General features: G+C 35.6%; 5 protein-coding genes across 8 annotated transcripts; 3 read left to right on the top strand and 2 right to left on the bottom strand.

Annotated features, from left to right (window-relative positions):
* The first annotated feature begins 8,190 nt into the window (after positions 1–8,190).
* Positions 8,191–18,832, top strand: LOC121268492 (putative F-box/LRR-repeat protein 23). 4 transcript variants are annotated; one of them, XM_041172803.1, is made up of 5 exons: positions 8,191–8,605; positions 9,205–10,187; positions 10,722–11,287; positions 11,586–11,908; positions 18,761–18,832. In XM_041172803.1, exons 1-2 carry the CDS (start codon positions 8,196–8,198, stop codon positions 9,722–9,724), a joined length of 930 nt encoding a protein of 309 aa, XP_041028737.1. In that variant the 5' UTR covers positions 8,191–8,195; the 3' UTR covers positions 9,725–10,187; positions 10,722–11,287; positions 11,586–11,908; positions 18,761–18,832. The 4 variants fall into 4 exon arrangements, with proteins under 4 accessions (XP_041028737.1, XP_041028739.1, XP_041028738.1 ...); XM_041172805.1 differs by having other exon boundaries at positions 18,739–18,832; XM_041172804.1 differs by lacking the exon at positions 18,761–18,832 and adding an exon at positions 12,013–12,158.
* On the bottom strand, positions 15,275–15,688 carry LOC121267070. The gene has a single exon (XM_041170947.1). It carries the CDS (start codon positions 15,686–15,688, stop codon positions 15,275–15,277), a length of 414 nt encoding a protein of 137 aa, XP_041026881.1.
* Positions 18,833–22,592: 3,760 nt separating the features above from the next.
* LOC121267069 lies at positions 22,593–23,003 on the bottom strand. Its single transcript, XM_041170946.1, has one exon. The coding sequence runs from the start codon at positions 23,001–23,003 to the stop codon at positions 22,593–22,595; it is 411 nt and encodes a 136-aa protein (XP_041026880.1).
* Positions 23,004–31,689: 8,686 nt separating this feature from the next.
* Positions 31,690–33,057, top strand: LOC121267067 (putative F-box/LRR-repeat protein 9). The gene is made up of 2 exons (XM_041170945.1): positions 31,690–32,045; positions 32,514–33,057. Exons 1-2 carry the CDS (start codon positions 31,690–31,692, stop codon positions 33,055–33,057), a joined length of 900 nt encoding a protein of 299 aa, XP_041026879.1.
* Positions 33,058–49,018: 15,961 nt separating this feature from the next.
* LOC121267066 (F-box protein SKIP19-like) lies at positions 49,019–54,550 on the top strand. The gene is made up of 2 exons (XM_041170944.1): positions 49,019–49,350; positions 53,908–54,550. Exons 1-2 carry the CDS (start codon positions 49,019–49,021, stop codon positions 54,524–54,526), a joined length of 951 nt encoding a protein of 316 aa, XP_041026878.1. The 3' UTR covers positions 54,527–54,550.
* The last annotated feature ends 2,805 nt before the right edge of the window (positions 54,551–57,355 follow it).

Below are 57,355 nucleotides of genomic sequence, written 5' to 3'. Positions count from 1 at the left end.
AAATGTCAGCATTCTTTCAGGAGACGACTTCATGACCATCAGCAGAGTCCTACTGCAGATCAAACTCCTATCATATTTGTTCCGTCAGCAGAATCCTACTGCAATTGGAATTGATTTTCATATTGTTTATTTAAGGGATCTTATTGGTTATGATCAGTTGAGATTCTGCTCTAGATATTTTCTAAATCAGTTTACAGTGCATATTCTGGTGAGAAAATTTCTTGGAGAATTTTCATAGTGTTTCTCTCAAAGGATGGTACTTGAGTGTGAGAGAATTCTCTTGAGAATTTTCTAGTGTTTTATCTCTGTTTTTGAGTGTGTGCATACTCCATGTTAGAGAATTGATCGGTCGAGTTTCAGCCACTGGAGTTCCAGGAAAAAAACCAATATTTGAAGATCGTCAAAAGTTCTGGTTGCTACTGCGATAGAAGACAAATTGGTCATTTGTGTGGTCAAGTATGAGTGTCAATTGACAAAGGTTGTGTAATTGAACTTTACTTGTAATTGATTTTTAAATAATAAAATTGATTTTTCTGGATTTGGCTGTCGCATAGGGTTTTACTTTTAAAGAGTTCTTTAAATGGTTTTCCTTTTATACCAATATTGGTGTTACGCATTTCATTTATTTTATGTATTTGATTGTTTATCAAATTAATTGCATGCTTGACGATTATTCAATTTGTTGAGTGAATTGGTAGATATTTCCGCTGCCTTACAGGAGTACTTGGGTAATTTCAATTGGCATCAGAGCGTGGTTCACTTATCCGAGTGTGATCCGTGTCCCTGTAGATCATGTCGTCATCATTATATGTTCCGTCAAACCTTGATGAGGAAAACTATGCTTATTGGAAAGTTCGTACGAAGGTTTTCCTAAAATCTTTAAATGAACGTGTGTGTGACATTAAGTGATAGGACTACTTGCTTGTTCTTGCATTCCTTGCATATCATTAGCCTAGGACATGCATTTTTGTTTGGTTTTTGTTTTATGTTTCTGTTTTTTAGTGTAAAATACAATATTTTTCTGATTTGTTTTTATTTTGTTTTTGAGAAATGCATGCTTGATATGTCAAAGGTTTAAGCACATGTGATCTCACAAAATAAATTTTTGAACTTATGCATCTCTCTGCTTTATGCAGTCTACTTTGTGTATACTAACCCTATGTGTCATCTTGATAAAGTTCATTTACAAAGCACTGTGAGGAACTTATATGTATGCACATTATAATTAACTTCCATACTTATTATTGAGATGCTTACCATAGAAGAAGTTCATGCCTTGAATTGATTAATAATAGTTGAACCTAGTACAATAATAAAGAGATATTCTCTTACCAAACGCAAATAATTGATCCATATAGAAAAAATTGGTGTTATATCATTTCAGAAAAAGACAAACACCATACACGGATCTATCCTTTAAGTCCTTATAGAAATAATCGTGGCTCAAATCATTGTGAAAAAAGATGAGCAATAAAAATGGATATGAAATGGGTTGTGCAAACTAGTGTTTGAAGGAGATACTCATGTATCTAGGCCCTAGCATAAAGTTTGACTTTTGAGGTAAATGACAAACTTTTGGAAGCATCTATAAGAAGAAAATACTCATGAATAATATTATAAAAAATATATTGAAAAGAAAAATAAATAAAGAGTTATTTTTCTATATAAGTTTGTTCACTCACACACTCACACAGACTTTGACATTAATGAACTTATGAGGTGTGAACATCCATGGTGATTGTTGCAAATGAAAAGATGTACTCTATTGAATTTTTTTGTGAGTAACACTATGTTTTGAACTAATATGCATCTAGGCATGTTACTTGCCCCATTGCTTATATATATATAAAAATAAAAAATTTTGTTAATTTTTTTTTAAGTCCACAGTCTTTTCTTGCCTCCTCCAAGGCCATATATAAAATATATATGAAAATATAAAATATATTGAGGTATAGGTCAGTGTTGGGAACTCTTTTTATATTTGTTGTATAAGACCCAATAATGGGTCTCTGTTTTGCTTCTAAGTGTTTGTTTTTATGTCTCAACCAAATTACTTCACTCATTTTGTCATGATTTTACTGGCATTCATGCTCATACATAAGATGCATTTAATCCATGAAAAGTTGAGACACATAGGAGTTGTTCATAATGTCTTTCTTAGTGTCTTCATCTCCGCTCACATAAGTGATATTTGTTATCTTATGAGTCTTGTTAGGTTAGTGACAAAAAGTGAGAGATTTAAATGTGTTGTTGAGGGGCAGTTGAACGAGCTGATGGAGAGTTGAATGAACAAGTGAAGAAAGTGCATTGCTGAAAAAAAAGGGGAGGGATTGAAGGGGAGCAGTAGACTATTGAGGGAGAGAACTATATACTTGAGGAGAAGTAGCAAAATATTGAGGGAGAGAACTAAATGTTGAACATGGTTATTTATAATGACTAGAACACTATTTTAGTAGGTTTAGGTTATGTCAAACCTTTGATTTTGTTGAGACTAATTTCAAAAAGTGTTCTATGTCATTTCTTCTGATTACTGTATTAAGATTTTTTTCACGAGATCTTAGTCTGCGGGTTTTTTTTTTTATCTCAGGTACATACTACATTCATCATGTTGGTTTTGTCACCAATCCGCCAAAAATGGAGATTGTAGATGCAAGACATTCCTCAATTTGACTTTGTCACCAATCCGCTAAAGGGGGAGATTGTAAATATAAAAGTTTGGTAGGACTAGGTGACTAAGTTGATAAGTTTGTATAGGATTAAGTGACTAAAATGATAAAGTTTATCCTATCATTAAGTTAGTAATTTTGGATGAATGTAAATTATTTATTGACTTTATCTATAATAATATTAAGTTTATCTAGGATGCATTAGAGGTTGTTTAGATAAGTCATAAGTGGAAAAATCGAGTCACAAGGAATCTTCACTTATCCAGAGAAGAGGTTGATCTGAAATCTGTTACTGCAGTAAAGAGTTATAGAGAAATGTCAGCATTCCGTCAGGAGACGACTTCGCGACCGTCAGCAGAGTCCTACTGCAGATCAAATTCCTACCAGACTCATTCCTTCAGCAGAGTCCTACTATAGATCAAACTCTTATTAGATTTGTTCCCTCAGCAGAATCTTACTGCAATTAGAATTGATTTTCAGATTATTTATTTAAGGGATCCTATTGATTATGATTAGTGGGGATTCAGATCTAGATATTTTCTAGAGCACTTTACAGTGCATATTTTGGTGAGAAAATTCCTTGGAGAATTTTCATACTGTTTCTCTCAGAGAGTGGTACTTGAGTGTGAGAAAATTATCTTAAGAATTTTCTAGTGTTTTATCTTTCTTTTTGAGTGCATGCATATTCCATGTTAGAGAATTGATTGGTTGAGTTTGAGCCACTGAAGTTCCAGGAGAAAAGTCAATGTTTGAAAATCGTCAAAAGTTCTGGCTGCTACTGCGGTAGAAGACAAATTGGTCATTTGTCTAGTCAAGTAAGAGTGTCAATTGACAAAAGTTTTGTAATTGAGATTTACTTGTAATTGATTTTCGAATAATAAAATTTAATTTTCTGAATTTGGCTGCCTCGTAAGGTTTTACCTTTAAAGAGTTTTTTAAAGGGTTTCCCTTCGATACCAATCTTGGTGTTACATACTTCGTTTATTTTATGTATTTGATTGTTTATCAAATTAATTGCATGTTTGACGACTAACCAATTTGTTGAGTAAATTGATAGATATTTCCGTTATCTACCAATTTCATTACAGGGATACTTGGGTAATATCACCCCTTATTATAAGCAGAATCAAACTTGACTTTAAAATAATGCAAAGTTTGTGGCTTCCACCTCTGTCCTCCTTCTGATCTCTTACTGCTATACTAGCCTGCTTTTGATACACTTGCTTGTAAGAATACAAATCAGCCATAGCCAATTCTAAAATTGCTGCAGGGTATTTAAATTTTTTTTGTTTTAAAAAACAAACGCATTTCTCCTTGACCATAGTCTGTGTAACGCCCCGTACCTGGAAGGGTCGGAGAATTACTACATGTCACTTATCAACCTGTCTCTCAAAGCACCTAAAATTCCAAGGATTTCATAAATAGCACACAATCTCATATTATCCAAATAACCACAATACAAACTCCATAAGTCATCATTACAAAATAACATAAACCAAATGGGTTCAAAATTTTCCCATAATCTCAATGAAACAGAATGATACATCTTTAAATCTCAATAGGTCCAAATGACTCAAAGTACTTCAATTTCTCAAGTTATACCATTTTTCTAATAATGGAACTCGACCTTCTATCCATATTTAGACAAGCTCCAATTTCTAATCCTGACCCCCAGCTGGGCAATCAATATCATCTGAAAATATAAGAAGATAAGGGGGTGAGTTATCCACAACTCAGTAAGCAAAGAACATAAACTAGTATGTAAACATGAGCCAATTTTAGAAAATTTGATATGAAGAAATAAATCATTTCATTTTCATATGCACATCTCAAAACGTATTGTCAGGAAAAATCAGAGCGACTTTTAAATCTTTTCATACTCATAAACCAATTTCATATTCAAAAACCGTTTTGGCATAACAAAACTGCACATCTTTATTTTATTATATCATATCGTATCATATCATGTCATATACCATGTTTAACCCCCGTGGTAGGGTTGTGCTATCCCCGGTAGCCAAACCAGACAGTATCATGTTGTGAAACTTCCCCTTTTTCAATCTCGAAACCCCGAGTGTGCACACAGGAAAGAACAAGTAAAAGATCACTTTGTTTCCAAAATGGGTGCACTCATATCATATCGTATCATATCATGTTGGTACCAACCATATCAAGAAAACCAGTATCATCATATCAGAACCATATTCAGAATCAGATTCAGAACAGAAAGTATGCCAAAGGTTTATCATATCCATATCATATCAAAACGCGTGCGAAACATATTCATATCATTTTCCTATGATCAATAACAATTCCAAAATATTTCATATCACATGTACAAAAATTCACAGATATCGTATTCGCTCTTTTGCACATTTCAGAAACATGTCAAATATTGCTCATGTCTACACATTTCATGTCAAAAACATTTATTCTCTCTTTCATACGTATCTCATGAGTAAAATACAAAACATATATTGAGGTTATTTTTCACATTTTCTTTTTAAAACAACATGCACATTTTTTTATAAACCAACCTCAGTTCATTTATTTTTATGCAAATCTAGCATAGGAACCCCGTTTACCTGTACTTCTTAGTTTTTTGAAAATTTCCTCAAAAGTACCGAACAAATATTAATCTTCACCTATAAGATAATCACGTAAATTTCCATAAATTTCCAATCAATGTCGTATTTCGATATTCAAGCCTAAAACTTCTAAAATAATCCATTTTTTAATTCCTCAGACCGAAAATTCTCATTATTCCTGAAATACCAACATCACTTTCTAACTCATCAATATCCAACGTAATAGCTTCGACTAAAACGTTTAATTCTAACTTATTTATGATAGAGATCTTACTATAAATTATAATACATAAGTTGAAAAAACTATAATAATATAACTATATCAAAATCATCATAAGTCGAAAATCATACTTGTTTCTTATCATACTTGTCTTTAAATAAAAATATTCTTTTAAAAGGATTCAAAATAATATTTTGCACTTATCGCTCACTTCAAAAATTCATCAGTATTTACATAATAAATATTCCGTTAAAATATCAGTCTTTTACAAAAACCAACTTAACAATATAAATCCACACGTCTACATCCAAATAAAAACATACTCTACAACCCACGTGATATACTCATGATTTCAAACCCAAAGTACACAATATAAACTCATTAAACTAAACACCCGAAACAATAAATCTGGAAGGAAAATACTATAAGGGGTAAAAAGGTAATAACACCTATTACTCGATTAACGTAAGTTACATATATATAAATATATACACCAAAAAAAAAAAAAAACTCAACAATATGCAGTTGTAGCACTTACGGAGAGATGGGAGTAGGACGGCGTGGAGCTGGCGGTTGGTTACGGCGGATGGGGGGTGGTGCTTGGTCACTGGCTGCGAGAGAAAGAGAGAGAGACGAGCGAGAGAGGCACACGTGAGGGACGAGGGAGAGACCGAGAGAAAAGAACCACCAACTGGAAATGGCGTGAGCTTACCGTGGGAAAAATTGAGGCGGCGTGCGGCGGACCGGGGTGATGGGGAGTCCTCGCCGACAGGTTCTGTGGGGTCACCACAAAGAGAAGCTTCCAATGGAGGAGAAAGCAGTGGCTTAAGGGGCTGAATTGCTCTGTTTTCGGCTACCAAAACAAAGGAAGGCAAGGCTTGGCCACAGGGAAGCTAGGCGGCGGCTTTGTATGGCTGAGCACGATGGTGAGGTATGGACTGAGTTTCATAGTGGAGGGTGATGACTGAACGACTTGGGGTGGCGGTTTCCTAGGTGCAAATCGAGCCTTTCGGTTTGGTGTTTTACGGAGGCCCTATGGCTAGTTGCATGCGATGTGGTCTGGCTGAGGTTCACAGTGAAAGGTGGAGACTTAGACAAGTTAAGTGGCTGAGAGCAGGAAGAGGTAATAGCGGCACTGAAACTAGGTCAAGGGTGCATAACATATATATATATATATATATATATATATATATATATATATATATATATATATATAAGCTATAAGAAGTAAAGAGGTAAAAACCTAGAGGAAAGAGAGATGAACGGCATGCATGAAAATAGAAGGTGGACGTGACACTGTGCAACATTAAATCTAGAGATGATTCACGGGCTTGGGCCTGACAGTGGGCTGGGTCTTACAGTCTATGAAGAATGACTAAGACCAGCTCCAATTGTTCCAAGTCTAACCTCTTGTATAATGTAGACCACAACATCTCAAAATCAACAAAATTTCTTTGCCATTTCTTAATTGGGCTTGATATTGTGAATTTTTTAAAAATATTTAAGGAGACTTAAAAAATACATAAAAAAAAAAAAGAAAAAAGAAAGAAGATGTCCTTTTGCAGAACTCAAAACACAAACTATATATCTAATACCTTTTTGTTTCCTTAGCATCGTCGTTTGGATGGCAATGTCGTGCTTTTACTTTTATACTTTACTTTTTTATTTTTTCTTTACTCGTGGAAATCTTCAGCCTGGCTGGTCAACTTTTTCCTTTGCTGAGATAATTCCACATCACTTGGCCACGGGAAGAGGCCGGAAACGATCTACTTTCTACTATTTTTCTTTTTTAAATTCCCTTTTCCTCTTTTTCATTTTTTTTTTCTTTTGAAAAATCCGATTTTCTCGATCCATGGAATTATGTGTGACGTACGGAACATGGCATCAGATTATGCTACCTTATCCCACCTTATGATCAACCTGTTCCTGCTCTTCAAATATATATATTGGCATTTTGCCAAATGAAAAATAAGATTGTTAATATAAACTACAATAAAAAAAAATAGAAATATTTGATCTACACACAAGTCTTACACACTAAAATTTATACATTGACGTGATTTAATATGATTCATTATATTAGAAAGCTCTTTTTATTTTTGTAAAGTATATTTGACATCACTACATGCAATAAAATTAGTTTGTAGGGACCACCATTTTCGTCCCAAAAACTTTCTATTTCATCACCAGCTCGTCCCAAAAGGCCCGTCCTAGAAAATGTTTTGGAAAGAAATTTGTCTAACCTGATCGAAAAGCATTCTAAAGGATTTTTTTTTGAGACAATTTTTTTCGTCCCTAATATGTGTTCGAACATCAAAAATACCATTCGAAAGGAATTTTTTGGGATGAAATCATTTCCTACTTAATAATTGTTGGAACACCATTTGAACAAATATTTTTCATTTAAAAGAAAAAATAATAATTTGATCCCCAAAGCTTTATGCAAACAGATATTGTAATTGTACTATTATTTAAAATTACAATCATAAAGTATGTAAGATGCACACGCTTTCGTTCTGAAAAAATAAGCAATCTTGAAATCTACATAAAAAAGAAGAAGAAGGAAAAAAAAAAAAAAACTCAAGTTTTTGATAGTGGACCCTTTTTTAAAAAGTGAATAAACGAAATTTGTAATTTTAAAATTATATTTACCAACATTACTTTGAGGATGATTTTTCTTTCTATTTAAACAACACTCCCAACTCCCAGGCTTCCCCTTACATGATCACTTTAGTTTCCCAGAAAGAAAAACCTCTCACATTAATAATGGACTCTCCTCCTCCAGCTCCATCGCCAACTCTACCTCCACCTCCTCATCATCTACTCGCCGAGCAGTACAGGAATTGGCTGGATCTGCCCCGGGAATTGATGGAGTCTATCCTCAAGAAGCTTAGCGTCATCGAGATCCTGACCAGTGCGCAAAAGGTGTGCTTGCCCTGGCGTGACATCTGCAATGACCCCTACATGTGGCGAACCCTCAACATGGTCGACGTCCAGGACTCAAGGAACATGCCCTACGACCTCGAGGCCGAAATGTGTCGCCAAGCCGTCGATCTCAGTTGTGGCCAGTTGGTGAGAATCAAAGTCGGCCGCTTTTGTACCGACAGGCTCCTTGAGTACATCACTGAGAGGTAGTAGAATCATAAAACGATGGCGTATAATTGGAAGGCGTAAAAGCAATCATCACACCTGCATCATGCCAAAACTACTCTAAATACATATTTTTCATTTTCTGGTTTAATTTTGCATGATGTGCTCTGTTGTTATGGCGTTTGTAATTATATAATGTAATCGGAAAGAGTCTTGAGGATGTTTAGAGTTTTCCCCTTCATGTTCAAATCATGGAATTTTAAACCTTCAAGAGGCTTATGTGATTGGTTGCGTTTGGTTAATGGGGAAGTTAGCTGCTTGTTCTTCCCTCCGGCCTGATCCCTCTCGGCCAACTTGTCATAGCCTCATAGTTCTCCGTAATCCGTAAGTGACAACTGTTTGGGTTGATGCATGGCTTCAAATGCATGCAAGGAGGAAGCTGCTTTGTGCGGCGTGGATGAATAAAATTGGTGCATGATTTGGCTTGCAACGCAACCCTCATAGAAATATAGACGCCAACGACACGCATATTGTTAGAATTGCATTCCGTATCATTCTATTCTATGATTCAGTTCACATTCTATGGGGGAGGGGCTGTGGGCTCATTTGTTTTGCCCTAATTTCATGGCATTTTTCACAGTTCAAGAGGGCTCAGATACCTTGGACTTTCATGGTGTGAAATTTCGGAAACTGGGTTCAGTGAGGCAGTTGCAAATATTCCATTATTGGAAGAGCTTGAACTTTCATACTGTTCATGGACAGAAAACTTTCCGGAAGTTGTTGGCCGTAGTTGTCCCCATTTGAAGTCACTCAAATTGAGACGTGAGGTTTATGGGGGAGATCATGAGTGTGATCTTTCGGCAAATGCTATTGCAGAGAACATGCCTGGATTAGTCATACTTCACCTTGTTGGGAATAAGCTGACTGATAATGGTTTGCTGGCCATACTTGATGGTTGTCCTCACCTTCAAACACTGATACTTCGGAATTGTCGTTGTGTCTCTCCGGAAGGGGATGTTGGAAGAAAATGTTCTGAACGGAGAAAAAACTTGCTGCTTGATTATTCCAATGATCACCAAGAATTTGATGAAATGCCGGAAGTTGATAGTGGATATCATGATTACTATGACAACGACCCTGAAAATTTAGGGCTAGCTTGAATATATAAACCACTTTATCTAACATTACTCTTATTTGATTTGAAGACTCTTATTTGATACGATTTACTTGTAGAACAATCATCTAATGTTGCAATTGAAATGTAGTGGAATAATGTTATAAATTAGATATTTTAGGACAAATCCTCCGACCGGTACTACAGGAATAATTGGTTGGATCTTTGCCTTGATGTGACGTCGTTGATACTCGGAAGACTCGACGTCGTCAAGATCCTGACTTGCTCGCAAATGGTGTGCTTGCACGTACCGGGCGTAACGTCTGCAAGGACCCTTCCATGTGGCGCACCCTCAACATGGGCCACTTCAGGGAATTATGGCCGAGGTACGGGCGCTACGATCTCAGGAAGATCTACCGCCGCGCAGTCGATCTCAGTTGCGTCCAGTTGGTGCAGATCGAAGTCGGCAGCTTTTGTGACGACAATCTCCTCAAGGACATTACTCAACGGTACTATTATTATTATTATTATTATTATTTAAGATAACATTACACTTCCTGAAAATTTATTCAGAACGTGTCTCAAAAAGTATATTTTTTTAAGTATTTTTTTAATCATCATAAATATTTTTAAAAAGTTAAAAAAATAATAATATTATTAAAAAATACTTTCTTAATCATTATGCGAAAAAAAAAGATTTAGTACACAGTTTGGGTGAATTAAGCATTTCTGTATTTTTTATTATTTTTATCAATTTTATGTTTTATTTCGATTGTTATTTTTGATATTGTTGTTTGGGATTGATTTGAAAATTCTAGGTTTGAGTTTTATTTCTACTCCTTATATATATATATATATATATATATATATATATAAAATAGACCGCATTGACACCTAATCGAACATAATATATAGAAATATAGGCCCAACGACATGCATATCCAGTAAAAGTTTTTCATTGACACTTTATTCTCTTATATAAATTATAGTATTCTATGTGGTGGCGGCTCATTTATTAAGCCTTTTTATTACATTTTTAACAGTTCAGGGGAGCTTAGCTATAAACTACTGGTGCTTCAGTATTTCAGATAAGGGATGGAGTGAGGTTGCTGCAAATATTCCATTATTGGTGGAGCATGAACTTTCATACCGATCTTGAAGCACTGAAAAATTTCTGGAAGATTGTGGATATTATGATGACTACTACTACTATATTGACGATGACTTTGAAGACTTTGGTCTTGGATCTGAATCATGTGATTGAGTTGGAGCTTTAATTGAGAGATATATTTTTGTGCTGCTATTATCTATTGGATGGCTTAGAGCATTCTCATCCGCTTCCCTAAACGCCCATTATCTCTATATTTTGGAAAAACCTAGAAAGGTCCCTCCCATCCGGATCCCTAAATTAGGGATTTGATTTAGGGTTAATACAATGGTTCCCATATTTGGGGAACTACTGTACATCCTCAATCGACCCAACTGTTCATTTCCTGTTGTTGGTCCTGCATGAAGATCTCTCTTGAGTCTCAAGTGCCCTCGTTCTATCATCCCTCTCTAGCACCGTTTGCCACCATCTTCAGAGGCCCCTTCATCGGCTGGATTTCATGTAAGTCTCTATCCTTCTCTCTTGCACAAATGCACTTCTTGTTTCGGTTTCCTCCATGTCTGAACTCTATCCTTCTGTCTTTCACAAATCGAACACACCCAAATCCCGAATTGCCATGGCTTTCATCTGTGACATTGCACACTTTCAACTTGTTGGATGTATGTATTTGGATCTTCGGGCACTCAAAATCGAAAATCCTTGGGCACTCAGGATTGAGTATGGTGATTTGAGTTTTTGCTTATTTGAGTTTTTCTTCTCATAGCTTGTCTCTCTATTTTTTTATGGTTTTTGTAAGCAGATCAGATGCTCAAAGACTAGCACAAGCAAGCGAAAGACGTTTTGATCTCTTTCAGAGGAAGTTTTTTTGCTTTAAACCCTCTCGAGAATGTTACAGGGAAGTCATTTATAGTTGCAGAGGGGTCTAGATGTTGTTTGGCCTTTTCATTTCATAGGCTTATACTCCTTTTACATGAGGAAAAAAAAATCTGTTAGACTGAGTACTTGTTCTCCTTTTACATGTGCAGTTTTTCAATCATAGGGCCCAATACTTGACTAGGTATTGACTAGAATTTGGACCACCAAAGTTATGAATGGCAATGCGAGCTGGCAGACTGATTCAAGGTCAGAACTTCAATGTTCACTATAATGGTATTATACTATCTGTAAAATGATTGCTTTCCCTCTACTAATCGCTTGGATTGTTCATTAGGTTAACCTTCTAAAAGTTACGGCAGGTGCTTCTATTGGGGGAAAGAGTAATGTCTTGAAAGCAGTGAGGAAAGCAGGGCTTGGTGGAAGGAAGCCGCTTGGTTATTTATCGGTTTGAATTATACTTTGTTTCATCATTATTATTTAAAGATTCGAGGATACACTGCTGTTTATAATTGATTTCAGTATCTTTGTTTTCATTATCTTTCTTTATGGACAGTCTCTACTGCTTTGATTGATTTCACTATCTTTGTTTTCATTGTTATCATTTTCATTGTTTTCTTTGTTTTCATTTTCATTGTTTTCATTATATTAGTGTCCCTAACCCACCATGATCGACTTGGACTAATTTATGCTAATGTTTCATGTGATGTTTATAGCCATGATTATCCACCATTTGTTGCCTATTTTATTTCTTAATATGTGAATGATACTGCATAATAATTGGTACATTGATCATCACCTTGCAACTATATAAATTTCCTCCAAGACGCTTTTGTTTTGTTGTTTTGTTTCTCAATAATTATGCATGCACCTTCAACCAAGTTACCTCATTATATCTTAGATATATTGCTTCTCTCTTTGGTTTTTAGTTCTAACTCTGTCCTTTTCAACTTTTGGTGTTGATTTAGGCCTATTCTTCAGGGTTGTATGCCTAGTGCAAGGCTGTAATGATGATTCTAATTACTCCATGGAAAGGGGTTAATTCACAAGTATTTTTAATGGGGCTCCATTGATGTATGTCTAGTGCAAGGCTGTGATGATGGTTCTAATTACTCCATGGGAGGGGTTAATTCACAAGTATTTTTAATGGGGCTCCATCGATATGGCAGGGTAATCCAAACCCGGATGGCCACCAAATATTTTGTGATAGTTTTCACAAAAGGCAACCGGGGTTTAAGGTTTTGCAGCCATTCGAGGTTGAGCTTCTATCTTACGCATGCTGTAAATAAAAAAACCATTCTGAGCCACATGGAACACGCATTCCTTATGGAAGTGGATGTGAATGCTCTTATTCATTTAGCATCGAAATAGTTTCTTTGCTATCACTATTTGATTCTTAAGTGAAATGGATTTATTCATAGCATGCTCATTTATTCGACACACAGCCATTAACATTACTTTCTGTTATGATCATGACTTTCTTACTTTCTCATTATGTTTTTTCTTATTCATTTTGCATGTTGCTCAATATTTGATTATAACATTATGTTTTAATCCATATATTGCTTCTCTCATTTCTGTTTTGACAAATCCTTATTCATTTTGCATGCTGATTTCCTATTGTTTGCATTTTGGAAATTGAAGAAGCATGGCAGACACGTGATTTAATAATGTTGAAATATTTTGTTTGTTCCTTTAGAACATTTTGTTTTAATCCATATATTGCTTACTCATTTCTATTTTGATGGTCTTAGTCATTTGCATACTACTCTGTATTGTTCGAATTTTGTAAATTATATTCCTTTGATGTTATGTTGTGATTTAGTAATGTCACTCAGTTTTCTTTGTTATCTTAGAGCATTCCTGTCGTTGAATTTTTCTGCTCTAACCATCTCGGTTGTGATGATGACAAAGTCTCATAGGAACACAGAAAATTTGGTGCATACCTCCATGGCATGGTAACCAGTGGCAGCTAATTGTTGCCGCCATTCGTGGGTGCCAAATTTCTTATATGTCACCATTTGGTTCCTGAGCCGATTAGTAAAATCACGTCTCTATTTTTCTTAACTGTCTAACATGTCTACCAACTGTTGTGTGTCTATAATTTCTTCGAGATAGATTCACAAGATCATGGACATGTGTACTTCACCAACCTCCTCAGCTAGGACCCTCAAATTGACCACACTTATAGTGGTCAAACTGAACAATCTCTTGTGACTTTTGATGACTCTCCACCCAAACCCCAAGTAGAGCCTCTCTCCATAAGAAAATTAGCCAAGGGTGCGAACTTCACTCCCGAAGAAGACAAGTTACTTGTATCGGCATGGTTGAATACTAGCGTTGATGTCATCTAGGGAACAGACCAAAAACACGCCCAACTTTAGAAAAAGATTAGTCACTACTTCAATGAGTATAAACAAAGTACAACTAAGTGAAGTGCTAACTTGACCCAAGTTGAAGGGTTGAATTAAAGTGGCATGACCAAGCAAGACAATGTATAACAATCCACTTTTATATGCTTTTGGCATTTGCTTTCTTATAAGTTATGTTTCCTTTATCTACTTGGTCATTAATTTTGCCCATCTATTCTTTAATTGCAAGTTTGACAAAGCAAAGATCATATACCAATCGTTGGAGAATACCTCATTTCAGTTCGAATTTTGTTGGCACCTATTAAAGGACCAACCCAAATGGATTCAACGTTGCACAAAGGATGGTCTTAATCGAAAGTTAACGATGTCCCCTACCTCGACTCGTACCTCAGCTGCTATTGTAGATTTAGTTTGTGATATCGAGGCCAAGAATATTCTGGACAATGATGTCATTAAATTGGTGAGGCCAACGGGAAGGAAAGTTGTGAAAGCAAAACATAAAGCCCAAGGCAGGCCAGCAAAGGAGATTTTAACTAAGTAAGCTTAAGTATACTCTTATGGAGGAGTCACGTGTTCAAAAGAAAGAGTTTTCCCAACTCAAGGCCGAGAAGATGAAATGTGATCGAGAAAGAGAGGGAAATAAAATTAGACAAGAGGACGAGAGACTGAGGTTGGAGGCCAAGAGACTAGAATTTGCCTGGAGGGAAGTGGAGGAGAGAGTGGAGAGAGAGCGGTTAAAGAGAGAGGGGTGAACCATGCTGATCGATGTGACTACCTTTCCAGCAACGTCAAAGGGAAATCATGGCAAGACGCAATGTTGAACAAAACTGACTTTGTTTTTTTTTTTAATGTAATTTGTTTGTTATTGAGGCAAAGTACAATTTGTATTATTTTGACAACATTAATTAGTGAGTTTGAGACTGAGGTTGGCTATTTCTGTTAAATACTTGGATGTATGTATGTTATACTTTGTAACTTTGGTAGTATTTATTCTGGAAGTTTAAAGATGTTAACAATGATCTTGTGCATGGATAGATTCTATTGATAAGCTCGACATTACAACTGCTTAAACTATTACAGATAATGACATATTACAACAATACTTCGCATGTTCTTGAAGAAAACATGTTTTACGGACTGGAAATTGAAGAAACAGGAATATATAGTCACTACAATTGAAAGATAAAATATAATGAATTACTGCTAGTCTATTTTTTGGAATATAATTGCCATTGATGTTCAATTAAATTTTCTTGAGTTGATGATGTGCTGAGCCATCTCTAATTTCATAAAGATGCTGAATGAAGTCCATAAGTTTGGTTGTAGGATTGTGCAACAGTTCCGGAATATCATCATCAACTTGATCATACTCAATGTTTGAACCTTGATTATGATCAGGCTCGTCTTCGATGATCATGTTATGTAAAATAATACATGCTTTCATTATATTTGTTAGCTCCTTCATCTTGAACATTCGTGAAGGTCCACGAACGATTGCAAATCGTTGTTGAAAGATCTCAAATGCACGATTTACATCATTTTTTGCTGATTCTTGTGCTGCTACAAGATTTTTCTTCTCATTCCCATATGGAGATGGAATCGTCTTCACAAATATTGACCACTTTGGATAAATATCATTGGCAAGGTAGTACTCCATAATGTAGTCATTGACATTGATTGAGTAATTTACTTAAAGAGTAATCCCTTGGACAAGTTCCGTGAAAATAAAAGATTTTTCTAACACATTGATATCGTTATGCGAACCCGACAATCCAAAAAATACATGTCATATCCAAAGATCATATAAAACAACCGCTTCTAAAATAATAGTTGGTTCATGACTATGGCCAGAGTATATACATTTCCAGGCAACGAGACAATTTTTCTACTTCCAATGCATGCAATCAATGATTCCCAACATCCATGGGAATCCACGTTGTTCACCAACCGTGAGCAATTGAGCAATATCATTGGCATTTGGAGACCACAAACATTCATTAGAAAAATTTTTACGATTGTCTTCACAAATTCATCCATAAAATCAGCAGTTACTCCATATGCAAGCATTCTAAGCACAAAATTATCTTTTGCATAGACGATAAACCGAGTCTTCCAGCATCATCCCTTCTTTGAAAAAAATAGGGCTCATAAGCTTCAACCTCACATTGAACACAAAGAAATAGTGGATGACTCATACAAAATCTCATTTAAAATAGATTTGAGAGATATATTAGTACTTCTGCAAAATAGTCACGAAATAGCCCTTTATGCCCTTGAATATGATTATGCCAAATATACTTATGACGTTAATGATTGCCACGATGTCTCGATGTTGATCTATCATTGTCATTAACAACAACCTCAAACTCATTTTAAGAGGATAAGTTAAGCAGCAATTTACAAAATAACGAACGAATCATTTAATGAAGGGAGTGGAAGATGAGGCCGGAATGACAAATTACTCATAAGATGAAATCAGACTTAGGTTCCTGAGAATGTGAATAGAACTAAAAGCCTTATTTATACAAGAGACAGAGAGAGAGAGAGAGAGAGTTTCCATTACGTTCCATATGGCCATTAGGAAAAATTTAAAAATATTACCGTTACATATGGAATAAATAATGTTACCGTTGGAGGGCAGACAAAAAATGTTACCAATGGAGAAAGGACAAGAAATGTTATTGTTTTCACGCGGAGAAGATGTGTTACCGTTGGAGAAAGAAAAAAAAAATATTATCATTATATAAAATGACAAAAATGTTACCGTTAGACAAAGACAAATCAAATATTACTATTATATATACGGACAAAATCATAATAAAAAATACCATTGCGTTAGAAAATACACATATTAAAAAAAAATTATTATTTGTAATACCGTAATAGTTTGAAAACTATTATTGTACCCGGAAAAAAATCATATAAGTGTTTACAAAATTAGTAGATGTGATATTTGAAAACAATCAGAAAAAGACAAAAGAGATAGTAGTTAATAATGGAAACAGAAGTGAGAGAAAAAACAAAAAAAGAAAGAATAAAAATTTAATAGAATAGAGAAAAGATAAGGAATGAGATGTATGAGGTTTTTAAAAGATGAATAAAATTTAAAAGAAATTTATAAGTGTGATTTCTAGCCAAATTTTAAGGAACATTATAGGAAAGCATATGAGAATGCTTTTAGGCTACTAATATTTAATTTTGAGTACTATTTATCTTTATTATTACTAAGAATATTATAATTTATATCTATTATAAAGGTGGCTATCCACTAATGAATAGTGAATTTTTGCCAAATTTTCGTTCCCATGTTTACCATTTTGTCTGCCAAATGTTTTTTTTTTATCCATCGTCGTTTATTCCATTTTTTAGGTTAAAATTGGTTTTCAATGACTGGTTCTTTTACTGCTCTTTGATGTCAATGTGAGGGATGTTTTCTCCCTACTAAGTGCAGTGATATTATTTCTGAAGAATTTTAGACCACCACAAAATTCCCTCTCTCTCATTCGGCTCCTTTTCCGTCCTGAGTTCTCGCTCAACTCAGACCCCTTCTCTTTTCTCTCTCTCTCTCCACCTCACGGCCCTTGCCGCCATAAGCAGCCACAGAGTACACATGACAGAAGGGTTTTCTTGTCCCTCGTTGCCTGTTGCCTCTTTCACCAACAAAAACCAAAGCCCATAGAGAGAGAGAGAGAGAGAGAGAGAGAGAGAGATCAAAGTGAGGCTTCCGAATGTATTCCTAGGGTTCGAAGAAAACCACCTTTGCACGGTCGATGGAAGCCAGCTTGATGGAAACTTTGCTAGCTGGATTTCGTGTTGGTGTTTTTCGGCATCTCGTGTCTGTAATTTGATCGTGTTTTTGGTTATTGTTATTAGTGATCATTGGGTTTGGATTTTCACAGGTTTTGCTGGACCTATGTTTCGTGCATTTATGTGTCCAACTAGATGGTTTTGCATTTTATGGTTTCTGGGTTTAATTTCTTTGATTACTTTAAAAGTTTAAAGCTTTTTTTACTTTATTTATTTTTTTCAACATCTGAATCTAGAGTTTTCTGTTATTTTAGTTTTTCGTGGGGGAGGAGGGGGCAATTTTTGCCCCTATTCGATCGAGTGTAGTGATTTTGGTTTTTGTCTCTTTCATTTTGTCCCTGACTGAGTATCAGTTCAGTTCTTTCTCGTTCGTCAGTATGGGTTATTTGGTCCTTTGACGATCGAGTATGGTGATTTGAGTTTTTGCTTATTTGATTTTTTGTTCTCATAGCTTGTCTCTTTATTTTTGTTTTATGGTTTTTGTAAGTAGATCAGATGCTTAGAGACTAGCACAAGCAAGCGAAAGACGTTTTTATCTCTCTCGAAGGAAGTTTTTTTGCTTTAAATCCTCTCGAGAATGTTACAAGGAAGTCATTTGTAGTTGTAGAGGGGTTTGGATGTTGTTTGGCCTTTTCATTTCATAGGCTTGTACTCCTTTTACATGATAAAAAAAAATCAGTTAGACTAAGTACTTGTTCTCCTTTTACATGTGCAGTTTTTCAATCATAGGTTCCGATACTTGACTAGGTATTGAGTGGAATTTGCACCATGAAAGTTACGAATGGCAATGTGAGCTAGCAGACTGATTCAAGGTCAGAACTTCAATATTCGCTACAATGGTATTATACTATCTATAAAATGACTACTTTCCCTCCACTGAACGCTTGGGTTGTTCATTAGGTTAACCTTTTAAAATCTACAGTAGGTGCTTCTATTGGGGGAAAGAGTAATGTCTAGAAAGCAGAGAGGAAAGCAGGGCTTGGTGGAAGGAAGCAACTTGGTTATTTATGAAGCCTACTTCTTTAAATCAAGCAACAAAAAAGCAAAGTTACAAAAATCCCACTTCATTGATGAAGATTCAGGCGCCTCTAAACTCAGAGATGATACAAACAAAAAGAAAGGCATCTCCAAAGTCTTTGAAACCGTGTAGGCCGGTAACAGGAAAGCTCTTTCTGACATTTCATGTTTTGGAAGAGCACGTCTAAATGAGGCACCAAAGAAGAACCTTAAGATGAAGCTTAGTGCTGTTGCAAAAGAACAATGTCATCACTATTGCTGACGAATAATTTTTGCACAATCATCATGAGTGCATGAAAGCACAGACAAAGGCCATGGACATGGATGAATTTCTGAAGAAAATTGGACTAGATAATGGTAATATCAAACTGCTAGATTATTTCAAATATTCCCTTGAATTTGACTTTGGCTTCTTTTGAAGTTTCATTCCAATGTGATTTTTTGTTAGTCCCATATTGGAAAGACAAGCAAACTTTTAGTGGTTTATAAGTGAATGGGTTTCACAATGCATAAATTGGAATATATGGGTAGATACACAATAGTAGTGTCATCCAATGCGCAGCACTGACCACACGCACGCGCGATGGATTGATGCTGACACACTTAACACTTAGTACTTAGCATCGTCGCAAGTGACAGAATTATTTTAGTTCAAACGAAATGACATGTTTTTTCATATTTTTTTTTATAGTTATTATTAACTGTCAATGAAATTTATTTCACACATTTCTGATAAAAACCGTTTTATTTAAGTTCAAATGAAACAACACAACTACTGCTATTACATCTGCTCGTTCTAAGATTAGTGTCAAAATTTGCAATCTGTACACTATATAAGTTGAACACTCTATTAGTGTTCAGAATTTGCCATTTTCAATCTCTATTTCCTATTATTTTCTAACTATTCTTAGGCAAATATTATGGCATCTTCTTCTTCAAACTCTGCGATCACTTCTTTGAGTATTCTACCACAACATCTTTCAAAGTTGGATCGATTTGATGGAAAAAACTACAGACGTTGGAAGTAGAAAGTTGAATTCTTACTTACTACTTTGAAAGTAAGGTATATGCTGGATACCCCTTGTCTAGTTCTTCCTACAACTCAAGCTCCGCAGGAAATTGAAATTGCAGCGAAGAAAAAATGGGCTAATGACAACTACACATATTGTGGGAATATTCTCAACACTCTCACTGATCCTCTGTCCAATATGTACACACCAAAGAAAGATGCAAAGGACATATGAGATGCTCTGGAGAATAAATACAAAACTGAGGATTCCGGTAATAAAAGCTACCTCGTTAGTAATTATTTCGATTTTAAAATGGTAGATAATAGGCCTATACTTGATCAAGTTCATGATTTACAACTTATTGTCTAACAAATTATTTTTTATGGTATTCCTATTGATGAGAAACTTCAAGTGGGTGTTATTATTGCTAAATTACCTCCAACTTGAAAGGATTGCCTTAAGTCTTTAAAAAGAAAGGGAGATGATTTTACTGTTGAGGGTCTTCAAAGACAACTTCTAATTGAAAAGGAGTCAAGGCTCCTAGATAAAATCGAAGAAAGTGCTGAAATGAATAAGTCTATTCATGTTGTTGAAACAAACAACAAGAAAGGGAAAAAGTCAAGAATTGATACTCATGTTTTTAACAAACAGAGTAAGAGTAAAAGGAAAGGAACTTGTCATTTCTTCAAAAAGAAAGGACAATACATCAAGGAACGTAGACTTCAAAAGAAGCAAGAGCAAGCAAACAATATTGAAGAGAATCTCATTGTTGTAGTGTCTGAAGTTAATATGGTATTCAATAATTCTGGTTGGTGGGTCAATACCTGTGCAACTCATCATATTTGTGTAGACAAAAATCTCTTCAAGAAATATGAGAAGATTGGTGACGAGATTGAACTGTACATGGAAAACTCTTCTACCACAAAAGTGTTGGAAAAGGTACCGTCGAGTTGAAGTTTACTTTTGGCAAAATAGTCACTTTACTTGATGTATTTCATGCACCAAAAATTCATAAGAATCCGGTTTCTGGCGGTCTTTTGTCCAAACATGGCTATAAACTTGTATTTGAGTAAGATAAATTTGTATTGACAAAGAATGGCATGTTTGTGGGCAAAGGATATGTTGTTGATGGAATGTTCAGACTTAATTTAATAAGGATAATGCTTCTGTTTATTTTGTTGACTCTTTTTCATTATGGCATGCTAGATTAGATCATGTAAATTATAATTCTCTACTTCGCATGACTAGATTAGGTTTATTGCCTTCAAATTTACATGATGATAGAAATAAATGTGAGACTTGTGTTAAGACTAAATTAACAAGAAAGCCTTTCCAAAATGTTAATAGATCGTCTTCAACTTTGCTTGAGTTGATAGATACAGATAAGAGGCAGAAAAATGTATTTTATTGCTTACATAGATGATTTTTCAAAATATGCTCACATCTATTTACTTTGGAACTAAAGATGAAGCCTTAGATAAATTCAAAATCTTTAAGGCTGAAGTAGAAAATGTTCTTAACTGCAATATTAAGGCTTTGAGAAGTGATAGCAGAGGTGAATATTTTAATAATGATTTTGATCATTTTTTTGAAGATAATGACATAATACACCAAAGCACAACACCTTATGCACTACAACAGAATGGTATAGCTGAGCGAAAAAATAGAACTCTTATGGATATGGTCAATGCCATATGCTTGAACAATTAGGTCTACCTGACAATCTTTGGGGATAAGCTATATTTTTCTGCAATTCATATTTTGAATAAAGAGTGCCTTTTAAAAAGAATAATATGTTACCATATGAGTTATTGTTTAAATGCAAACCTAACTTAAATTATCTTAAAGTGTGGGGGTGTCTAGCTTATGTAACATTACCTGACTCAAAAGATCTAAATTATCTTTAGGACCAAGAACTTCAAAATGTGTTTTTGTTGGATATGCATCACATACTAAAGCTTATCTTTTTTTGAAGAAAGAATCTAATGTAATTATTGAATCAAGAGATGCTGAATTTTTTGAAAATAATTACTTTAAATAATCTCTTGAAGGTAGCACTTCCTATAAAGATAGCACAGTTAGCACTGTTGAAAACGTTTTTCTAGAAAATGAAAAGAATTTCAAAATTAGAAAATCCAAAAGAATAAGAAAAGAAAAAGGTTTTGGTCCTGATGTTATAATGTATCTTGTATAAAGAAATTCTAAAATAGTCTTGCATGAGTTTGGTTTGTGTTACAACTTGGCAAATGACCCTTCTACTTTACAAGAAGCATTGAGATCTAGGGATGCTACTTTCTAGAAGGAGGCAATTTTTTTTTTTTTTATAGAAGAGTCGGAAGCCACATGTCCAATAGTAACCCCATCCCAATTTTATTAATAGCCCTCACTTATGGCGAAGAATACCGTGGTAACAAAACTGACACTCAGGATTTACAAAAAAAACACTAACACCATCCCTTGTATCCAACCAAAACAAAACCAAAACCAAACCAACAAAACTAATAAAACCAACCTATAAAAAACATCTAACAACAGACCTACACAAACAATAACGTAGACCTGTCTATAAAAGAAAAATCGAAAACAAAAAAACACAACAACTATCTCTGTGGTCCGCACCTCCACGATTCTGAATATTTTGATTTCCTGCGCATTAGTTATACTACAGTTAAGACCATATTCTGCATGAAACTTCTAATACATTCCACACCACTTAAACCCAGCATCCTAGCTCTTACACCTAAGTGCTGGAAGACCCCACTTATCTACTTTGATCAAGCCCCGCAGCAGAGGAGGGAGCTCACTCATAATCTTCCATTCCATTTCACCTTCTCTTGCGCCCCTTCTAGCTAACCGATCTGCAACTGCATTTCCTTCCCTATGAATATGCATAAACTTTGGATCCATATTTGTGAGCAAATGTTGAAGTTCCTCCCAAAATTCCTCCAAATACCAGATACCACATCTATTATTCTTCAACCATGATAGAGTCACTTTTGAATCCATTTCAATATCTACTGCTACGAAATTTATATTTTTACAATGTTTAACTCCCTCCACCAGCGCTCGTAACTCTGCATAAATGCTATTACCATACCCGAGATTCATGGAGAACGCTAACAACAAAGCTCCCTGCATGTCCCGAATAACACCTCCAGCCCCCGAAGTGCCTGGATTCCCTAGACTACTTCCATCTGTATTCAGTTTCACACGTCCCTGTGACAGCTTAGACCATGCTATATATTTTATTTGTTGTTGTTTGATTGAGACTTGAGGTATATTCAGACTATTAAGAATGTAAAAGTCGGTTTGAGTAAGACATGGTGAAGGAGGCAATTAATGATGAAATGGAGTCTATAATATCTAATAAGACATGGATCCTTGTAGAGTTGCCTTCCAATTCTAAACCCATAAGATGTAAGTGGATTTTTAAGAGAAAATTAAAAACTGATTGATCCATGGATAAGTATAAGGCTAGACTAGTAGCCAAAGGGTTTAGACAGTCCAAGGGCATTGATTATTTTGATACATATATGGAGCAAACAGAGGGTTTCATTGTTTCAGGTCATGAAAACAAGGTTTGTAAATTGGTCAAATCTTTGTATGGTTTAAAACAAGTTCTTAAACAATTGCATGAAAGATTTGATAATGTAGTTCTTTCTAATGGTTTTCATTTGAATGAAGCAAACAAGTGTATTCATTCTAAAGTATGCAATAATCATTTTGTGATAATATGCTTATATGTATATGATATGATGATTTTCAGTGATAATAGCTCATGCATTAAAGATACAAAATTTTTCCTGTCATCTCATTTTGATATGAAAGATTTGGGTGTTTCTAATACCATACTTGGTATTACAATATATAGGAATGATAATGCTTATGCTATATTACAAAGTCATTACATTGATAAAGTTTTGAGTAAATTTAATCATTTACTTGAAAAATCATCTTGTGTTCCATATAACCCTACTTTTAGCTTGGAACAAATAAATATCGATTTGCATCACAACTAGAATATTGTATTACTATTGGAAGTCGGATGTATGCAATGCATTGCACACGTCCAAACATAGGTTTCTATGTGGGCAAATTAAGTAGATACACAAGTTGTCCAGGCGTGGAACATTAGAAAGTAATTTCTATTGTTTTGGGTTATTTAAAAGGAACTAAGTCTTATGCTCTATATTATGGAGGATATCCATCTGTAATTGAAGGTTTTAGTGACGCTAACTACAAATGTGTGGATGATGGATCTAAATCCACAAGTGGGTGGATGTTCACCCTTGGTGGCGTGGCCATCTCATGGGGATTTAATAAACAAACTTGCATGACTCACTCAACTAGGGAGTCTGAGTTAGTGGCTTTAGGAGCTGTTGGAAAAGAGGCTGAATAGTTGAGAAAACTCTTAATAGACTTGCCTATGCGGACAAGTCCAATGCCCTCCTATTTCCTTACATTGTGATAGTCAAGCTTCATTATCAAGAGTGTAGCAAGTCATACGATGGGAAATCAAAACATGTAAGTCTTTGACATAACATTGTGAGATAACTTTGGGAAGAAGACATAATCACAATAGACTATGTAAAGTCAAGTACAAACTTGGTAGATCCTTTAACAAAGGGCCTAAATAAGGATCTGATTCGTAAAACATCGATTGATATGGGTCTAAACCTATGGAATAGATCACTAAAAGATGGCAATCCAACCTAATTTGGAATTCTAAATTCTAGGTTCAATGGGAAAAACAAATTCTTATTAGTGATGGTAATAGCACTAAATTAGACCATTATTAAAAAAATTATTGTTTAATACTAGTCCTGCAGTGAAAAGGAAAGGTTGAGCATAACTCTTAGTGAGTTCGCATTAAAGGTATTTTTATGCAAGATCACCTAGAAGAACTCTACCTATGTGAATGTAAAGTCAGGCCGCTTTTGTCAGAATTTGGTAAACCGCCTATAGCACTCATGAAGTTGGAATAACGCGTATAGCCTTTAATGCGCAGCTATAAAGAACGATAGAAATATGTATTGATATGTGTTATCTTTCTAGTTTTATCACACGACATGATAGTTCAAAGACATCATGTCTACTATCATATTGATAAAGTTTTGAGAACCATACACTAAATGGAAGTTCAAACCCAAAAGGTACTTACATTTAAGTATCAACATATAATTGTAATAGCAGCATTTTTTTTTAAAAAAATATTATTTATTATTTGACATAAGTGGAGGAATGTTGGATTATTTCAAATTTCCCTCCAATTTGACTTTGACTTCTTTTGAAATTTTCCTCTAATGTGATTTTTTGTTAGTTCTACATTGGAAAGACAAGCAAACTTGTTGTGGCTTATAAGTGAATGAGTTTTACAATGCGTAAATTGGAATATAAGGATAGACACACAATAGTAGTGTCACCCAATGCTGCACTCATGCGCGCGCATGATGCATTGACACGTTAGACGCATTTAGCACTAAGCATCGTTGTAAGTGACAGAATTATTTTAATTCAAACGTAATGACATGTTTTTTCATCTTTTTTTTTTTTTTATAGTTATTATTAACTGTCAATGACAGTTATTTCACACATTTCTGATAGAAACCGTTTTATTTAATTTCAAATGAAACAACACAGCTGCTGCTATTACATCTTTTCGTTCTAAGATTAGTGTTCAGAATTTGCGATCTGCACACTATATAAACAGTGTTATATCCTGAGGACAAACTTGCCAAATTTCCTTTTGCAAAACTTAATTTTGTGAGTGGGAGACAATATTTGTCTAAGAGACAAATTAACAATCGTCTCACTATTTATCATTTTCAATCTTTGTTTGCTATTATTTTCTAACACTAACTTCTCATACGTACCTATGAATGGATATCCCTCCTTACTACGCAATTTGTCCTTTACCTCCTCTTGTTAATTTCTTACTGTTATTATGTGTTTAGCTCATCCCAAATACTTTGCATTTCCTCGTGTACCACCAGTCTCAAGTAAAGCGAAGGTCAGTTTGCATTTCCTCAAGGCTTTTTTATTTTCCTTCCTGGTCTTTAAAGCCTTATCTTCTCGGAATTTCTTCAGTTTGCAATTTCTTAACAAATGTCGTTGACACTGACAGTTATTGTTGCCTTCATTGTTCTTTTAACATTCGTTCATGTTTTAGCTTTGAAGGCAAAGGTATAGTGAACTGTACATATTATATATATATATATATATATATATATATATATTATAATGTACATATATATAATATTCTCTGAAGATCTATAACTTGGTTGAGACTATGCTATTTTTCTGATGTAAATTCGATTTTGTTGGATTTTTTGATAAAAAAATGTGTTGTCGGACGTGGACGGGTGCGAGATGGGTGCATGGCTAGCACCCCTAGGGCCCATGCGCATGCCTTTGAATGTACAATGCATACCATGATTGCTATAAAATTAGAGAAAGGAAATTCTTCATCTTCCATTTGTCATCTTTAATTACACAATTTTTGTATTGCATTATAGGTAATTTTATAAGAAAATTATTTGTACGCTACTAAAGTATGCAAGCTGTCATGCGCACTCATTCTGGAAAAATATACAATCTAAAAATTTGTGCAAAAAAATTTAATTTTTTAAAAATAGACCCTCTTTTTAAAAGTGAGTATTCGAAACTTACACTTTAAAATTACATCTATCTTTACTCAATTTTATTTGTCAACCTCTTAAATAATCAACTATTTAAAATGTGCCAACTCATCAATGTTGTGCTTTTACTTCTTCTTTCTTTATCTATTTCACTTTAATTTCCACGTTTTAATTCCCTTTTTCCACCTTTTCCTTCAACAAAGGGAATCATGTGGCGTGGCGTGACATGGCGTACTCTTTTACCTTATCCCACTTTCTTTTATGTAATAATTATCGAGTTTTGTTACATAATAAACTACATTTTAATTCTCATTTTTTAACATTTTTAAATTTTTTAATATTTTTTTTAAATGTTTTTTAAGTTTATTCTTTTTAAATTATTTCAAATTTTTTATTCATTATTCATATAATAAATATTTAAAAAAATTAAAAAATAACAAAAATTAAAAAAAAATATGAAGTGTATAGTGTGAGGAGGTTGTGAAGATTTATTTATAATTATCAGCCAACTCCTCTTGAAAAATATTGATACTTTGCCAAACGAAAAATAAACTTGTTAATATACATATATATATATATATATATATATCTATATATATATAATAAACTACTGTCAAGATCAAAACTAGATTTCGTTTCCATACATCCCTTTGAGGAGAATTTTTCTTTCTATTCAAACAACACTCCCGGCTCCCATGCTCCCCCCTACATGATAACTTTAGGTAAAACCACACCAACTTTTCCAGAAAGAAGAACCTCCCACATTAATGGAATCTCCTCGATCCTCCAGCGCCACCTCTACCTCCTCATCATCTTCCCATGGAGCAGCACAGGAATTGGCTGGATCTGCCTCGGGAATTGACGGAGTCTAACCTCAAGAGGCTTAGCGTCATTGAGATTATAACATCCGGATTTAACAATAAGTCGTTTTCTAAAAATTTTTGTTTTGGATTTACACGTACGAAGAACTTAATTAATTTTTAAGTATTATTTTTTTATATTGATTGCGGGTCTAAATTATATTTTAACAGATATCAAATTTTTTTAAATGAGCTTGTTATTTTAATAATTTTTTTAAATAATTTTAAATTGGATGGAAATATTTTATAGACCGAGAAAATTTATAAAACATGTATATATATATATTTTTTAAAATAGGTCGAGACCTAAAATTTAAAGAGGAACCTATCTCTTAATAGTTTATTTTTTGTCACTGCAAAACATGAGACAAATATTGGAAATGGCCCGGTATTTTGATCAAGCTCAAGCCCATCAACGCAATTTAATTATCAAGTCCAGGCTCACCACTCCATGCACATCCCTATATCCCTTACATTTACGGCAACTGTCACAATGTATATACAACACGTATACGTTAGACAATACTGGTGTCCCTTCCTATAACTAGGGTTGCCAACTTGCCACCGCTTAGATTTTTGGGTGAAAAGACTCTTTCACGTAGCTGTCGACAGAAGCACAAGCCTCACTGCCCAGTACACATTTAGTTGTTCTCCACGCCTCACTTCCAGAATGAGATAACTGCCCCACATCACCGTAGCAATCATCAACCGCTGCCCTTCTGCACCACGAAACACGTGCGACACCCACTATAAACCGAGAACCACCTAGCTTGGCATTGACCAAAACTCAACCCGCATCCCCCATACAAAATCGACGCAACGCATGCACGAAAGCCCCAACCCATGAACGGAAACAACCAAACCAGGAAGCCAACCACCGTAGCCTCCACGCAGTCACCGTGCCTTATAACGCCGCTACACCCGTGCACCCCCACCGTAGCAGCACCACCTCCATCTCGGCCGTAAAAGAAACTTTTTGTTTTTACGTTGAGAACTCTTGCCCCTGCGTGCAATTTGGAGACCCACTTTCAGAGGCTCCAGCCACCACGCCGCAACCTCCTTCAGCTGCTCAGCCTCTGTACCACCAAGAGCTCGTCCACGGCGCTGCCTTAACACCACCCTCAAACTCACGGAAGTCCCCTGTTTTTGCACCAAGAAACAGAGCACTACCGTAGCCAGACCTTCCTTCCCAAGCACGTGTTCAGCCACCGTTCTCGACTGAAACGGCCACCACCCAGTCTTGCTACGCCCTGCACCACCGTGCTGCTCGGCCGCCGCCTCAAGCCACTGCTCTCTCTTCCTCTCGGTAACATTTTTTTCCTCATGCCGTAATCGCTCTCTCTGTTCTCCCATCACTCACTCTCTCGCTCATCACTCTCTCTCTCTCTTTCAGTGCGCCGCCGTCGGGACAGCCACCGTCCACCGGAAACTATCTCCGCCGCGACCTCCTTCCTTCACGGTGAGCCTCCGTCGCACAAGGATCTCTTTCGGTTGCTGCACTTCATTTTTTGTTTTGATTATCTTGTTTCTCCAGAAACAAGTTTAGGCATTTGACTCTAGTCATGTTTTTCTTTGTAATTTCGAAAATGCCATCAAGCTTTTGTTTATTGATTATAAGTAAAGTAGCAGCTCATACCTAGCTTTTTAAAGTGTTTTTACATTTTGCCCTTCCAATTATAAAACTACAAGTACTTTTATGAATATTTCAGTAGATTTGATTTTTACTATCGATGGGCCTAACTCTCATTTTAGAAAAAAAAAAAAAAAAACTCGTTTATTTTTAAGTGTAGTGCGGCTCATTTTTTTAAATTAGTCTAAAATATGGATTAACATAAAATAATTACGGTTTATAATTATATTATTTAGTATTAATTTTTAAAGTTAGATTTCAGTAATAAATAAGTTAGAGCTTAATTACTCAGAGATTTTTAAGTGAATATGGAGGTATTTGAGAATTTATGATATTTTAGTGTTTGAAAAAAATTTTTTTTTTTAAGAAAATAGGTTATCTAGCGTTTCATGTTTAAATATTGAAAAATGTGTTGATTTCATATATTTATGGAAATTTTGCGATAATGTTATAGGTGATGATTGATTTTCGTTCAATACTGTTGTAAGAAATTTTTGAAAGGCTAAAAAGTTTAGGTAAGTGGAGTTTATATACTAGACTTTGCATAAAAATAAAGGGCTGAGGTTAATTTCTGAAAAATATGTATCTTTAATTATGAAAAGAAATTTGAGACGACCTTTTATTCTGCATTACTCATGAAATTTTATATAAGAATAAAGTATTTTCTGGCATAACTATGTAGACATGAATTGTTTTGGCATTTTATTTCTGAACTGTGCAAAAGAAAGCGAATATGAAAATTTGTGCATAAATTATATTTTTGTGATCTGATTCTGTTCTGTTTTAAAAATGTTCTGTACTCTGATATGACATGATGTGATTTCTAAAATATCTGGCATGACATTTTATTTCTGTTCCATTCTAACCTTACCAATAGTGTAAAATTGTGGCCTTTGTTCGAGTTGGTATCAATTTTTCTATTTTGGTGCACCTACTTTGAAAATAAAATAGTTTTCTGTATAATTTTTTCTATGTACACTCTCAGAGCTCCGAGAATAATAAGGAGAATAATTATATTAGAGCGGTTGATTTGGAACAGAGAGTCCTACGCGTCATTAAGAGTTTGAATTCTACGACACTATGGTTGAAAATATGATTTTTAGATAATAAGAGGTAATTCTCCAACTCCCACGGGATCGGAACGTTACAGAGATCCTGATCAGTACTGTGCAAAACGTGTGCTTGCTTTATCGAAACATCTGCAATGGCCCCTCCATGTGGCGCACCCTCAACATGTGCTACGTCCAGGACTCATGGGACATGCGCTATGACCTCAGTTGTGGCGTGTTGGTGGGAATATTGTGGTTTGGCCTTGATTTGGTGGCCTGGGGACACATTTGTTTTGCCCTAAATTTATTGCATTTTTCACAGTTCAAGTGAGCTCAAATATCTTGGACTTCTAAGGTGCTGTGAAATTTCGGATAAGGGATTCAGTGAGGCAGGCGCCGCAAATATTCCATTATTGGACGGGCTAGCTTGAACTTTCATACTATTCAAGGACAAAATTTTCTATAAGCTGTTGGCCGCAGTTGTCCCCATTTGAAATCACTCAAATTGAGAAGTGAGATTTATTGGGGCTGGCGTCAGTCAACTCATTAAAAGAATAAACCACAAATACATAAGCCATTTAAAAATGAAAAAAAAAATCATAAGTAAAAAAAGAAATTAATTATGCTAGAATAAGCCAAAAAGTTAATGAAAAGTAAACAATTAAAGAAAAATAGCAACAAAAAAAAAAGAACAGATTTAATTAATTATTTCGTCTTTAAATAATTGAAAAGATAATATATAGTTTATACTTCAAAAAATATCATACTGCAATTGAAATGTTGTAATTTGATCTTCTCAAGCATGTGGTGGGATAATGTTACAAAGATGTTTTAAGACTAATCAATGATCATAGGTAAGTATTTACCAAATCTCCAATATATTATGTGCCGCCAGCATGCACGCTTTTGAATGACTTTAGCTATTCCATATTTCATGAGTAGTACTACTGCCTGCTAATTATCATGATATATAGCTATAAAATTAGAAGCAGGAAAAGTTTCATTTTTTTATTTTGTCATTTGTAGTCCATTTATATGATCAGACATCAACAAATGTGAATATAGGGATGAACAAATTAAATATAAAAAATAGCGTTGATGACAAAAATATAGGAATTAGAGATTGCCATGCAGCAGTGATAGCTTGTGATTGTTTTATAATAAACAGCGTCATTTAATTTGATTCGCGACGAACGAGATGAACTTCTTCACATTCCAATATATATTACCGGCCGGTTAATAATTCGATTTAATTAATTAAGGAGTAAAGGCGCTGCAGCCTCCTTAATTATCGCAAAACATGCTGCATGCATGTAATTTGATTCGTTGAGTCGCGAAAGCATCATGCATATTGCTGTATATCCCCAAGCGTCGTCGTCGTTGATTGCTTTATTGGTTATTAATTTAGTACCGATACAACTTTATTTTTGGAAGTGGAACTAAATCAAACGAACACATGATATTTAAAATGATGGAAGAAAGAAACTTAATCGTCAATGGTGGTTTTGATTTTTCGTTAATTTCCATATTTCTCTTTCAGAAGGAACTTCCTTTCTATTTAAGTTAGCAGCACTACTCCCTCACCTTATACATCGCTTCGGGTAAATGTACCCCACCAACTTTTCCAGAAATCAAAACCTCTCAACAATGGACTCTCCTCCTCCTCTTCCTCCTCAACCCTCCGACCAGGACTACAGGAATTGGCTGGATCTTCCCCTTGATGTGACGTCGTCGATACTCCGAAGACTCGACGTCGTAGAGATCCTGACCAGCGCGCAAATGGTGTGCTTGCACTGGCGTAACGTCTGCAAGGACGCCTCCATGTGGCGCACCCTCAACATGGGCCGGCACTGCCACGTGGACTTATGGATCAAGTACTTGCCGGCCTACGACCTCTGTCGGAATATCTGTCGTCACGCCGTCTATCTCAGTCGTGGCCAATTGGTGGGGATCGAAGTCGGCTGCTTTTGTGACGAGAATCTCCTCAAGTACATTACTGAGCGGTATTAATATTTTTTTTTATCTGTTTCATTAAGTATGTTAGTTTCTAATATTGTTTTTTGGATTTGATTTGAAAACTCAGGGTTTTGAATTGTATTTGTAGTGATGTTGATGGCTTTTGTTCTCAGTAATTAATCCATATATGTACAAGTGATCACAACTGCATGCATGCTTGTGTTGATGGCTTCAAGTGCGTGCTTGCTTGTGGGAAGCTTTATGCGTTGGGGATGAAATTAGCGTTCAAGATTTGGAGTAGTGGACAGTGCTCGATCCCTACCACACATTGGGCTTTATTTAATTAATTCTTGGAACATCTGTTTTTCTGCATAGTACTCTAAAATAGGCAGCAATTGCACCTAAATCCTCCTTGAAATATATATAGGTCCCAATCATGACATGCATATATATATGCATTCTATGTGGTGATTAAGTTGCTCATTTATTTTGACTTTTTATGGCATCTTTAACAGTTCAAGGGAGCTCAGATACCTTGGAGCTGTATTCTGGAACTTTAGTATCTCAGATAAGGGATTGAGTGAGATTGCTGCAAGTATTCCATTGTTGGAGGAGCTTGAAATTTCATACTGCTTTGGGATCACTGAAAAATTTCTGGAAGCTGTGGGCCGCAGTTGTCCCCATTTGAAATCACTCAAACTGAGAAGGGAGGTTTGCTGGGGAGATCCTTTCAATGAGTGTGATCTTTGGGCAGTTGCTATTGCAAAGAACATGCCTGGGTTAGTCAGTCTGCAGCTTGATGGGAATAACCTGACTAATGAGGGTGTGCAGGTCATTCTTAAAGGTTGTCCTCGCCTTCAATCACTGGAACTTCGGCATTGTCGTTATGTCACTATGAAAGGGGATTTTGAGAGGTGTTGTTCTGAACAGATCAGAGACTTGCAGTTTCATTGTTTCAGCGACCGAGAATTTGAGAGAATGCTGGAAGATCGTGGATATTATGATATTGATGATTATAGACCGCGTTACGACTTTGATCTTGGTTTTGTATCTGATTGAATAGGTGCTTTGATCGGCGAGTTATGTGCTGCTTTTATCTATTGGCTTAGGCTACTAATTAATTATGCTTAATTTCAATATAATGTTCTCAGTACTCCACTTTGAGCTCACTATATTAACGTGGTTCTATGATCCATAACCATTTGATTCACTCTTATTTTTTCTAGATAAAATTCAACCAATAAAGGTCTCGGAATATGGAAGCTGAATTAATGGTCGGGATTCGGGAATGCATGCAGTACCATGCAGCTAGCCTACGGCCACTTTTCTTTGAGTTTTACAAGCTCTTGTTTGGGAACATATATCATCTTATCTCATTTTAAACTTTTTCATAATTTCATTCTCAAACATAAGTTCTCAATACAAATACTTTTCAATTTTTAATTTTTAAATTTTTTATCTAATTATTATCTAATAATTAAAAATTTTTCAAACTTTTGAATAAAATACCAAAAACAATACTACTTTTTCAAATTTCAAAATATAAATAAAAAAAAAATTCTTCTAACAATATTTTAATTTTATAATATTTTTATTTAACTTTTTTTTCTCTCCTTTTTAAAAATTCGATAAAATATTTTAACTCGAATCATTTCACTACTATTCACAAAATTCTCATATGCATCTCTTTTGAGACACTACTAAAAATCCGATAAAACGTTTGAATTCTTAGAACAGAATTAGACATGAGGCACTTTTCACAAAATCGCTACTCTCTTGAGTCACTTTTCATATCTACAGATTTTTAAAATGAGTAATAATAAACCACCACTCTTTTTAAAATTAACTAGAAGTCTAGAAGCGAAAATGTTAGAAGAAACATATATAATAAGAAGGGGGCGGCTACTATGCCGCCCCATTTTGACCGCTGGGCGGTATGCCCAGCGTAAAAATTTTTTTTTTTTTTTTATATTTTTTTAACATATTTAAATATATATTTAAAAATAATAAAAAAAATACACCAATATACTTAAAATCACTTCCTTAATCACTAAGTAAAAAAAAAAAAAAAATTGACTAGCGGTCAAATGGAGGTGTCAAGTTAGAGAGACAAAGTAGACTTTCTCTAATAAGAAATAAAAGAAAATATTAGAAAATGTTTGAAGAAGACCTAAAGAAGAATAGAAAAGTCCATAAGTTTTTTTTTAATATAAAATCTCTTGACATCAAAATTAAATTTTTACGGCCAAGATTTGAAGTTTTTAATTAAGACAACTTTAATTAATTTAGCATAAGATTAATTGGGACTATATTATAAATTTTAATAAAACCAACTTCTATGTATTTCTAAGTTGATTCGCCACGAACGAGATCATGAACTACTTCAAATTCTAATATATATTGCCGGGTTTAGAGTTAAATAGTTCGATTTAATAATTTTGCTATACATAATTAGTCGGTGTGTTAACATACCATTTATAGTAAAACTTATTCTAATTTAAAAAAATTAAAATTCCATTTATTTTTTTAATATAGATGTCGAAAGCTTTCTAATAGCGGTGTATGTGGGTATAAAAATACACAAAAAAATGCTTTAAAAAACTGTTTTAACACTTGTCGGTACCCTCTCGGTGGACGTAGCATCGTCCAAACAATAAATATACACTAACATGAATATTTCTCGATCATACGGTTGGAAAATTGGATCTTAATTGGATGTGTTTTTCGAACTATATATATATATATATATACACACACACATATACATATGCATGCTGATATTGTTGACGTCATTTTTATGGAATTTGAACAGTTCAAGGGGGCTCAGACGGTACTTTTAAATATCCTTTTGTTTTCAGACAAGTCTTTGGCTGAAGCGGTCGCAAGTTTTCCATTATTAGAGGAGCTTGAAGTTGGTGGCTGTATTTCACATCGGCATATTGATGGGTTGGGCCGCCATTGCCCTCATCTGACATCACTCTGCCTGTCTTCTTTTGTCCCTCCTAATGAAAATGCTTTTGAGACGTGTGATCCATTGGCAATTGCCATTTCGGGTTTGATCTTTCTTATGATGGCCTGCAAGCCATTCTCGATGGTTGTCCTCGACTTCAATCACTTGTACTTGAAGCTTTTAGAATTAATGTCTCTTCTCAGAGCTTCGTATCTACGTCGATTTTCTGAGCGGATCAAAGACGTGCGCATTATTTCGGACTATACACTAAAAGAAAAAGGAACTTTTGTGACTATTTAATTGCGACGAAAAGATTATTTATTATTGAATCCATGTCCAGTCATTCAATGACTGCTCAGCGCTCAACCATCAACCCCCAACAAGTAACTGCAAATGCAGTTACGTATTGAATGCAATTGAATGCATTCATACTGATATGTTCGCCTATAAATTGAGGCTCCCAGCGAGAGCCTCAATCATACCCAAGAAGAGAGAAGAGAGAGAGCCCGGAGAGTTCTGAAAGAAAAAAAGAGAGTTGAGTTGAGTGGAGTGTGATCATCTTCCTCTGTAATATTTTCTTATGTACCACTATTTAAATAATGAAGCTATTTTCTGTAGATGTAGGCAGTTGCCGAACCACGTTAAATTCTTGCTGTCACTGAGTGCATAAGTGTACTCTTTTATTACCGCTTTTATCCCTTCCGCTGTATTGATTTCTCCAACAAGTGATATCAGAGTGATTGTTGGGAAGAGTTTTTTTTACAGAAAACTTGGTTTTAGTGCGTAGCTCAGTTTTCAAATTTGAGCCTACCACTGTGTTCATCTCATTGAGATAAGAAAAGCCGTGAAAACCAGAGTCCGGACGGACGCCGCACGCTCCCCCATGTGCCTTCTGAAGATCGAAGAGTGAGCCCACTCTCGACACGCGCCAAATGGGCCCAGGAGAGGCCCAAGCGCGTGATACCCACTCTCGGCACGCGCCACACGCGCTCTAGAGAGAGTCTTGCGCGTGAAGTCCACGCGCAATTGAATCTAGAAGGCGCATGAAATACATGCACCTACGCGTTCCACGCGCACTAGTGAGTTTCTGGCACGTGAAGAACATGTGCCTACGCGCTGTTAGTCGCGCCACGTGCTGCACGCGCGACAGTGTTCCTGTTTTGGTTCTATTGCTCATTCCTTGTGCTATCTGAGTCTGATTTTGACGAAACAAGACTCGTTTCCAACAAAATCAAGCGTTCCGGACACAACGGTGCTGTCCGTTTTACGATATTCCATTTCAAAGATCCTTTACTTGCATTTTGTATTTAGAATCAGTCTAAATTCATGGAGGATTCAACATCAGGCGCCATGATAAAGCTGACTGCCTCAAACTACAATCTTTGGAGGCCTCGGATGGAGGATCTATTGAACTATAAAGATCTATCTAACCCTTTGGAAGATGAAGGGAAGAAGCCAAATGAAGTTACGGATCAAGTGTGGAGAAAGATGCACAAGAAGACTATCGGTCAAATCAGACAATGGATTGACCATAGTGTTTTTCACCACGTGGCCCAGGAGACAGATGCATATAGCCTCTGGAAAAAGTTGGAGGATATGTATCAAGCTAAAACTACTCGAAACAAGGCCCTCTTGATGAGACGGCTTGTTAACTTGAAGTTGAAGAGCGACACATCTGTTGCCGAGCACACTAGCGAGTTTCAAAACCTAGTTAACCAGCTCGGATCCGTCAACCCGAATCTTGGCGATGAAGAACAAGCCCTGCTACTTCTCAGTTCGTTACCAGATAGTTGGGAGATGTTGGTGGTCTCCCTTAGTAACTCTACTCCAGATGGCAAACTTACCATGACGATGGTTAAGGATGCCCTGTTTAATGAGGAGGCCAGACGAAAAAAGACAAGCATGAATCAAACTCATGTCCTTGTCACCAAGAGTAGAGAAAGGCCTCGAGGTGATGATAGAGGGAGAAGTGAAGGTAGAAACAGAGGGAAGTCTCAACCACGTGGAAGGTCCAGCAGTAGCAGGAACCAACAGACGGGTAACATGAAATGTTACCATTGTGGCAAAGAAGTCCACATAAGGAAAAACTGCCGCAAGTTTTTAAGGGAGCAAGGTCAAAGCAGTAACCTGAAGAAAGAAGATGGTGAAACCCTTGTCACTCTTTCGGGAGATGTGGCAATACTTTCCACCAGTGACGAGACGTGTCTGCACGTTGCAAGTCATGATGTTGAGTGGGTGGTAGACACAGCAGCATCATACCATGCCACTTTCCATAGTGAATTTTTCACTACGTACAAAGCAAGAAACTTTGGTACGGTAAGGATGGGGAACGCCAGTTCCTCGAAGATCGTGGGAGTTGGCGAAGTGCAGATAAAAACCAACATTGATTGTACCATGGTGTTAAAAGATGTTCAACACATTCCTGACCTTCGGCTCAACCTGATTTCGGGAACAGCCCTTGATCGACAGGGCTATGACAGCTACTTCAGCAATGGTACTTGGAAGCTGTCACAAGGTGCCATGGTTGTCCCCCGAGGACATATTTACGATACGTTGTACAAAACCTATGTGAAGATTGGTTTTGATAGCCTCAATGTAACGGAAGACGAGGCTTCACCGAATCTGTGGCATAAGAGACTCGGACACATGGGTGAGAAAGGGTTGGATACGCTTGTGAAGAAGGCACTCATTAAGGTTGCCAAAGAAATAGCGTTAAACCCTTGTGAGTACTGTTTGTTTGGCAAATAACGCAGAGTCTCGTTCAATTCCTCTACGAAGAGAAGATCAGAGTTGTTGAGTCTGGTACACTCTGATATATGTGGTCCCATGGAAGAAGAGTCATTGGGAGGTAATAGATATTTCGTGACATTCATTGATGATGCTTCACGAAAGGTCTGGGTATATGTTTTGAAGTCAAAGGATCAGGTCTTCGAGCATTTCAAGAATTTCCACACCCTAGTGGAAAGAGAGACGGGAAAGAAGTTGAAGTGCCTGCGAACGGAAAATGGAGGAGAATATGTTTCCAAAAGGTTCGCTGCATACTGCGCTGATCGCAGTATTAGACATGAGAAGACGGTCCCATATACCCCTCAGCACAATGGTGTAGCTGAAAGAATGAATCGGATCATCATTGAAAGAACAAGATGCATGCTCAGTATGGCCAAGTTACCAAAGCCATTCTGGGGTGAAGTTGTTCGTGCTGCTTGTTACCACCTTCTGCACCACTGGAATTTGAAGTTCCTGAGAAGGTTTGGTCTGGAAAAGATGTCTCTTACTCTCACCAGAGAGTGTTTGGGTGCAAAGCCTTTGCACACGTATCCAAGGAGCTGAGCCAGAAGCTCGATGTCAAGACAACTTCCATGTATCTTTGTTGGATATGGAGATGAAGAATTCGGATACAAGCTATGGGATCCAGTGACAAAGAGAATTGTCAGATGTAGGGACGTTGTGTTCTATGAAAACCAGCATATAGGAACTGAAGCTTCCTCGATGTCAGTAAAGCTTAGTTCCTATACACATCCTGCACCATTACAGTTCGCCACAGATAATGAGGATATGTAGGATCGAGATCTAGAAGCAGAAGAAGAAGCTTAGGGTGTCGAGCAGGGGGAGCAAGAACCCTCTCCACCAGCAGCTGGTATACCACCACAAGGGTTAGATGGTGATGAACCTCCTTTGGTTAATGAAGCTCAACCAAGAAGATCGACAAGAGGCCGCTTACTGATTCCGTCGATGAGATATTCGGAATCAGACTATATTCTGCTTACTGATGAGGGGGAGTCGGAGAGCTTTCAGGAAATTCAAACTCATGCTGATAGAAGCCTATGGGTGCAGGCAATGCAAGAAGAGATGAGTTCTTTGCAGAAAAATCATACCTATGAGTTGGTGAAACTCCCTGAAGGAAAGAAAGCCCTAAAGAGCAAATGGGTGTTCAAGCTGAAGAAAGATGGCCAAGGAAAGCTGATAAAACACAAGGCCAGATTGGTTGTCAAAGGATTCCAGCAGAAGAAGGGAATCGACTTTGAAGAGATATTTTCCCCGTTGGTGAAAATGATGTCAATCTGAGTCATTGAATTTGGAACTCGAACAGATGGATGTGAAGACAGCCTTTATCCATGGAGATTTGGAAGAGGAAATCTATATGGAGCAACCAGAAGGGTTTGAAACTCCAGGAAAAGATCACTTAGTCTGCAAGCTAAAGAAGAGTCTCTATGGCCTCAAGCAAGCACCGAGGCAATGGTACAAGAAGTTCGACTCATTCATGATGAGTCATGGTTACAAGAGACTTGTTGCAGATCAGTGTGTCTATGTTCGAAGGTTCCAGGATGACAAGTTTGTCATACTCCTTCTTTATGTTGATAATATGTTAATCGTTGGTTAGGATAGGTCCAAGATTAACAAACTAAAAAAGGAACTATCCAAGTCCTTTGACATGAAGGACTTAGGCCTAGCACAGCAACTTTTGGACATGAAGATTGTTCGTGATAGGAAAGTCAAAAGGGTGTGGCTATCACAACAAAAATATATTGAACGGGTCATCAGACGTTTCAATATGGGAGATGCTAAGCCAGTCAATACTCCACTTGCTAACCACTTCAAGTTGAGCAAGAGCTCGTGTCCTTCTTCAAAGAAAGAGATTGAAGAAATGGAAGCAGTCCCCTACTCTGCAGCAGTAGGAAGCCTACTGTATGCAATGGTTTGTACCAGACCAAATATTGCTCATGCTGTAGGCATGGTGAGCAGATTCCTTTCAAATCCAAGAAAGGATCATTAGGAAGCAGTCAAGTGAATTCTCAGGTACCTAAAAGATACATCGAAGATGTGCTTGTGTTTTGGGGGAGCTAAACCAGTTTTGGAAGGCCATACAAATTCAGATATGGCAGGAAATCTGGATAGCAGGAAATCTATTTCGAGATTTCTCTTCACTTTTGCAGGAGGAGCTGTCTCTTGGCAGTCCAAATTGCAGAAATGTGTTGATTTATCTACAACAGAGGCAGAATACATTGCTGCAGCGGAAGCTGGGAAAGAGATGTTGTGGATGAAGCGTTTTCTCCAAGAACTAGGGGTTAGTCAAGAAGACTACAAAGTACATTGTGATAGTCAAAGTGCTCTAGATCTGAGCAAGAATTCAATGTACCATTCTCGCACCAAGCATATTGACATCCGCTATCATTGGATACGCGAAGCGATGGAACAACAGTTGTTGAAGCTTGTGAAGATCCATACGAAAGAGAATCCAGCGGACAAGCTGACGAAAGTGGTTACAAGTGAGAAGCTTGAGCTATGCAGAGACATAACTGGGATGGAGAGCATCTAGGTAAATGGGTATAGAGAGGGAGAATTCAGCGCTCAACCATCAACCCCCAACAAGTAACTGCAAATGCAGTTACGTGTTGAATGCAATTGAATGCATTCATACTGATATGTTCGCCTATAAATTGAAGCTCCCAGCAAGAGCTTCAATCACACCCAAGAAGAGAAAAGAGAGAGAGCCCGGAGAGCTCTGAGAGAAAAGAAGAGAGTTGAGTTGAGTGAAGTGTGATCCTTCTCCTCTGTAATATTTTCTTATGTACCACTATTTAAATAGTGAAGCTCTTTTCTATGGATGTAGACAGTTGCCGAACCACGTTAAATTCTTGGTGTCACTGAGTGCATAAGTGTACTCTTTTATTACCGCTTTTATCCCTTTCGCTGTGTTGATTTCTCCAACATTTGTGACCAAAATAAATTTATTTTAGCTGTAAAGAGTCATTTCGCTGGAATTAACTAGCCACAAATAAACAGTTTTCTTGTAGTAATTATAAGGAGGCAGAAGCATTGAAAACTCTCTGCTTGACTATGAAAACTTCAGGGTTGATTATATGCAGGTTATTTGATTATTGATAGTGCTGGAAATTGTGTTATTAATTTCTAAATAATTATCAGAACTTTTGGCTACAGATTTTTCAAGTATTTGTTGTTTGTTATGATTATTATTTGTATGTATAATACATAATTTTATTTTATTTTTATAATACGTATAGTACGTAATTAATATGATTTTATATAAATAGAAATAATGTTTTGAACCAAAATTGGTTCTAACTTCTAAGTACGTACGAACGTACGTATCACCTTTACATGTCCAATACGTTAGCTTGAAAAGAAAAATTTTAAACATACGCTTTACACTTCTGCATATTATTTAAAAATATATAATTTTACTTTTTGAAATATGAATTAATATGAGGATAAAAGGATAAAATTATATGTTTTTAAGTTGTGTACAGAATGTGGAATTTCTGTGTAGCACGACTCAATTTAGGAAAATATTCATATTCACATTATGAGGGTTGCTAAAGGTACTGTAGTTTCTGATAGTTAGTTTCCTTTTGATTGCCATAATTATAACAGGAGGAATCTCCAAAATGCAGTCGAAGCGTTCTTTCCTAAGGTCCCCACATGACAACCATCGTTGCAGTTTCGATTTTTGTTTACAATTTACAGTTCATCCCATTCGCACTCTCAACCAACACCTTACAGTCTCACACTCACTCCCATTAATTACTTAAATTAAATTTTCACGTAAACACCCCCACAAATCATGTACAATAATGTATTATATATATCAGCCTAATTCAAGACATAATACATATACATCAACTACAAATTACTCAAGAACCATTAAACCACGAACTTTAATAGTGTGGAGGAGAGCTCTTTAATTTTTTTTTTTTTTTTTTTTTTGATAAACAATCAATTTCATTTGAGATCAACAATTACAGACATTTATTAAGCCAAAAGGCTTGAGAAAGAAAGTTTGGAATACAATCCCACCACATTTCTAAATTATCTACCCTCCAAGCATATCTTGCAAGCTGATGAGCTGCCATGTTCCCTTCCCTATACACATGAGTAAAAGAACAGCTCCCAAAACAAACTTTCAGCCTCTATATTTCTTCAAACAGGATCCCATGGATGGAATTTCCCATATCATTTTGCTCTAAAGAATTCACTAGTAATAGACAATCACTTTCCACCAGCAGACTCGGGATACCCAATGTAGAACATAATTGAAGACCTCTAAAAACTGCCAACAGCTCAATAGCTTCTGGATCTTCAACTTCATTTTCAATACTACTTGCAGCCATGACTACATTGCCTGAAGCATCTCTCAAAATTATACCAATCCCAGCTTTTTTGAGATACTCAAACATAGCCCCATCTGTATTAAGTTTTAAAACACCTGCAAGAGGAGGCTTCCATACGACATGTTTTCTAATCTGCAGCCGTGACATGACAGAAACTGCTTTGAAACAATGAATTAATTCCACCCCATGATTAGCCACTTAAGTAGGGCTCAGAGTAACCTTCTCAAATTCCATCTTATTTCACCTAAACCAAAAGCTCCATGCTAAACAGAAAAACTGGGCCAACTTGTCATGATCCTGCTCCTCAACCAACTGCAGGGCTAATTCAGCAACAGTCTGAAAAACCTTCTGAATTAAGGAAGGAAAAAACTGCTTCCATAAATCTCTTAGATGACTATAGTAGAAAAGAGCATGGATTGTATCTTCCAAAGGATGACAACAGAAACTGCACTGAGCTGCAATAACCACATGTTTCCTTAACAAATTATCTTTCGAAGGAAGAATGTCTAAGCACGCACGCCAGGCAAATACTCTACGACCTACTCTATTGTTCATGACATATTGCTTTTGAGTAAAACATGCTGATTTTCTAAGAAAAAAGATTATTTTGATACTGATTTCAAAGTAGATGTAGCAACCCGGCCAAAAGATGTCCTAGTCATTTAGGAACACATATTTAACAACCAGACCCTCAGAGAAGGCTAGCCCGCCCTCTGAAACGACGTCGTTTAGTCTGAAATTTCCTTTCTTTTTTTTTCCCTCTTTTGTTATTTAAAACTTAAAAACAACCTCGGTTATTTTATATGCATTACTTATTATATTTGAATAAGAAGAAAAAAATATTTTACTGTCATGACTGATGTAAAATAAGCAAACTTTTGGCATTCTATTCTCAGTTATATAAAAAGAGCGAATACGTAATCTAAAAAACTTGTGTATGATTATGTAAATATGATATGTATATGTTCAATACTATGTTATGATATGATGTTGCATCTAAAGACCTCTGGCAGGATATTCTGTTATGTTCCGTGACATTACCACGGGTGTATAACTGTGGCCTCTATTTGGGTTGGTACCAACATCTCTGTTTCTGGTGCACCTACTTTGGAAACAAATGAGTTTTCTGCATGATTTTTCATGTGTGCACACTCGAGGTTTCGAGAATAATAAGGGAAAGATTCACATTCTATTTCCGCTTGGTTGGCTATCGAGGTTTGCAAAATCCTACCACAAGAGTTAAACATGGAATACATTTTATTATGATGTTGTTCAGTTATGTTTATGCCAAATGATTTTGTATATGTTTTATTACTGTAAATAAATGTTTTCTGAAGTTCTCTTTGATAATTTGATATTCTCTTTTGTTTTGCATTATGTACTGGCTAATGTTTACATATTAGTATATGTTCACTACTTACTGAGTTGTTGATAACTCACCCAATTACCTTCAATATTTTTAGATGATTTTAATGGTTTGGCTGGAAATCAAGAATAGGAAGCATAGGCAGGGTTTAGCTAGGGATAGTGGATTGAATACCTAAGGGTACTATAATTATTGGAGGCTTTTATTCAGTTGATTGGATAGTATTATTATGTTGATTTGATTTAATAATATTTCTCATATATAACATTATATGAATATTTTTTTCTTTTTTGACTAAAATTAATATAAGAAAATAATTAAATTAGTAAAATTTAAATTAAGTGATCTCTTTAACATTTTATATATGGTTAATGAATATAAAATGATTTTATTGTATATATGGTTAATGGTGATCCCTTGGATGAAAATTACATAATTAACTTATACAACTACTATATAAAATAATATTATATATATATAAATATTTAAAGATATATATATTCGGTTAGTCTCGGTCCAATCCAAAAAAACCACACCTCAAGACCTACCATTAAGACTATCGACTCGGTCTGGTCTGGTCCGGAACAAACCATCCGATCTGGTCAATTTTTTCGATCCAGGCTGATAGTCTTACAGCCCTATGTGCACGAATGTGAATGCCAAGAGGATTAAGAGGTATTTAAGGCACCGAACGAAAATATTGGAAAATTAGAGTGTTGGATTACTAGGTTTGACATAATGATCGAAGATTTAAATAGGCATAGAATGAATGTGAGGGATAAATATTTCGAACTTTGCTTTATGTGCAGCAAATTTCAAGGACAAATGTTTTTTTTCAAAGAGGAAACGATGTAACACCCAGGCCCAATATCGAGTCCAGGCTCGCGGAGAGGCCCAACTCGCCCTATGAAACGACGTCGTTTAGTCCAAAATTTCCTTCTTTTCCCCTCCTCCCCCCTCCCCACCAATTAGTTTCTCTTCTCTTCCGCTACGCACGTTCCCCGTCCCCATCACTTTCTCACCCTTTCAGCTCACTCTCTTGAACTCCTTTTCCTCTCTCCATGCTCTTCTCCCCCACATATTATCTATTGTTCTCTCATCCCTTCATCTCTCTCTCGTTTCCCCCTTGAGTTTTGGGTTTGGTGTTGAACGCTACCTCCTCTTATTAGTGTCATCGTCAAGCTTTCTCATCGGATTCTTGCTGAACGACAATAAGCACCAGCCCTTTCACGCTCTTTGTTCTATTTTTCTTTGTCTCTCTGTGCCCCCTCACTAATTTCTTTATCTTAGTGCATCGCTACCTCTGTTCATGGGCTCCATTGCCAATGTCACCGTTCCTGTCCCACACCGATGAATCTCTTCTATGTTTGTTTTGGCTTCTCTATTCCTCAGTTGTTTGATAACTCTCATTTGTTCTCAAACTCTCAAAATTCAAGATTGTCCCATCTGTTAGTGTCGAACCAATGGGAGCCGTGGCATTGGATAACTCTTGTTCGAAGTGCTGCCAAGGACGTCTCCAATGCCCTAGACAACGTCGTTTTGCTCTCTAATTCCACGGGCCACTGCACGAGATTAGGTACGATATTGAGAGTAGTAGATGCATTTTTGCATTGTTACACATGATATGAATGATTGGCGGTTGTTGAAATTTTAATGACTTATGTTAGAATGATAGAATCTATAAGTTGTGTTGTCTATTGTTGGGTTGCTACTTGACATGTCGGAAGTTGCAAGTTTGTGGTGTTGTGGGCAGAGAAGACGATGTATGCGGCTGTGTAGGTTAATTTGTTGGCTGTTTGGGTTGAGTTGTTGGTTGTTTGGGTTGAGTGTTGGTTGTTTGGGTTGATATGCGGCGATTCAGTTTGTTATGTTGCTGTTTGGGTCTGTGTGACATGTGGGGAGTTGCTGCCGTAGTATTGTCAGCTGGTTGTGATTGCTTGGTAGGTTAGTGTGTGAAATGCTTGTTGATTGACATGTCAGGAGTAAGTAGGGGCTGGTTGATTGTTTGATAGGTTGGTTTGTGGGTTGTTTGTGGACTGGTTACGGTCTCATACAACTCTATCATTAGGATGGTGGAATTGTTGTTTGTTGGGTTTATGTGCTGGTGTGAGTTATTAACATTTGGGAAAATATTTTTCTGATTTAGATTATTGTGACACGACTAGATTACAATCCCAAAATGTAGAAAATACACTACAAGAGTCAGGTAAGTAGTGCTCATATACTAAATTTTGCATAAAAAGAACAAACATAGGTTGATTTTATGAAAAACATGCATATTTTGTTATGAATAACTTGAAAACAATCTCGGTCATTTTATCTACATTACTCCTAATATTTGTATAAGAAAATAAAAGTATTTTTTTGTCATAACTGGTTTAGACATGAGAAAATTCTTGGTATTCTCTTCTCAATTATATAAAAAGAGCGAATATGAAATTTAAAAAACTTGTGCATGTCTATGTGAATATGATATGTATCTGTTCAGTACTCCATTATAATATTATGTTGCATCTGAAGACCTCTAGCATGAAATTATGTTCTATTCCATTATGACCTTACCACAATGTAAAACTATGGCCTCTATTTGGGTTAGTACCAACATCTCTGTTTCTGGTGCATCCACTTTGAAAATAAAGTGATTTTCTACATGGTTTTTCCTATGTATACATTCGGAACTCCGAGAATAATAAGGAGAGTATTCGTATTCTATTTCTACTCGGTTGGCCGCCGAGGTTTGCACAATCCTACTACAGAAGTTAAACATGGAATATGTTCTTTTATGATTTTGTTCAACTATATTTATGACAAACGATTTTGTATATGTTATATTCCTGTAAATAAATGTTTTCTGAAGTTAGCTCTGATAATTTGATAATCTGTTTTGTTTTGAATTCTATATTGGCTCATATATATATACTAGTATATGTTTACTGCTTATTGAGTTGTTGATAACTCACCCAATCACCTTCAATATCTTTAGATGATTTTGATCATTTAGTGAGTTTATATTTGTAAAACCTTCGGAATATATATATTGTATTGTTAGGAGATGATTTAGGTAACATGAACTAACTCCTTGGACCTCCAGTACAAGGTGTTACAACATTCTTTACAAATTATTACTTCATTCATTTTCACTATTTTTCTCAACTCATCTATTCTAATATCATTTAATCATTACAATTTTTTCAAATTCTTATATAAAATAAAATAAATAATTCAACTTTTTCAAATATAAAAGTAAATATAATATTAAAAAATATATATTCTATTAATATTTTATTTAACTTTTAATTTTTATCTTAACTCATCTTATTTTATTTACGAAAATAAATGAGTTTAAATGTAAAGAATTTTTTGTTTTCGAGTAATGTGAAATAAGGGCTGCGAATATTGGTCAAACTACTGGATGGACCGCAACACAAGGACTACAACTCTCCATTCACTACTTTTTTTTTTTTTTTTTTTTTTTTTTGAGCCATTCACTACCATTTATACTCAAATATTGAGGGATTTTATAAACTCATATACAATAAGTTGTATAATATATATATATAGATATATACACACACATATATATCCTTATCACTATTTTAATTTATTTGACACTTGAATATTTGACTTAATGAATAGTAGGTGTAACCGGTCTAGTTTTGCAAGAATTTTAGAAACGAATCAATATGTACCGATTTTGAAAATTTAAAAATCAATACGGACCGATTCATCACTAAAACTTGAATTTTCGATTTTTTCAATTTCTGTCCGGTCCAGTCTTGTTTTCCGGTTTGCGCTTTATACATGTGACACTATATAAGTTTAGTTAGGGGAGCTACCCGCATGGTGCAGGACAAGGCCACCCCCTCCCCGCCCAGCACCATGCTAGGGCGCGCGCGCGCGGGGGGGGGAGGTTTTTAACCCTGCCCCGAGGAGATGGGGGCGGGGCCCCTCGCCCCACCCCCGCTCAACCCAGTGATTCATTGGGTCTATAATTTTTTTAAACCCAAATTATAATATAATATAATTATAAATTTTATTCAAAAAAAATCTAAACTCATTAAAGTTATATTTTGAATTTTCTTGGACTCTTAAGCCAAGATAATACAATATTCTTTCTTAAGCAATGTGAGACTTAACAATAAGTCTTACATTGCTTAAGTATGACTATTGTATTGTCTTGACCTCCTATATAAAGGTTGGCCTAAAAGGCTAAGGCAATCCATTAATTTGAATTCAAGAATTTTAACAAATTATATATATATATATATATATATCTATATACAATATATTTATATAAATATAAAAAATGATATTTTTTATTATAAATATGGGACGGTGCGGAGTGGGGTTCGGGGCGAGGCCTCGCTAGAGTCAACCCGCCCCCACTAGAGGTCCTTCATGAGGGGCGAGGTAGCGGGGGTGGGTCCCCGTTGCCCACCCCTAAGTTTAGTATTATAACTTTTTCAATATTAAACTTAATTGTTAGAATTTAGTATTTATTATTAAAAATTTCTAATTTATTAATGTTCAATTATTTTAGTATAGTATAAGTAGTGTCTAACTTATTAGTGAGATTAATAAACTTGAATAATAAAATTAAAATAGTATAATTAGTGTATAATTATACTAGTATAAGTAGTGCCTAACTTACATAAAATGTTATTTCAATTTTATGTTAAAAGATTAATAAACTTGAATAATAAGATTAGAATTTCATATTATATTAATTAGCACTTTAGCATATAATATATATAATATAATATAAAAAATTAAAAATATATATACTGATTCGGTTTGATTTAAACCGTTTTCAAATTTTAAAAATCGATACTGCACCAAACAGGTTACAAACCGGACTGAAGGTCAGGTCCAATCCGGTTCAACCGATTTTTCAATATTTTTTACACTGCTAATGGATTGCTAACGTGACAGTCTTCGACATTAATAAATATTATTTGATAAGTTAATAAATTAAAATAAAAATAGGTTTTTCTTATTTCTTAATAATTATATAATATTTAGGTGTAAAAAAATTATGCTTAGATTGCAGTTAGGAGTGGTTTGGATTGAGAAACACTCTCAACTCATCTTATTATTACAATTTTTTTAAATTTTTACACAAAATATAATAAACAATTTAACTTTTTTAAATTTTAAAATAATAATAATATTAAAAAATAATATTATAATAATATTTTATTTAATTTTTAATTTTCATAAAAAATACATCTTATCTCCTTATCTAAATAGTTTCAGATTAATATTACTTTTAATAGTTAATTTTATTATTTTTAATCACGTTGTTTGATAGAAAATATTATCTAAAAACTGGGACAGATTGAAAATTACTAAATTTAAGAGGGGAAGAAGTGCGAAGCACTGCATGGAGGGGTTAATTGCCTAATCGCTCTGAACGACCATTTTCGTCTCCGTTTTGTGAGTTTCTTTTCGAGCAGAAACGGCCCAGAACCTCAAAAGTCGCACCATTTTCGTCTCCGTTATGTGACTGATCCTTTTCCATTTCTTGATTTTTTATCCCGATATTCCCACCGACATTCCCAGATAAACCTCGCGATGGACCCTCCCCCTCTCCCTCCTCACCCCCAATGCCAGTTCCGGAATTGGCTGGAGCTTCCCCCGGACGTGACGGCGTCGATTCTCCTGCGGCTTGGCGCCATCGAGATCCTGACTAGCGCGCAGAAGGTTTGCTTGCTCTGGCGCAACCTCTGTAAGGACCCGTCCATGTGGCGTAAAATCGACATGCACAACCTCGGCGACCTCTGGGATATGCCCTACGACCTCGTGACGATGTGCCGTCACGCCGTCGATCGTAGCTGCGGCCAGTTGGTCGATATCAACGTCGAGTACTTTGGCACGGACGAGCTTCTCCACTACATTGCCGAGAGGTAATTTATTTTGTTTTCCATTTATTTCTGTCTATTTTTTTCGGATTTTTTTTAATTACGCTACTAACAAAGTTTTTGGTACTCATATACATATATGCTTTCTTTTGTTTTTGTTTTTGTTTTTTCTTTTTCATTTTTAATTTATTTTTGGGTGGAACTTTGCTGTGCTGTGATATTATTGGGCTTTTATAGTCCAACGTGATTGGGAAGACTGGGAGAGTATTCTAGTTGTTAAAATTTTGTCCATCTCTTTGTGCGTTGTGGCTGGGAAGATTCTTGAAGTAGTCTAAATTTTTCTCATCTCTGTGTATTCTTTTTATTGACTTAAAAGGTTTACACTTCCAGTATGTTGGTTAAATTGGTCTATGTGAGTTTAAACTGTGCTTTGTCCAGCGTATTGTGTGAGTTTAAACTATGCTTTGTCTAGCGTATGATGTTAGTCAGTTTCCTTGATGGAAATATTTTGACATTTAAGTATTTAAATGTTTGGGTTGTTGAGTTTTATTGCTGGTTTCATCTTTGTTTTAGCTTGATAATCATAAGTTGTTGGTTTTCAGGATTTTGAATTTTCTTCCCCATTGTTTGGGCTTGGTTCTGTCAAATGTAGGGATATCAAGCTTGGCATGGTTTTGACTTTAGCCACAATTTTAGTTTGACCTTACCTCATCCACTCCTAACTTGTTTGGGAAGTAATATTGTGCTTGAGGGTGGGGAGGGTTGAGGCTTCGGCATGTAAATGGTACTGCAGTAATGATACTACCAATTACTCGAATGTTATGGATTTTTTTTTTCCTGTTGTGAATAAGTTTTCATTAAACTTAAAATGAAGATACAAAAAGTGGAGGTGGGAACCCCCAACAAAATATCCCGTTACAATCAACACTAGACTAATGTGGGAATTATGTCCATAGATCAGCAACCACCTTTACATTCAATTTCAATCTTAAGACGCATTGGATAATTGTGAGAGACAGCAGCCACCTCCATTGTATATCTCACCGAGACAAGATTGAACTCACTCTTTAGTCTATTAGAAAGTCATTTTTTAACTCACTCTTCAGCGTGAAAAACAATGCTACCTCACAGAATGACTACTCATATCCAATTGAATAGGTCAACACATTCTTGTTGTGCAGTATAAAAAACAATTCCCATTGAAACGTCTTTTTTGCTGTCTATTCCTACTTTTTTTTATAGAGAAACATCAAAATCACTCTGTTCAATCAGTTTTGGATTGTTGTGCTATATTTTTGTGACGGTTAAAGTATATATGTGAACCTTGCTGCTGGCCAATAGCAGAGTTATACTTTAGTGCCCTGTCACAGCGTTAGTTGATGGTAACAGCCTTACCCAAAAAATGGTTTTATGGGAGTTATAGTTAACAAATACTTGCATGCAAGCTTTGGTGAATGATCATATTCCAGTGATCTGTATAGTGGATTTGATGATCATCAAAGGCTACCGTATGAATATCTGAGTTCTATTGAAATGACCCATCTGTGTTGGGACCCCAAAAGGACTAGTCAACTTGAAGCTTCCTTAGAATCAAGACATACACCCAGTTTCACCGAGTAAGTAGCACCTATGACTACCTTTATAACTTTCCCACTCTATGTGATTGGGAATTTTCTGTAAGCATAGCTTCCCTGTTTTATAGGTCTTTCCCATTTAGGAATCCTTGAACAAATAGGTTGTTCCATCATATCAAGACGGATTTGTTTCCTCATGGCCTATAACTTTAGGGTTCCCTCTTATAAAAATAAATAAGTAACTTTGGGTTCCCATAAAGTTAATTTTTTAAAAAGGTTTTGTGTTATTCTTTTCTCGATGTAGACTTGGATGTTACAAACTCACCCCCTTAAATTCTAGCGTCCTTGTTAGGTTCAGGACATACATGACTCTAGTATCACATGGCTGGCCTCATTAGTTGGCCTGATATCATATGAAACAGCCTAGGTAAAGTGCTAATCACATATGCGCTGTAAACTTAAAAAAACAAATCACAAGCTTCTATCACGTATTAAGACCATTTTTATCTAGTAAGTTGCCAGCATGGACTTAGCACCCACGATTATCTTCTAACTTACCCACTCTATGTGAGTTGTTTTGTCTATCAATGTGGGACTGGGGTGTTACATCTACTAATGCAAAGATTCTAACAAAAGCAACCGAAGCCCAGTTCCTGAATGGTAGGAAATTACCTCTTCAAATTGTTTGAAGTGTTCTTTGATGAAAGTCGCAACTCAGGAAAATTGGTTGAATTGCTGTTGTCTTGCATACATCTATGTCCTATGATAGCTTTAGGGCTCGTTTAACACTTGGAGTATCTCAAAATTCTGTGAATAGTAGTGAAATAATTTGAGTTAAGATGTTTTATTGAGTTTTGGGAAAGGAGAGAGAAAATGTTGAATAAAAATAATACAAAGTTAAAAAATTGTTTGAATGTAAAATTATGAGAAGTTTTGAGAATATTGAAAATTCTGTCTCCTTTCTATTACCAAATGAGCCCTTAGTCAACAGTTAATGGTTTTACTCAGAAAATGAAAGGTTTTATGGGAGCCATAGTTAACAGCTCCTTCAGATATGTGAATGATCCTATTCCAGTGATCTATACTAAGATGTCACACCATGTGGACATGTCAAATAATGGTGTTTCCAATCGAGTCTCTAAGGTGCCTAGTAAGGTGGCATTTTTTTGTTGGTTGGTGTCTTGGAAAAATTTTGACCTCGGATGATTTGAGAAAGCGTGGATTATTTGTCGCAGATTGGTGCTTCATGTGTAAAAAAGAAAGTGAATCTGTCGACCATCTATTTCTTTATTGTGAGGTGGCTAAGACTTTGTGGGATGAGATTTTTGGTCGAACAGGTATGGTATTGCTTGGGTGATGCCTAAGCAAGTGGTGCATCTTTTTGCATGCTAGCAATGTTTTAAGGGGAGACATTGTATTGTTGTCATATGGAAGATGATCCCTTCGTGTTTGATGTGATGCTTATGGTTGGAAAAGAATGGGCAGTGCTTTGAAGATAGAGAACGCTCGAGGGGAGAACTTGGGAGCTTTTCTCTTTGATAAGTACTTTGTGCATTTGGGCTGAGGCTCTTGTATGAATGGAGATAATCTTCATGATTTGCTTTAAGCCTTTTCTAGTTTCTAGCTTGTATTTAGGTGTTTGCTCTTGTATACTTCTTGTGTACTTGGGCTATGCCTATTTACTTGGTAATAAAATTCTCTTATTACTTATAAGAAAAAAAGTCTCTAAACATAATTTTTCTCTGGTGACTGTATGTGACCCAAGCTTTCAATTTAAGTGTACCATCTTTGATCAAATTTCTAGTGCCATGATTTTAGAGTTCCCCTGTAAAACTCTTTTCTACCGCACCATACACTCACTGGGGTATGGGATGGTTGGGTTGGAAGGAGGCATTGAGTGGTCAGTTTTGTAAATCTTGCACACGATGAGTGATCTATTGTTTTTTTCTTTAGGCAATTTTGTTTTGGCATACAAACCTGGCTCGGGGATAAAACCCAATTTGGCCACATTGCCCCATACTTTTGGCAAGTATGGGTGCCATGGGCCATTGGCAACCCCATGGATTCAATTATCTATTGACAATATTAGCGTTTTTGGTTCTCCAAACAATCTTCCACTCTTTGGTTCAACAGACTTGTTCAACCTACCTCATTGTAAATTGGAATTGAGAACTGCAAATTGAACTGATCGAGCACTACTTCGTTCGGAAAATATCTCTATTTTATTTTGGGAACATTGTTGGTCAAGAATCTGTACATTTGGGTTTTAGACTATTAAAAAATGCTAATATTTCTACTTATAAAAAAAAAATGCTAATATTTCTTTTAAATCTCTAAAATAATTTAAGCTTAAATTGAGCCTGTGCACCCCTAAGATTAGTCGGGACTTTATTCTTGGACACCCGATGCCAATAAAAATAAAATAAAAAATAATATAAGCTTTATATTCATTGATGGTTCCATAAATATATGTTGAGCACCAGTATGAGCTCTAGCTTGTGTTTTCTAATAGATGAGTTGCAAACTTGGAGCAGACTACTCGTGTTCGACTAATCAGCAGGTTAACTTATGGGCCCCCGCATACCTTTTTTTTTTTGTCCCTCCTTCCCTCCCTGTTCGGTTGACTTGTCTATGGTGGCATAGTGCCTCAGTAATTCAACAGTCACTGGCACTTGGACTGATGGCTTCAAAGCATGTAGGGAGTTTCCCTCCATGCATGCAGAATGTTCCAAACTACACATTCGTATCTTTTTTCTTTTTCTTTTTTTTTTTCTCTTCGAACACTTCTGCATGCAATATAAATTAGACAGCATATATCCACATTGCAGCCCTCCATGAAGAATTATGAGGTATGGCAAAAAAGGTATCCTTCTTGCTCTTTTATACAGTTCACAGTCTATTTAGTGGGGTTTATCACTGTATTCTAACTATGAATTTGGAGATGCGGGATTCTTCCATATACTTCTATTTTCGTGTCATCTTATAATTGCTGGTTCATTTTGTCATCGCCTCCATGTCATTTTAACAGTTCAAGTCAGGTCAGACGTCTTCGACTCGTATGTTGCTATAACATTTCAGGCGAGGGATTGAGTAAAGTGGCTGCAAAACTTCCATTGTTGGAGGACCTTGAGATTTCGTACGGTTCGTTGTCAAAAGAATCTCTGGAAGCTGTGGGCCAATGTTGTCCTCTCTTGAAGTCACTCAAATTCAATAGCCAGGGCTACAGAAGACCTCACATAGAGTGTGATGAGGAGGCAATTGCTATTGCAGAGAACATGACTGAATTACGCCACCTCCAGCTTTTTGGAAATAAGTTGACTAATGATGGCTTGAAGGCAATACTTGATAGTTGTCATCACCTTGAGTCGCTTGACCTACGGCAATGTTTCAATGTCACTCTAACTGGGAATTTGGGAAGAAGATGTGCAGAGCGGATCAAAGATTTGCGATCTCCCTGTGATTCCACCAATGACTATGAATTCAATGCTGAACTTGATAATACTGGATCTTTTGATGACGACTACGCCTCTGGGTTCTCGGACATTGATTACTTTTCTGATGAGTATGGGCCGTATTGTGAATTCTCCGACAGCGATGACCCCGACTATGGTGATTTTGATGACTTCCGAGAATTTTACATCTATTAGCCTTTTGTGGGTGCGAGTAAGTAAAATGACTTTTGTGCTGCACTTAACTATAGGACACCAATATTTCGAAATGTTTTGTTTCAGTATTACGTTGTACAAGGATTTTATGGTTTGCAGTCTACTTATGGTATCCTTGTATTTAAAAAAACCTATTTCAAACAGGAAAAAAAAAAAAAAAAGACATTATATGATTCTATTTACTAAGAAGCTAAAACTTTAAATTAAGGGGGAAGAAAAAACATATGAAATAACTCAAAACGGTTGAAGCTTGATAGCATGGTTTTCTACTGCACCATTCAGTACCGTCGAGGTTTGAACAAAAATTTGCCAATGCAGATTATTGATCAGCTGAAGTTGAATTCAACGAGAAATTGAACCTCCAATTTGGAGTCTGGACTCATCTGATCTTCACTTCCCTGGACATAAAAGTTTCATTCATAGCTGCTGATATTAGGATTCCCTTAGTAGACGAGTTGTGCCTAGCTAGTCTGGTTTGACTTTGATTATGTTGGAATCAAACTTGCAACTCTCATTTTTAGCTCTCGTTTGAATATTGAGCTGGGTTGAATTTTTTATGAATAATAGTAAGTGGAGATGGTAGAGTAAGTTTTGTATGGTCCACTTAAGATAAGTTTAGATGTATTTATAGAAAATTGAAAAATGTTATAGGTCCTACGTGTAAATTCAAAAACTTAATCTTAGGGATCCAAATCATCATGGTCAATATTATTTCTTAGGTTTCGTTGTTCACTTGATACGGGGATGCTCCATTGTTGACCTCTTCGTTGATTACAGGCCAGCTATCATGGCGGAGACTCATGAAGGTGGTTTTCGACGGCAAGAAATGGTATCGATTAGGCTTTTTGCCCACACTTGTCTCATCATTTATGATTGGAAAATGCTAGTATAACTTCCGAATGTGCCTATTCATATATTTTAATTTTTTTTCTTAATGGTTAAACAATTGACTATTAGTGAATTTATATATTTTTTATTTTTTTAATGATTAAGGATATTTAAAAAATATTTTTAAAAGAATCATTTGGACTTATGTGCATATTTGAGGTGTACATTTGGTGTGCACATTTAGTATGCAACCTAACATTGTCCTTTATAATTCCTTGGAAATTCTCATATCTTGATTCAGCATCTTGCTGATCATGTCTTCCAAATTATGAGCAAAACTATTCTTTATTTGGTTATCACGACGTTTCGAATATCTATAATATATCGATATTTTATTTAAGAAAAATGATACTTATCATTTTCATATTAAACATGATAATATGTTATTTATCATTTTTATTCGTATATTTAAACATACATATTTATACATCAATTTTTGTGTATTTAAATAAAATAATAAAACTGACAAATCACATATTGGTGTCTGGTGTAAGAAAATAATAAGTATAATTTTTCTTTATTTAATTAATTGACTGTGGAGTTCCTTGTGCTGAAAGTAAACCATTGATTATTGTAAATGTAGCAAATTTTAATAAAAGAATAAGTCCTAGTCACTTTGTTAATTATAGTGAAAAATAATATACATACAATTTTTTCACAACTATATTTTAAATTAGAAATATCTTTATAAAATAGCTTATAAAATAATATCCTTCATATAAAAGATTGTTGTATATAAGAAAATTATACGTGTACTATTACTCAATTATAATATTCTCAACCCGAAACAAGAAAAGAAAATAGTAAGACGGATTAGATTTTTTTTTACTTTTTTTTTTTTTTTTTTTTTTTTTTTACTTATTTGGAAATTAGTCCGTAGTAGCGTAAGAGTTGTGAAAGGTTGTCGTTTATTCTAGTGGACAAGATGTTATCCAATCGATCGATCGGAATAAATAGATCGACATGATATCGACAAAAGTGATCAAAAGTAGCAAAATAGAAAGAAGGCCGACATGATGAAAGGAAGATTACGAAATTCCATTTTTTTTTTTTATAGAAAAGCATGCAACTTGTAAAATGCTATATATTATATATTGCATATATGGCCGTGCATAGAGATGGATGCATATTATCATGTCTCGTAAATAATGCGTATATAACACATCATGACGTGAAAATGGGAAAATTATGCAGCAGCATCTTTTAAGTTGATAGTGTTGTCTTTGTATAGCTTATGGCAGGCATGCAATTGAAAACATGCCGGGGATATTATATATATATATATATATATATAATATATAAAGAATATATCCAAAGATTACTATTTATTAATACAAATAAATCGATCATATGCCTAAATAGGATGGTGCTGGGGGGCAGCCAGCATGTACCGTTAGGCGTGCCCTCTACATTTGATTTTCTTTTAATTTTCTTTTAAATATATTTTTAACATTCTTAACTATTAAGAAAATAAACACAACTTCACTTCCTTAAACATTAAAAAAAATTAAAAAATCCAAACGGTAACTTTGATGTGGTCAAGTATAATTTTCCTTTCTAGTAATTGCAAATAGAAGGAAAAAAAAAAGGGGGTTGGAAACTTGGATGTGTCTACAAACACATCCGATGTCTAAGTCAAATGTATATTCTGGAGAGTATTTTGAAATGAATGGAGATTAGAAGTTACCTCAGACGTGTCTTTTGACCTTTATTTATATGCGATGTGATGGAGTGCGGGGAGTTCCTCTGATCCTTTTTGGAATGAGGTTTGCTAAGGCTTTGAATACGCTGTTACGTAGGGGAGATTAATGCCCTAGACGAGTATCGTGGGCGGAGATCACGCCAAGCGGGATCTTGTCTATTATGTTATCAATAAATAATTAATACTACTAGAAATTGAATTCTGTATTGGCGCATTGTCGA

Source organism: Juglans microcarpa x Juglans regia, chromosome 5S, assembly GCF_004785595.1.
Source record: "Juglans microcarpa x Juglans regia isolate MS1-56 chromosome 5S, Jm3101_v1.0, whole genome shotgun sequence".
Taxonomy (NCBI): domain Eukaryota; kingdom Viridiplantae; phylum Streptophyta; class Magnoliopsida; order Fagales; family Juglandaceae; genus Juglans; species Juglans microcarpa x Juglans regia.
The sequence above is the reverse complement of the archived record's forward strand: the minus strand, read 5'-3'. Positions and strand labels throughout refer to the sequence as shown.

Excerpts from the sequence above, each read along its gene's own strand:
- LOC121268492 (XM_041172803.1), top strand. The coding sequence starts at position 8,196 with ATGATCACTTTAGTTTCCCAGAAAGAAAAACCTCTCACATTAATAATG. Across the intron at positions 8,606-9,204 it reads CTTGAGTACATCACTGAGAG|TTCAAGAGGGCTCAGATACC; the intron begins GTAGTAGAATCA and ends CATTTTTCACAG.
- LOC121267070 (XM_041170947.1), bottom strand. The coding sequence starts at position 15,688 with ATGGAGTACTACCTTGCCAATGATATTTATCCAAAGTGGTCAATATTT.
- LOC121267069 (XM_041170946.1), bottom strand. The coding sequence starts at position 23,003 with ATGCAGGGAGCTTTGTTGTTAGCGTTCTCCATGAATCTCGGGTATGGT.
- LOC121267067 (XM_041170945.1), top strand. The coding sequence starts at position 31,690 with ATGGACTCTCCTCCTCCTCTTCCTCCTCAACCCTCCGACCAGGACTAC. Across the intron at positions 32,046-32,513 it reads CTCAAGTACATTACTGAGCG|TTCAAGGGAGCTCAGATACC; the intron begins GTATTAATATTT and ends CATCTTTAACAG.
- LOC121267066 (XM_041170944.1), top strand. The coding sequence starts at position 49,019 with ATGGACCCTCCCCCTCTCCCTCCTCACCCCCAATGCCAGTTCCGGAAT. Across the intron at positions 49,351-53,907 it reads CTCCACTACATTGCCGAGAG|TTCAAGTCAGGTCAGACGTC; the intron begins GTAATTTATTTT and ends TCATTTTAACAG.